The 72089-nt window shown below is 36.3% G+C and overlaps 3 protein-coding genes and 4 pseudogenes across 3 annotated transcripts; 3 read left to right on the top strand and 4 right to left on the bottom strand.

Annotated features, from left to right (window-relative positions):
• Positions 1–4668: 4668 nt before the first annotated feature.
• Positions 4669–5356, bottom strand: LOC120118356 (alkane hydroxylase MAH1-like). Its single transcript, XM_039138404.1, has 2 exons — positions 4981–5356; positions 4669–4898 (listed from the first exon to the last, which is right to left on the bottom strand). Exons 1-2 carry the CDS (start codon positions 5354–5356, stop codon positions 4669–4671), a joined length of 606 nt encoding a protein of 201 aa, XP_038994335.1.
• A 19167-nt stretch (positions 5357–24523) lies between these two features.
• LOC120118355 lies at positions 24524–39753 on the bottom strand (annotated as a pseudogene).
• Positions 39754–41885: 2132 nt separating this feature from the next.
• LOC120118730 (oleosin 18.2 kDa-like) lies at positions 41886–42493 on the top strand. Its single transcript, XM_039138730.1, has one exon. The coding sequence runs from the start codon at positions 41950–41952 to the stop codon at positions 42481–42483; it is 534 nt and encodes a 177-aa protein (XP_038994661.1). The 5' UTR covers positions 41886–41949; the 3' UTR covers positions 42484–42493.
• A 7246-nt stretch (positions 42494–49739) lies between these two features.
• Positions 49740–55885, bottom strand: LOC120118354 (annotated as a pseudogene).
• Positions 55886–57787: 1902 nt separating this feature from the next.
• On the bottom strand, positions 57788–62736 carry LOC120118713 (annotated as a pseudogene).
• Positions 62737–63990: 1254 nt separating this feature from the next.
• On the top strand, positions 63991–66399 carry LOC120118626 (annotated as a pseudogene).
• A 1480-nt stretch (positions 66400–67879) lies between these two features.
• Positions 67880–70217, top strand: LOC120118624 (pentatricopeptide repeat-containing protein At2g13600-like). The gene has a single exon (XM_039138644.1). The coding sequence runs from the start codon at positions 67984–67986 to the stop codon at positions 70168–70170; it is 2187 nt and encodes a 728-aa protein (XP_038994575.1). The 5' UTR covers positions 67880–67983; the 3' UTR covers positions 70171–70217.
• Positions 70218–72089: the final 1872 nt, after the last annotated feature.

The raw sequence follows: 72089 nt of genomic DNA, 5'->3' as shown, positions 1-72089 counted from the left end.
ATTGACTTTGTCACAAGGTCAAGCTATTTATTTAATTTTGTATTGCACAGTCTTTTATATATTGTGTTTGAGATTTTTTCACACACATGTATTAAAACAAATGTAATAAAAAGTTATATTTCATATATATATATATATAATTATAGTTAATTTAATAATTAAAAATGAGTTTAATATTTTTATTTAAATTATTTTTAAATAATAATATATAAATTATATTAGAAATAAAATTATATTAAAATTATTTAGAGAATTCAAATCACAAAATAAATATAAATTTAAAAATAAAAATATTAAACTCATTTTTATTTTCAATTCTTACATTAACTATAATTTTATATATAAATATATATGGAATATAATTTATTTATTATATTTATTTTAATAATTTAATATATATATATATATATCATGTGTGAAATACTTTCAAACACATTATATAAAAGCTTGTACAATTCAAAACCAAATAAATAGTTTGGTATGGTGGCAAAGTCGTGCCCATGGACTCAAGAGGTTTTTGGTTCAAATCTCCCCAAGCTATCTTTTATTCTAATATGTTTTCACTTTACAAAGTGGTGACACGTGTTACCACTAGATTGGTTGGAAAAACATATTTAATTAAAGTATTAAAATTAATTAAATTAATCCTTCAATCATATAGTGACACGTGGTACATTCATATTAGAAGGTTAAATTTATAGAATGTGTATTAAAACATTGACTAAATTAATAGAATGTGTAAACATTAAAGACTAAATCTATAATTATGTCAATTTTTTTAACTGCCACATCACCACCGATGTGAAAAATTAACTATCAGTGGTTTGATTGAAACATTTAAATAGTTTGATAGTCTGATTGATTGAATCAAAACATCAGTGGTCAAAATGAAAACAGACTATAGTTTAGTGGTGACTAGTGTAGTTTATCCAAAAATTTTCAACTTAGAGCTATTTAAAAGAGGTGTTCAAAATTAACCGATCGAATGTTTGCCAGCTGATTAAAGCGTTTATAATACTATTCTTTAGTTGTAACCATAAATTTAATGAAAAAAATATAATCATAAGCAATAAAGGTTATAACCCCAACCTTTCAATTCACTATTGAATGCTTGCCAGCTGATTAAAGCGTTTAAATACATAAAGCATTTACATTGAAGTTCTTATAGTGGCAATTACTGAAGGTTAATAAGTCATTTTATTGTATTAAATGTAAATAAACATTTAGATTTGACAAAGCAAACCAATTCCTAGTTGAATCAGGTTGTATTTTATCATGACAATAATAATTCGTATCAAAATATTACGTACCACATTGATGCAAGGTTGAACCGACATTTGAATTCATACTTACACATTCGAATCCAACGTCAGTTCGAATTCGTTTCCAAATTGTTGAAAAAATAGACTGTTGCAAAACGAGACATTAGCACTGTCTGAAAAATATTAAATAAAACAATCAATCAGAACAATAATGGTGTCGTTGTAATCCATTGTCTTAGAAACGAATTATTCTCGATGTGTATAATCGTTACTATGGACAAATGGTCCCCCGAAGTTAACACAACTCTCCAAATTCCGTACATCCGAAAGATGGAGTGAACTTGGTGGTATTGTTCTTCTCTCAAATCGAACAACACTCAATAAAGGTTATGAAAACCAAAGAGAGTGTCTCAAAGCAAATGTTTGCTTGGAGATATCTCAAAATGAATGAGCTAATTTTTTAGGATAAAATTGTCATTTCAAAAGTACAATTTGATCATGTTAAACATAAAATTAAATGTCATTTAAAGTAGGTTACAAATTTGAGCGTTAATCAACAAATAAAACAAGTAAGATTAAAATCGATAATTCTGTGTAAACTTACATGTATATCCGATATTTTTTTGAATAATTCTAATATCTAAAATAGGGGAGTAAATAAATAAACAAATAAACAAACATTGCAATATGAAGAAACTTTACCAAGTAATTTAGGAGAGTTTTCTTTTTTATCAGTTTGGAGTGAATATAAAAATAATATATATCCGAAACTTTTTAATTATTTGACTATAAACGTTCATACACTCTCAAATATCACGTTCTAAGTTCTAACCTGAAATATAGAAAAATAACAATAATTTCTTTTTATTTTTATTTTTTTGGTATAAAAGTTGGTGAAAAGAGGATCTAGAGTAGGGTTGTAAATGAGACGAGACAAATCGTAAGTTATTTGAGATGGACTCGATCAAAGTTCGATAAATAGTCGACTCGAATGGACTCGAGTTCTTAATGAGCTACTTGGTACATGACTTGAAAAACTCGTGAACAACTAAAAAATATAATATATTAAGATTTATTTTTTTTTTAAAATTATTAATAATATTAACATTTATGTGTTATTGTTGTTTTTTTGTTGAAAAAAAATACATTATAAGGTTTTTATGTTTTTAAGGTTCATGTTTGAGTTTGAGGTTTTAATCTAGTTAAGTTTAAGATTTTTTTTCTTTTCGAGCTTTTACTAGCTTTAGTTCAAGATTCCGAGTTCGAGTCGAGCTTGAAAATTTTAGGTTTATGAGTTTTCCAGTAGAGTCAAGTTTTATTTTAGAGTTTTCGAGTCGAGTCAAGCTCAATAACTTTCATTTTTATTTAGTTAAGATATGCTCACTTAGAATTAATTGTAGTTAGACTTGTAACAGATTATTGATGTAGTACAATGAATATATAAAATTAAAAATACTAAACTACACAAATGATCACTAATATTTGAGTAAATTTTTTATTTTTCCCATTGAAATTACACAAGTAATAAATTAATCGAGACCATTTTACAGAATATGTCTGAAAATGATTTGAACTGATATAGAACGCCACCGGCGCAGAATGAAGCAGTCGAAACATTGCCAATTGTTGGCAATAGTTCCAATCTCAATATACTCCGAACATATAGAATACTGCAAAAATTATTTGATGGCAACAGGTGACAATGCTTAGACTGCTTCCTTTTGTATCGCTGGGTTTCGTATCGAATCAGATCATTCTCAGACATATACTACAAAATGGACTCGATCAATTTGTTACATTTAAAATTTTAGTGGAAAAACAAAAATTTACACAAATATTAATGTCCATTAGTATAGTTTACCCTTTTTAGTTTTGTATATTCAATATACCATATCAACCGTCCATTAAAAGTCTGACTCTAATATTATGAGACATAAAGGCTTCATGGAAATGAACCAACCTTCTGTTGGACTTATTTGCACAACTGGAAAACAGGAAAGCTTATTCAAGACTCAAACTTCTTACTTAACTCAGATTAACAAAAAAAAAAAATGAATTGGATTAATTCAATTTTGTATTAATTTTAAATTTGAATCCATTATTTTGGGTTTATTTCAAATTTAGTAAATTAAGTTGATTTCATGACAGATATATTTCCAACAAATACATCTGATGCATATGCCAAGGTAAGATGGCAATTAGATGTGTTTCCTTATCTTCCCATTCTCGCCTTCCTTGTATATAAACCCTTGGTGTTCGCCTCAGTTGTCAACAACAACACAAACCCATCTTCATTGTATTATCATTTGTGTTGAAACTTGTTCTTGAGGTTCGACAATGACTTGATCTATGGTTTTACAGGGATGTATGCAGACAATGAGAAACTGAAGGATTTGTTGAAGTCCAAGACTGGTAAAGCCCCAGAAAAAACCCAACAAGGAACTCTATAAATTGGTCATTGATAGTGATGTGGAAATGGTGGTAAGGTTGGTGATTGTATTTTCTAGCCTCATCATGAGCATGGTAAGAAAGAACTTTGAAGAAGGTCTTGGTGCATCCATCAAGAAATTAACCGGTGGAAAGGACCAAGTAGCGAACAAGTACTTGACTCTTCGCTTTTCTTGAAGCACCCACGATCCGAGTAAACATGAGACCCCTGAGTGGAACTAACTTAAGATTACTTTGTTTTTGTTTATGACAGGCTCATGGGAGAAGCATCAGATAACACAAAGCTAACACCAGGCTCTCTCATCGAGATTTCTCGGCTTCCAGGCTATGTTCTCGAAACCAAGGGTGAGTGTGTGAAGGTGAGATAGTGTTGTTCTGATATCTGAGTTCTTACCGAGTATAGCTGTATGCAGAAATGTGAGAAAATAAGTAGTGTTTTTGAATGGTTTGCAGTGATGGGTGAAGTGATATCCAAGGTTGAGAGTGAACTTCTCTGCAGGGCTTATATCAATTTGTATCTAGGAGATCCACTTAAGGATGCTAAAGATAAGTTTGGGAAGTCCTTGGCTTCTCTGTTCTAGATATATAGGTTCTCGGAATAAGGCCGATGATTAATAAAACCGATGATAATGCGAATGCAACTGGCTAAAATGTAGCTTTAATGTCAATTTAAGCCTTCGGTTCTGCAGAACTTGATCATTGAACTTCAAGATGTAATTCAAGGTTTCAATTCTAATTTATCAAATTTCGGAACTCATTTCATTCGATTCTAATACATCTTACAGTGTGGGATGAGATATGTGTTTGAAATGGCTGTGAATATATAATACATGCGATTGTGAACATATAGACTTGGGTTTTTCATCTTGTTTGGGACTCCTGATCTTTGCCTAAATAAGTCCTAGGCCCTGCACTGAATGCTGAGAACTTGTAAGTTGGCACATGAACTATGTCTCCGTTATCGAATCCACCTTTCTGGTTTGAATTCTAAGCAATCTTTTCCCCAAATTTCTTCACTCCGACTCATCGAATAGTTCTCATTGACAGTGTCACCACTCGTAAGAACATCAGGTTGGACAGCTATTTTATGATTCAAGGGTACAGGTGGATAAAGCCTTAATGTCTCACACAAGGTTCCATGTAGGTAAGTGAATCTATTGAGTTCTTCACCGGTGAAAGACATTTTCACTGAAAGACATGATCGTGATCCGGTTTTATAACTAGTTGGAAGATTTGATTCGATCTCCTAAAAAATCTTGGTTTTTATAACTAGTTGGACGATCAGCAATCTCCAAAGATTTACTCAACCTTTTCTCCACACCGATTTGCAGCCAGTGTTGAAGCTTCCAAAAGCTTAAAGGAAACACATTCCTGAACAACAAACAATCCTCTATACAATGGACAGCCACCTTGCTTGGAAACAAAGGGAACAAAACCAAAAGAGCTTTCGGGTCAAATCCCAGAGCCAACAAACAGATATTATCATAATCAAACCTATGGAGAACATATTCAAGATCAACCACAGTTCCATGTTTCACGGCATGTTCGAGAACCGAGGCCAGACCTTTCTCCAAAACATGTATTGGTGTTTCAAGTACTTGTTCTTCACCATTATTGCATGCAAGCTCTTCCTTTGGCTTTTCCATGTATGGGAATCCGAAGTGACAATTTCTTCACTAAAGGGCTCGGGAAATCTCTCTGAACTCAAAACCCTTTCTGTAGTTGAGAAATTTCTTGGAGAATATGCGGTTAACATTCATAGATTGCTTGCGAGAACAAAATCCAAGCTTGGGAACCAAGTTCCTTAGAACTTTGAACGTTTCCTCACAGGAATCAAGAAAGTCATGGATGAAATCAGGGACATACTAGAATTTATACTAGGAGGCGAATTTCTAAAATTTTAGAAGGGGTAAATATAGATTATCAATAGAAAATATAAAGAAAAAACTTTCAGAGCTCAACAACCCCAGTTTCTCATTTTGAACATAGCAGTCAAGAAGATGAACATGTTAGAGATAAGACAAATGAAACCTTCACAATCCCAACGTATGGAATTAAAAATGAAAAGATTAGTTCTAGAAGAACTCATCTCTAGTTATTTTCTTGTCTCTATCTTTTCATATTGAATCTTAAATTTTCAAACAGCTCACTGAGGAAACTCAAAAGGACAAAGCAAACAATAATATTCGAAACGATTTTTTTTAAAAGGTGAAAAAAGGTGATATTTTAAAAATCACATTAATTCTTAATTGTCTTTTTTTAATTTAAAAACAAATGATATTTAAAAGATCTCTCATTTCGAAAAATTTTGAATTTCCTTTATGATCGAAAAGTAAGGTTCGAAGAGTCGCCACCAATCTTTGATTAGGGTGTGATTGGACACCCAAAAATGCTTGCTATTTTAAATAAAAATTAATTTTAATTAAAACAACAAATTAAGGTATGCGTTACCAAAATTCGAGTTCGACAGTCGGTTACGTGTGGGGAAGGATTAGCACCCCCACAACGCCCTAAATCGGTACCTAATCGATTAATTAACGTCATTGCATTGAACTTTACAAATTCAAATTTAATTTGATTTTCGATCCCATAAAACAAAGATATAAATTTAAAAACATTCAAAAGCACTCAAAATAATTAAATTAAAATTACCAAATCGTTTTAGAAAGATAAAGAATGTTCGATTATTTACAAATATCAAGATCAGATCTTAAAAGTTATAACAACATTTTCTCGATAAATTTAAATAAACGAACATTTTCTTTTCTTTCGTTTCCAAATTTTAGAGTAATGTATCAATTTTTAGGCGTCACTAATGGGATACACTTTTATTTTAAAATCATTAAAAGCGGATCTCAAATCAGTTATAACTGCCCATTTAAAACAATTTTAAATTAAAAGGGTATTACCCTTAATCCAATTATGTAATATGTCGAGTTATGCAAATGAGGCTATCATGCAAATTGTGAAAAAATATGTCATACCAAAAATTAATTATACAAAATTAAAAAATAACATACAACGTGACATGCAAAAAATTATATACAAATGTTTTAATTAATAATCATAAACCATGCATATGTTTTAACATTTATGACTAAAATTAAATAAGCATGAAATACAAAGATCAAATTAAAAACACAACATATTAGATTTAAAGACTAAAACGCCAATTAATCGAAATTACATGCTAAATGCGAAAACAAACAAAAAAAGAAAAAGAAAAAAATATAAACTGATGACTAAAAAAGAAACACTTACAAATATGAAAATAAAATTAAAAACATGGAAATTCCGATTTAGTGACTAAAATTAAATGAACGAAACAATGGATAACTAAATTAAAAAAAACAGAAAAGATTATATTCAAGCACTAAGATATAACATGAAAAGAATTACGAGCCAAATGTATAAGTAAACGGAAAATAAATATACTAGCATCCAAGACTAAATTCAAATGTTCATGAAATAAGAAGACAAAATTAAAACATAAAAGATTCGACTTTAGGACCAGAATGCATGACCTTGAAAATTGAATGGCTCACGCTGTGGATAACCCACACGCGAAATGCGTACTCTAAACACCTAAACGACGTCGCTTTATCCATGTTAATTAAAACCTAAGATTTAATCCTAAAAACTAAGCCTGCTTTCTGTTTGACTCAACCCCCCAGCGCCGTTTCACCTCTCACTCTCAGACCCCTCTCTCACCCTCTTCTACAATCGAAGGCTTTGAAGCTCTCTCACTCTCTTCCCCTCGCCAGTCATGCAGCGCCACCGAGAGATCTCAAAAGCCCCTACGACCTCAGCCAGCCACCACACGGGCCACCTATCTACTGGCCATCTCACGTCCCGAACGGCGACCGAGGGCAACACACAAACGACCTAAACGACGACAACGTGAAACCCGAAGGAGCCATGGCCGCCGTACGTCAACACCATCTATGGACTCCGACGAGGGCCTAAACCGGTGAGGTAAGCTAAGCTGAACCTTTCTTTTAACTTCTCTTCTGATTTTGCTTCTAGTCTAAACAAGATTTCAAAACGTATGAAACCAACATGACTCGGTGCTGAACCAATTTCAGACCACGAACCCGAGAGCTTCACCCCCTAAACACCAAAGAAAAACGAACCAAACGGGACAGAAATCCAACCTCGACGCAGCAAAATCGACATCGACAATCAATCAAAACAGAACCAGAGGTAAATCTAACTGTCTATTTCTATCTTCCTTGCCTTTATTTTGTTTCTTTTTTTTACTTGTAAAAACACTCATAAAAATTACTAGAAATTGAAATAAAGAGAGAATATACCAAAAGAATGGCTCCTTGCTTGTTATTGCTTTCGTTGTTGGATTGTATTATGTATTTGGTGTTGTTTTTGGTTTGAGAAGATGATACTGCCCTTTGTGAACTTTCCTTCGGTTGGGAGAATAATATAAAACAAAACTTGCTTCTATCGCCTTTCGGAAAATAAAACTTTACACACTGTTTTTCGTTCTTGTTCTATTGTGTAAAAAAAATAATAAAAAGTCTTTTCTTTTTTTGTAATGGTCATGGGTTGCTGATATCTCTCTCCTTTTTGCTTTTTGCTCTCCTCCTGTGTAACCCCTGTTTCTGGTGGTTAATTCAAATTAAAACAAACCCCATTTACATTTTCTTTTTGCTCATGATCATGGACCCCATGTTTTTGTAACTTCTGATAACTTACCAGTTATCATACGTGGCTGAAAAGCAACTCTTTTTTCTGTTTGTTGTAGGCATCCTCATGTGGACTGGAGACTTGGATGATGATATTGTTGCTTCATTGGGCTTGAATTGGGCCTCCAATTGGTTGGTTTCTTCTTTAGGCCTACCATTGCTTCGGGTCTGCTTCGACATAACCCTGGACAGAAACGAGCATCTACAACTGCCCCTCTTTGCTCATTGTCGTGTAACGAGAATAAAGCAGAGATCAAAATATGATCGAATTTTTCCGGTCATGAGAACTTCAAAAGATTAAACCACTCACTGTTACGTCGTGATAAAGTAGACTTGAAAAATCTTCAAATGACGAGCCTGCTCCCTATTCCTTCAGGAAGTATAAGACTCGAACAATCTTCATAAAATGTGTCTGCTCTCTATTCATTCAGAGAGTATAAGACTTGAACAATCTTCAATAAAACGGGTCCGCTCTCTATTCCTTCAGAGAGTATAGAACTCGGAAAATCTTCAATAAACAGGTTCGCTCCCTATTCCTTCAGAGAGTATATGACTCAATCTTTAACAAACGTGTCCGCTCCCTATTCCTTCAGAGAGTATAGGACTCGATCTTCATAAAATGTGTCCACTCCCTATTCCTTCAGAGAGTATATGACTCGATCTTCATAAAATGAGTTTGCTTCACTAATCTTTCGTGAAGGCTTACAGATGGTTTGCTTCATTACTCTTCCGTGAAGGCTTAAGATTGACATGTTTCAAAGGTCCAACCTGAAAATCAAACATTACCAATCATTAATGTATGTTTGAAAATATTATATTCAAAAATTTAGATTTTGATAAAATTTCTGAAAATCTATCTCCATCGCGAAAACTTGTCTGGAAACCATTGGATACGTGAATCTGCTTTGGCTCAGTTTTCGTATAAACATCATTCTTTCCAAAATCTCCAAACTAGTTATGTTCATCTCGATGCTTCAATATCTTCAATCTTCAACTATCCCTGGGAAACCTGTAACTGCTTAAGTCATCATGCAATTATGAATGTCATGATCCTAATCATGCCTAAAATGTATGCAATTATGCAATTCAATGTGTTTTCTTCTTCGAAGGAACTCTATCTCCTTTTGATCTCGATGGAACTCGCTTTCATCTTAGGTACAGAACATTTGACCAATTCACCCCAGTTAACAATCTCAATTCTGTATCTCTCGGCTTAACAGAACCTTGACTCTTTCCTTTCTTGAAACTCGCCAGTGCCCATGACCAACTTCTTGATCAATGACAATCTCTTTGGGTCTTCTTATCATGGCTGAGATTTTCTATGAATTCCAAGGTTTTAGCTTCCCGTAGCCACACAAGCTTACATGTTTAAACCATTGTCAACTTCAGAATACCAGCATTTTCCAAAACCTTTTGCACAATAATACAAAATGATCTCATGTACTTCAAGTTAAGCTATATGTTTTAACTTTTCAAAATAAGATGCTTGCCGAAAGGGAAATTAACAAGAAAAGACATCTCTTTATTTATATAAATACAGAGAATTTTAGGCAACTAAATGGCAAACTTTTAACTGGAAAAACAAAAGAACAAAAGAGTAGGCATCTTCAAACATCAATAATGCAAATGCTTTTGAACTGGCACGCCGTTAGAATGACTCGAGTGTAGCTTCTGTCGAAAGGATCTCCAAAATTGTGATGATGCTTAAGAGTGTGAAGCTACTTCTAAACTCCCAAATCTCCTTCATTGGATGCCCTAAACCAATATTGAATTTCATGTGCATTCAATTTCTCTCCTGGTTGTTTCAATCGAGACTCGTTAATCTTTAGTCTCAATTCTGATCGCCAGTCATTGTTACTACCCATATCAGGAGCTCTTTCCACATCCAAAATCAATTCAGAACCTTCACCATGCACGAATTCTGAATTTAAAACTCAAGCTGCCCTTTACGGGTTTTCAACTTGAGACCTCCTTTGGTTTCAAGACGCCCTTTACGGATTTTCATCTTGAACCCCCCTTTTATTTCTTTTTCTTTTTTCATCATTTTTTCTTTTCGTTTTTCTTTCTCATTTTTTTATTCCATTTTCCCATTTTTTCTTTTTCTTTTTTTTCTTTTCATTTTGCTATTTTTTCTTTTTCTTTTTTCATTTTTCATTTTTCATTTTTCATTTTTCATTTTTCATTTTTCATTTTCATTTTCATTTTTCATTTTTTTTATTTTATTTTCTTTATTTTTCTTTATTTATTTTTGCTTTCTTCTTTTCTCTTTTTTTTTTCAGGTGAAATACCTCTTAACAGCGTCAGAATTCACTGGATAGAGTAATTCTGATCCATCCATTTCAGTTAAGACTAGAGCTCCCCCAGAAAAGGCTTTCTTGACAACATAAGGTCCTTCCCAGTTGGGCATCCATTTTCATCGGAAATCCTTCTGAATAGGCAAAATCCTTTTAAGCTCCAAATCTCCCTCAAAGAATTCTCGAAGGCGAACTTTCTTACCATGTGCCCGTATCATACGTTTTTGGTATTTCTGACCATGACAAATAGCTTTTAATCTTTTTTCTTCGATTAAATTCAATTGGTCATACCTAGCCTGTACCCATTCTGCCTCATTGAGCTTCACCTCTGACAAAATCCGAAGTGAGGGAATTTCCACCTCAATAGGTAAGACAGCTTCCATCCCATAAACCAAAGAAAATGGAGTTGCCCCAGTTGAAGTCCGTACTGAAGTTCGATAAGCAAACAGAGCAAATGACAACTTCTCATGCCAATCCTTATAGGTCTCGGTCATCTTCTCTATGAGCCTTTTGATGTTCTTATTAGCCGCCTCTACTGCCCCATTCATCTTCGAGAGATAAGTGGTGGAATTATGATGCTTTATTTTGAACTGCTTACAGATCGAATCCATCATCTTATTGTTTAAATTCAACGCATTATCGGAGATAATCCTCTCTGGTAAACCATATCTAAAAATAATCTCTTTTTTTAAGAATTTGCATATTGTAAACTGGGTAACATTTGCGTAAGAAGCTGCTTCTACCCACTTGGTGAAGTAATCTATGGCTACCAAAATGTAGCAATGCCCATTTGAAGCTTGGGGCGAAATTTGTCCAATAACATCCATGCCCCACATTGAGAATGGCCACAGAGCTGTCATTACATGCAAAGGATGAGGAGGAGTATGTATCTTATCTCCATAAATCTGACATTTATGACATTTTCAGGCATAATTGATACATCATGTTTCCATAGTTGACCAATAATACCCAAATCTTATAATCTGCCTAGCCATAGCATGCCCATTAGCATGGGTACCACATATTCCTTTATGCACTTCTTCAAGAATCAACTTGGCTTCTTTCGTGTCCACACACCTTAACAAGACCTGATCCATGCTTTTCTTGTATAGAGTCTCACCATCAAGTACATACCCTGATGCCATTCTTCTAATGGTTCTCTTATCATTCTCAGTGGCCTGTTCTGGATAACTCTGATACCTTATATATTGCAAGATATCATAATACCAGGGGTTTCCATCTTCTTCCTCTTCAATATTAAAACAATGGGCTGGATACTCATAAGCTTTCATTTCAATGGGTGTCATATTTGAATGCTCGTTCATCTTAAATGCTGCTGCCAGTGTGGCCAAGGCATCTGCCATTTGATTCTCTTCTCTGGGGAGGTAATTGAAAGTTACTTCTTCAAATTCTTCAACAAGTTCCATGACCAACTTACGGTATTCTACAAGCTTGAGATCTTTTGTCTCCCAATCTCCCCCTGAGCTGGTAAATTACCAAAGCTGAATCCCCATACACTTTGAGCATTTTTATTTTGCGATCAACGACAGCTCTAAGACCCATAACACAAGCTTCATACTCGGCCATATTGTTTGTACAATCAAAATTAAGCCGGCTGGTGAAAGGATAATGCTCTCCCTCTGGTGAGACCAAAATTGCCCCGATTCCATGCCCCATGGCATTTGAAGCACTATCGAAGTTCAACTTCCAATATTTACTAGTGGACGCCACTACTTCTTCCACCGAAATAGACATTAAATCCTCATCTGGGAAATCAAAGCTCAACGACTCATATTCTTCCGAAGCCCTGCTTGCAATGAATTCCGCTATAGCACTTCCTTTAATTGCTGTATGGTTTACATACTGGATGTCAAATTCGGACAATAAGATTTGCTAACGAGCTAATCTTCTAGATAATGCAGGCACACCCATTAGATATTTTAAGGGATCAAGCTTGGATATAAGCCAAGTAGTATGATACAACATATATTGCCTAAGCCTTCGGGTAGCCCATACTAAAGCATAACACAACTTTTCTATGGGTGAGTATCTAGTCTCACATTCAGTGAACTTATTGCTGAGATAATAGATAGCCCTTTCTTTCTTCTCAGTTTGGTCACGTTGCCCCAGCACACACCCCATTGAATTTTTATAAACCGACAAATACAGAATCAATGGTTTGCCTAAGATAGGTGGCGCCAAGATTGGAGTGCTCGACAAACATCTTTTCACTGCTTCAAAAGCTTTTTGACAATCCTCACTCCATTCCCCTGAGTTATTCTTGCGAAGAAGGCGGAATATGGGATCACACTTTTCTGTCAGTTGTGAAATAAACCGAGCTATATAATTCAATCTCCTCAAAAATCCTCTGACTTCTTTTTGTGTTCGTGGGGCTGGCAAGTCTTGAATAGATTTTACTTTATCTGGGTCTATTTCAATTCCTTTTTGGCTTACTACGAAACCCAATAACTTCCCAGATGTCACCCCAAAAGTACACTTATTTGGGTTGAGTTTTAGCTGGCATCTTCTTAGTCTTTTAAAAAGCTTTCTCAAATTCCCAATATGTTCATCCTCTGTCTTGGCTTTGACAATTATATCATCGATATAAACTTCTATTTCTTTATGCATCATGTCGTGAAATAATGTCAACATGGCCCTTTGATATGTTGCCCCTGCGTTCTTCAGTCCAAACGGCATTACTTTATAACAAAACGTTCCCCACATGGTAACGAACGTCGTTTTTTCCATATCTTCAGGGTTCATCTTAATTTGATTATAACCAGAGAAACCATCCATAAAAGAGAACAAAGAATTTCCAGTAGTATTATCCACTAGCGTGTCTATATGTGGCAAAGGAAAATTATCCTTTGGACTAGCTCAATTGAGATCTCTGTAGTCGACGCACATTTGAACTTTCCCATCCTTCTTCGGTACTGGGACGATATTCGCCACCCATTCAGGATATTTGGCCACTTTAAGAAACCCGACATCAATTTTTTTTCACTTCCTCTTTAATCTTGAGCAGCATCTCGGGTCTCATTCTTCTCAGTTTTTGTTGTACCGACTTACACTCAAGCTTTATTGGCAGTTTGTGAATAACCAACTCTGTATCTAAACCCGACATATCTTCGTATGACCAAGCAAACACATCCTTGTATTCTTGAAGCAATTCTATCAAATCATGTCGACCTCCAACTGACAGAGTGGTACCAATCTTTACTTCTCTCTTATCCTCATCCGTCCCCAAATTCAAAATCTCAGTACGTTCTTTATGAGGTAGAATCTGCTTATCTTCGTTCTCCACCATTTTCAGCAATTCAGAAGGTAGTTCACATCCCTCATCATTATCACAATCTTCTATATCCCCTTGACATATAGGCTTCTCAAAATCAATCTCCGGGTCAGAGTCATTAGCATTCATATTATTGATATCTGAGCTCCTGAAAAAATAATGAAAGAGAAGATATATATACATATATACATATGTGAGGATCTTTTCCCATATAAATAAATAGAAATAAATAAATAAATACATATATACAACAAAGAATGAATGAAATGCATGGGAGAATGTTTGCCATTTGGAACTAACAGAATGCATATTTTATTGAAAGCAAGAAAAAAAACAAACAGCTTAAACCTTTACATAAAATCACCTATTGCCCCAGGGTATGAACAACAGGGAGAAAGTTCCAGTGCATTACTCTGTAACAGATTTGTAAACTACAGGCAGTTCTTCCACGGTCCAATTGTTCAACACGAAGCCCGGCTGTGCAAGATAAATGCCCATAGCTCTCATTTCCTCAAACTCACCATCAGTTATAACATTAATGCCTAAATCTCCCAAGGCATTCTCAACCATCACCTCAGTGTTCCTTGAATTCCCTTGAAACATATGCCCCACAGATATGAAAATGCTGCTCAACGGCTGGAAGATCATAGGTTCCCAGCTAAGGTCTTCACCAGCCAATCTGGTCTTTCTCATTTCCTGACCCTTCTTAATTCCCCTCAGCTTGTCCCTCAGAGTTGGCTGATACCCCAAACCAAATCGATCTCTTTTAGTAACAGGGCCTATTGGATTCATCGGTCATTGTAACTGACTTCCTAACCCTTTTCCAACTTTTGCTCATCTTCCAAGGGTCAGCTTGAGTCCCATTTTGGTACAATTTGACAGTCTATGCTTTGGTATCTTCATGCCTTCAGCCACAAACGTAGCATTGACAAACTCTAACGATCTGAAAGAACACTCGACCGCTTGCTCATCCACTTCAATGTACGGAGCAGTAGTAAAAACAGAAGCAATAATGTCCTCTTCAGCATGAATACATACCAACCTTCCATCAATCACAAATTTCAGTCTCTGGTGCAATGTGGACGGAACTGCACCGGCCTGATGAATCCAAGGCCTTCCTAACAAACAATTGTATGTAGGCATAATGTCCATTACGAGAAATTCAACTTCATAAGTTGCTGGACCAATAGTTAGAGGAACATCAATCTTGCCCAACACTTCTCTTTTAGTCCCATCGAAAGCTTGAACCACACTTTGACATGTTCTCATAAGTGTACTATCTAATGGAAGCTTCTTCAGAGTCACTAAGGGCATCACATTCAAAGCTAAACCATTATCAACCAAAACTCGGGACAACATATGTCCTTTACATTTAACTGTGATATGCAAAGCCTTCTGACTACCAATCATCCCAGAAGGGATCTCATCCTCAGAAAAAGATAAAAAATTATCAGCTTGTATATTGGAAACTAACCGGTTCAATTTTTCAATGGGTAACTCTTTCGAAACAAAAGTCTGGTTCAAAACCTTTAACAAAGCTTTCCTATGGGCCTCTGAACTCAAAAGTAATGATAAAACAGAAATACGGGCAGCCAACTTGTGTAACTGTTCAACAACACTGTACTCACTGTGCTTCAGAAACTTCAAAAATTCCATTGCTTCACTCTCTGTTACAGGTTCATTGATAACGGGCTTATCTTCTTCTATCTGCACATAAACTTTTTTCCCATTATCAACCGCAACCTTCTTCTCAGACTCTCTAGGTGGATTAAGAGAATAACACCTACCACTTCTGTTAAAGTGTCCCATCTCATCTACTTCCTCATTCTCTTTTGTTATATCTCCCATCTGGCAATCATATCTCCAAGGCACTTGTTTATTATCCCGATATGGGAATGGAGATGGAGGTGTAATAACCACTTTTGGAGCTACCTTTTCAGTAACTCGATTCTTGGGAGTAATGATTAGGGGACAACTGGCATTGTATACCCCTTTAGATGATCTTTCTGAAGCGCAAACTTCCTCTTCCTCTTCTTCAGCAATCTCTTTAAAGAACTCAAGTTCTTTATTGTCCATCATGTCTTGTACCAAAGATAGGAAGTCAGGACATTGCTGAATACCGTGTCATTCACTGTTATGATACTGGCATACCTCTCCACTGTTAAACTGTTCACCCATCAAACTGGGCTTCAACAATCCTACCTTAACCATCTGGCACCACACCCAACTCATGGGTGATACCACATCACTAACCTTCCTTACAATTCTCTTTCTTTTCTCTTCAGTAATCGCGTTAACTCCTGCCCCTGCATGGCTCGACAACGGATTCTGAGCTATATTCGGCTGCTCACTGTCACCAAAGTTGATGACATTCCTTGTTCTCAAAGCTTGGACAACCTTCTTAAACGCAGTACAATTCTCAATGGAATGCCCGAGATTCCCCGCATGATACTCACACTGAGCACTAGCATCATACCATTTGGGAAAAGGAGGTTGCATTGGTGTCACGTGATACGACAAAACCACATGTCGATCATATAAAATCTGAAACAATTCCTTATAAGTCATCGGGATGGGGTCAAATTGAGGTCTCTCTCTCCTCTGGTCCCTTGCCCCTTGTCTATTGTCATTTTGTGTTGATGACCCTACTCCTTGAGGACGGGAAACAGTGATGTTATTAGAATCGTACTGCCTTACATTACTGACTTCGTTTTCCTTTTTCCTCGTTGGTGGCCTCTTACTAGACTCTCATCCCTCGAGCTTTCCACTCTTAACTGCCATTTCAATCATTTCTCCTGTTGTAACTACATGCAAAACTTCGATAAGGATTACCAATAAGATGCGAGAAAAAAGGAGCCCTTAAGGTATTGACAAAAAGCATATTTGTTTCCTCATCTTCCAATGGCGGGTGGACTTGCACCGCTATATCTCTCCATCTTTGAGCATATTGTCTAAAACTCTCGTAAGACTTTTTTTCCATTCCTTGCAACATCATCCTGTTTGGCCTAACATCTTTCACATGTTTGTATTGCTCAAGAAAGGACTTAGCCAAGTCTTTCCACGGTTTAATATTAGCTATACTCAGCTGGTTATACCACCAGATTGCCGAACTAGTTAAGCTTTCCTGAAAACAGTGTATCAACAATTGATCATCCCCTATGTATCCGGTCATCTTCCTACAAAATATTGTGATATGCGCAGAGGGACACCTGGTACCATTAAACTTCTCAAAGTCAGAAACCTTGAACTTTGGAGGCAAGACCAGATCAGGAACTAGACTTAACTCCTTTGCGTCAAATCCATAGACACTGGTATCTTCCTTCATGGCTCTGACCTCTCTTTCTAAATGCTTCCATTTCTCTTCCAGCGGATCGTTTTGATTTTTCTTGGCTTCTTCATCAAGGTCCGGAACTTGATGATATTGATGTTCTTCCTGATACGAACTAGCTCTAGGCTGTATGTTAACAGAAGCACCGACTGGATTAATGTGCACCTTCCCGACATGAACATGAGTCCCTCGAACATTCTGAGATTGCTCTGGGGTGACCCTAGAGGATAAAGTGGGTCATCAGTTACACCTTATGGCATAGGGTCTTTCCCATGTTCAGGATTTCTTCCTGCCAACATACTCGTAAACTTGGCAAACATCTCATTTTGGGCATTGATCATATATTCTTGCATTTTCTTGATATTATCTTGTAACTCCAACTGAGCCTTCTCAATTTGGACAAGTTTGTCCTCCATAACTTTCTTCCTGATTCTGTAGGTATGCTTGGGATTTTCCAGTATTCCTCTATCACACAGTCCTTTTGTTAACATTATTGTTTATTAAAGAATATGATTTATATGATTATGAATGAATAAAATGTGATGCAAAAATTTAAATGTACTAAAATGCATATGCAAAATGCAGGGTGTTGATCTTGGAACGACTCCTTAGAACAACTCTTTATATTAGAACGACGTTCAATTACAAAGTTGAAACACATCACAAATAAATCTGCACCATCTCTCCTATTTCCTGTACATGTGCTAGTAACTCCATGATCTTCTGGTTTTCTTCAGCCTCGGGATCCAATTCTTCAGTCACATCAGCAGCTTCCTCAGATAAAATGACCAAATATTGAGCTATTCTCCGCGCGTGTCCTAAGTAACAAGCAATAAGGTATTCTCTTTGCTTAACTCTCGCCTGAGCTTGCTCCCATCGAAAACGCCATTGTATATCCCCCTCATAAGGAACTATCGATAGCTCACTTGCTTGCCTCTGAAAATCTTGAACCATGGCCTCAAGTTCACTCACTTGTTTTTTCAGACTCTCAACTTCCCCACGGCTTGAGCTACCTTCTCCGCTCTCGCATCGTCGTAATGTGATCTCTAAACTTGAAATCTTCCCCTTCAACTTCTCATTCAGGGCTTGACTCTCTTGTAACCGCTGCTCTAAAGAATCATTTTCTTTCGATAAAATCTTCACTTGGTGTCTGCTTTGTTTGAGCTCTTCTTGACTCTCTCCAGTTACTCTCTTGAGGCTCGCCATTTCTTGCCTCCATTCGACAGATGACTTACTCGAGCTAGAACCTGTCTGAGCTTTTACCATCCGCTGATAAGTTGACCGAAGATCATCAAACTCTAGCCGAAGTTGCTTCTCCACTTTTTCAATTCGATCTGCTCTACTATTTTGAATGTCGATCTCTAATCCCTTTTGATATACTTCATCTTCCAGCTTCTGCAAAGTCATTCTCCATTGTCTACGTTCTGCTTCGAAATCGCGCTTAGCTAACTCTAATGGAGATGGCTCACTTGCTTGCCTCTGAAAATCTTGAACCATGGCCTCAAGTTCACTCACTTATTTTTTCAGACTCTCAACTTCCCCACGGCTTGAGCTACCTTCTCCGCTCTGGCATCGTCGTAATGTGATCTCTAAACTTGAAATCTTCCCCTTCAACTTCTCATTCAGGGCTTGACTCTCTTGTAACCGCTGCTCTAAAGAATCATTTTCTTTCGATAAAATCTTCACTTGGTGCCTGCTTTGTTTGATCTCTTCTTGACTCTCTCCAGCTACTCTCTTGAGGCTCGCCATTTCTTGCCTCCATTCGACAGATGACTTACTCGAGCTAGAACATGTCTAAGCTTTTACCATCCGCTGATAAGTTGACCGAAGATCGTCAAAGTCTAGCCGAAGTTGCTTCTCCACTTTTTCAATTCGATCTGCTCTACTCTTTTGAATGTCGATCTCCAATCCCCTTTGATATACTTCATCTTCCAACTTCTGCAAAGTCATTCTCCATTGTCTCCGTTCTGCTTCAAAATTGCGCTTAGCTAACTCTAATGGAGATGGCACCACTCTCAACTGTTCCTCCACCGGCTGAATATTTTCAGGATTCACTATCGGGATGTTATCATTTACTCGACCGCTTCTCCACTGCTCGTACTCTTGAGATAACTCTATATCATAGGTGAACAAATTCACGTGATGAGTTTGCTTCCATGCCTCAGCAACCCCTTTAACTTTACCCTTATACTGATCTCATTTGAATGCAAAATTCGACCCTACCAAATCCCATATGGCTGGAATGAATTGTCTTGACCCATATTGTCTGGAAACTAGTAGCGGTGCATACCCAACAGAACCCCATATACCTAGTAAAGAAACCCAATCTCGCTCTCCACATCGATAAAGTATAGCCAAAGAGACATTCCACGAAGCTCGCCACAAAATATCACCGTCTCTGATATCCTTGAAGATGACCATCAATTTTTCTTCGGTGAAGCCCCTAGGCCATTCTTTAGAAAGAAAATCCTTCAAAGGAGAAAACCCCTCTAGAAACACTCATTCTGGTGCTCTTTCAACATGTTTGAAATGACTCAGAATCCACACTAGCAGCAAAGGCGCACATTCTATAAAGCGTCATTCTCCTTCGCGCCAACAAGAACTCAAAGACTAGAACGTCTCAGCTAGAATGGCTGGAACAGGATCTACGTGCTTCTCTAATCTTTCAAACAGGTCAACGACTGATACGTCTACATATCCTAACACCTTTGGAAAAATAACAAGCCCATAAATCCCTAAAGCAAACAAGTCAAGCTTCTTTCTCTTATCAGGGTGATGAGCAATTACTTCTTTCAGAGGAGCCCAAGAGATGCACTCACTGTCTCCCTTATTCTTAATGTTTTTGACTACCCAATCTTCACTCATTCCGGTCATCAATAGTAATTTCTTCTTAAACGAAGGAGTGACTGGCAGCTTGGTATATATTCTATCTATCTGGGACCTCGGACAACGGACCAAAGCTTGATACTCCTCTATTATTGGTGTCAGATCCACTCTACCAAATGTGAAACAGCTATAAGCCAGATTCTAGAACTGCGCCAACGCTCTAAACAGATTTCGGTCAATAGGAACATCCAGAAGATAAGGAATATCGCCGTACAACTGATAAAACATCTCCTTATCGGCTACTGTCCATCTTCCCCATATCTCCTTTAGCTCACTTAGATCATTCTGACGCAAGTTGATGTGAGTGTAACCAAATAACTCCGACACGTATCCAGGCATCACGCTGTCCCTATTGGTCAGTTGGGACTGTTCCGACCACCTCAGAACATCGGTATTGTCTTCAACCTCTTTCTGAGCCGTTCGTTCCATATTACTGGCCTTCTATATGGACATCGATCCCAAATCAACACCATGTAATGGATCGTGCAATGCAAAACCGAAAAGAAACAAGGCAAATGTAACAAAAGATCGGTTAGTAAACATAAAGAAATTAAGTCGGGATAATAATTTGTTCAAGAATCCTACTCACATGCTGGCTACCCAATCATGCTTTATCAGATCCTACCCAACATGATATCTACCCCCATGCTTTGTTATTCACAAAAATAAATCCTAACCGCATGATATCTAATTCGCATGCTTATTAAAAAAATAAACCTAACCGCATGATATCTAGTTTGCATGCTTATTCAAAAAATAAACCTAACCGCATGATATCTAGTTCGCATGCATTTATTCGAAAAACGAAAATAAATAACTCAAAAAAAGCTTTTCCTTGTGTACCCTCCTCACGGGATTCTTAAGGTTCGGGTTTGGTTCAACCTAAGTTCAGGCTCTATGTTCACTATATGTCGGGCTAGGTTCTAAAGTAATAGGTTCTCGAATTGTCCTTACCGGTGCCCCCTTGGGCTGTCGAACCCTCAATCTTGGCCCATCACAGGCTTTAGGGGATCGAGTTCAATTTCGAGGGAACACACCTCCTTATGTCTATGCGGAGGTGATTACCATCACGAGGACCATAAGGCGTGAGCTCCAGGAGCGATCCACTATCCCATGCGGAGGTGAAAACCACACGAGGGCATAGTCTCTCACTCCTACTTAATTAGGACGGAGCGGGGTTTTAGCTCATGTAATGAAAATGCACAACTGTGCAGTGTGTGAGGAAAAGCAAAAAAACACAATAAAAACACTCAAAATCGAGTCCTAAAAGAAACAATTATTCTGAAATCATTAACAAACAGATTAGTACAACTATTTAATTGTCAATCGAATTAAAGTAAAGAAATCAAAATACAAACGAAACTTATTAAAAACCAAACAAGGGATCAAAAACCAAATTAAAACGAATTTGTAATTTGCAATTGCAAAGACAATTAATTAATCGACTATCGGCCTGACTCTCTAAAAAAAGTCCCCAGCGGAGTCGCCAAGCTGTCGAAACGATTTTTTTTCTAAAATGTGAAAAAATGTGAGATTTTGAAAACCACATTAATTCTTAATTGTCTCTTTTTAATTTAAAAACAGATGCGATTTAAAAGACCTCTCATTTCAAAAAATTTTGAATTTCCTTTACGATCGAAAAATAAGGTTCGAAGAGTCGCCACCAATATTTGATTAGGGTGTGATTGGGCACCCAAAAATGCTTGCTATTTTAAATAAAAATTAATTTTAATTAAAACAACAAATTAAGGTCTGCGTTACCAAAATCCGAGTTCGGGAGTCGGTTACCTGTGGGGAAGGATTAGCACCCCCACAACGCCCTAAATCGGTACCTAGTCGATTAATTAACGTCCTTCATTGAACTTTAAAAATTTGAATTTAATTTGATTTTTGATCCCATAAAACAAAGATATAAATTTAAAAACATTCAAAAGCACTCAAAAATAATTAAATTAAAATTACCAAATCGTTTTAGAAAGATAAAGAATGTTCGATTATTTACAAATATCAAGACCAGATCTTAAAAGTTATAACAACCTTTTCTCGATAAATTTAAATAAACGAACATTTCCTTTTCTTTCGTTCCCAAATTTTAGAGTGATGGATCAATTTTTAGGCGTCACTAATGCGATACACTTTTATTTTAAAATCATTAAAAGCGGACCTCAAATCAGTTATGACTGCCCACTTAAAACAATTTTAAATTAAAAGGGTATTACCCTTAATCCAATTATGTAATATGTCGAGTTATGCAAATGAGGCTATCATGCAAATTGTGAAAAAAGTATGTCATACCAAAAATTAATTATACAAAATTAAAAAATAACATACAACGTGACATGCAAAAAATTATATACATATGTTTTAATTAATAATCATAAACCATGCATATGTTTTAACATTTATGACTAAAATTAAATAAGCATGAAATACAAAGATCAAATTAAAAACACAACATATTAGACTTAAAGACTAAAACGCCAATTAACCGAAATTACATGCTAAATGCGAAAACAAACAAAAAAGAAAAAAATATATAAACTGATGACTAAAAAAGAAACATTTACAAATATGAAAATAAAATTAAAAACATGGAAATTCCGATTTAGTGACTAAAATTAAATGAACGAAACAATGGATAACTAAAATTAAAAAAAAACAGAAAAGATTATATTCAAGCACTAAGATATAACATGAAAAGAATTACGAGCCAAATGTATAAGTAAACGGAAAATAAATATACTAGCATCCAGGACTAAATTCAAATGTTCATGAAATAAGAAGACAAAATTAAAACATAAAAGATTCGACTTTAGGACCAGAATGCATGACCTTGAAAATTGAATGGCTCACGCTATGGATAACCCACACGTGAAATGGGTACTCTAAACACCTAAACGACGTCGCTTTATCCATGTTAATTAAAACCTAAGATTTAATCCTAAAAACTAAGCCTTCTTTCTGTTTGACTCAACCCCCCAGCGCCGTTTCACCTCTCACTCTCAGACCCCTCTCTCACCCTCTTCTCCAATCGAAGGCTTTGAAGCTCTCTCACTCTCTTCCCCTCGCCAGTCATGCAGCGCCACCGAGAGATCTCAAAAGCCCCCACGACCTCATCCAGCCACCACACGGGCCACCTATCTACTAGCCATCTCACGTCCCGAAAGGCGATCGAGGGCAACACACGGACGACCTAAACGACGACAATGCGAAACCTGAAGGAGCCATGGCCGCCGTACGTCAACACCATCTATGGACTCCGACGAGGGCCTAAACCGACGAGGTAAGCTAAGCTGAACCTTTCTTTTAACTTCTCTTCTGATTTTGCTTCTAGTCTAAACAAGATTTCAAAACGTATGAAACCAACATGACTCGGTGTTGAACCAATTTCAGACCACGAACCCGAGAGCTTCGCCCCCTAAACACCAAAGAAAAACGAACCAAACGGGACAGAAACCCAACCTCGACGCAGCAAAATCGACATCGATAATCAATCAAAACAGAACCAGAGGTAAATCTAACTGTCTATTTCTATCTTCCTTACCTTTATTTTGTTTTTTTTTTTACTTGTTTAGAATTAAAAACACTCATAAAAATTACTAGAAATTGAAATAAAGAGAGAATATACCAAAAGAATGGCTCATTGCTTGTTATTGCTTTCGTTGTTGGATTGTATTCTGTATTTGGTGTTGTTTTTGGCTTGAGAAGATGATACTGCCCTTTGTGAACTTTCTTTCGGTTGGGAGAATAATATAAAACAAAACTTGCTTCTATTGCCTTTCGAAAAATAAAACTTTATACACTGTTTTTCGTTCTTGTTCTATTGTGTAAAAAAATAATAAAAAGTCTTTTCTTTTTTTGTAATGGTCATGGGTTGCTGATATATCTCTCCTTTTTGCTTTTTGCTCTCCTCCTGTGTAATCCCCTGTTTCTGGTGGTTAATTCAAATTAAAACAAACCCCATTTACAGTTTCTTTTTGCTCATGATCATGGACCCCATGTTTTTGTAACTTCTGATAACTTATCAGTTATCATACGTGGCTGAAAAGCAACTCTTTTTTCTGTTTGTTGCAGGCATCCTCATGTGGACTGGAGACTTGGATGATGATATTGTTGCTTCATTGGGCTTGAATTGGGCCTCCAATTGGTTGGTTTCTTCTTTAGGCCTACCATTGCTTCGGGTCTGCTTCTACATAACCCCGGACAGAAACGAACATCTACAAGATCGTTGCCGAAGATGGAACTTAGAATCATATCAGGCAATGTGCGCAACTTAGAATCACTAATAACTAAATTTTTAACAGTTTTTATTTAACTAAATTACAGATTAAAAGAGACTCAAGAATGTTGAGCTTTTTTATTCTTCTTCTCCAATTTCTGAGCAGCTTCAATATTCCTCTTCCGCTCCTTGGGTCTTTCGACGTGATCCTTCTTTCGTTGCTTGCCAATCTGATCAAGGAGAAACACAGTCAAGTTAAATCGGAGTTGAAATTCCGGTTAATGAAGCACACAGATAATGTAACTATTATACAGCAACTTCAACCTATGTTGCACGGACTCTCGGTTTTCCTTAAATTACGACACATCTTCAAACAGTTATATACCCATGTTAAATGCATACCATATCCAACACTCATCATATCCAAATAACATGAACTTTAACCATCATCCCCTTCCATCCCTTCCCTTATTCTTTTCTCCAAATTGGAGAAAATCTGTACAAAGTTTTAAATATTGTTTGCTGGGAACTACAGTCTGCTATGATGGAATCAATACCAAATAAATCTCTGCCGGCCAACTTTCAAAACAAAAGGTAAACAAATAACAAAACTACGATAAGACTGAAAGTCGGACGCTCATGAATCATGATAAAAATCAATTATAACAAAGTCCAAAGAAGTTACCTCAATGGCTTCTGCAAGCCTCCTCTTTTTACGTAACATCATGAGTCTTGACGGATCCTTGACACTTGGTTCTTCTAAATCAGGAAGAGATTGTTCCTTAGACTCGGTGTCCTCAGAGTTTGGCTTATTTATACTTGAGATACCCTGAAGTTCCATTTTCAATTCATCATGATACTGCTGCTCTAGAAGCTTCATCTGCAACCGACAAAAAACTTGTCAATAGGGTCAAACATGAACTTCAAATTAATATTCCATGTAGAATGTAATTTTTAACTCTCTATTGTGTATTGAGTTTACGATAACTCCACCACAACAGTACCTGTCGCTTCTTCTCAGCAGCTTCCATAGCCTCTGTTCTATTGATAAATCCTTCTGCCAACATATTTTGAGAGCTGTCCAAGTCATCATTTCCCATACCAGGCAAAGGTTTAATATCACTTTTCGCAGCAGCCTGTAGTTGTTTAATGGTCTTGGCATAATCTGGAACATAACCTTCAGTCTCGTCATAGACAAAAGGCGAAAGATGTGGAGGTGGGTTCCTATTAGCAAAGACAGCAAAATTACACACTGATAGTATTGACATATAAAGATAATATTCCAACTTCAATGACAACATATGATCATATTGATTCAAGGGGGTGACAGAAATCAATCAAAGTAACTACAAACAATTTAGCTATGGTGAACTGGTAGAGTGAGAGAGAAGAAGAGAAGAAGGCACGAAACCAGTGCTCAATGATATTTCAGAAAGATACAATGTTTTTTGAAAATAGCAAAATATTCACTTACTTCTTGAATAGTGGATCAGACCCACTATATATACAGATAAGCCCAACTAACTAACCCAACTGACTAGAAATCAGTTACAACAGATTTAACAAAAACAATTACAGCAACGACTATCAGTTGTAATATGATACACTAATATTCTCTTGGTTTTCTTATGATCTGAACTGCCACTTCAACATTTTCCTGGCTTCTTCAGACTTGCTTCTCATGACTGATGCTGTTGATTTCTGCCCAAGACTTAACACCAAGACGTGAGCGCATATCACTAAACACTGCAGGTGACAACGGCTTGGTGAGTATATCAGCAACCTGTTCTGCAGAAGGAACAAAGTTTACACTAAGTTGTTCAGCCAACACTCTTTCCCTCACAAAGTGTATATCAATTTCCACATGCTTTATTCGAGCATGGTGTGTAGGATTTACTGCCATAGAAATTGCAGAGGTGTTATCACAGCATACAACTGGTTTTCCAGCTAAACTAACCCCAATTTCATCAAGTAGTTGTTCAATCCAAATCAATTCAAAAACAAAATTAGCAAGGCTTCTATATTCTGCTTCTGATGTAGATCGAGATACAACACTTTGCTTTTTAGAGCACCACGCAAATGGATTTCCCCCAAGATAAACACAATAGCCTGCCATGGATCGTCTATCTTCCACCGAGGCTGCCCAGTCTGCATCAGAGTAGCAGACCAGACTAAAATTTCCAGATTGAGTGAAAAACAAACCCATGCTCAAGTGTACCACTGAGATACCTTAGTATGCGCTTTACCGCCCTCCAATGAGTATCACATGGGCTATTCATGTACTGACTAACTTTGTTAACAGCAAACGCTATGTCAGTTCGTGTTAAACACACATATTGCAACCTCCCACAATGCTACGATAAAGATGGATATCTCCAAACAACTGTCCATCATTTGCCTTAAGCTTGGGAGTAAGAACTATAGGAGTAGGTGTAGGTGTTGACTCATCTAGATTTGATTTTTCAACAAATCAAAATGTATTTCTTCTGATTTAAAATTAAACCTTCTGTAGTATGCTCAACTTGCATTCCAAGAAAGAGCTCTAAGTGACCCAAGTCTTTAAGAGAGAACTCCTTATTGATTGTTTGCACTATGACATCCACTTCAATTTCCTGGCTTCCAGTGATGACTATATCATCAACATACACCATTAAAAGCACTTGAGAGCATGCTGAATTTATGATAAACAAGGAGGAATCAGCTTTTGAAACAGTGAAACCAAGGCTTTTAACCAAAAAATTTCTCAAAGTCTCAAACCATGCTCTAGGAGCTTGCCTAAGCCCATAAAGTGCCTTTTTTAAACAACACATCAGTTCCTGCCCATCTTCATTATTCTGCTCGAACCCCGGAGACTGTCTCATGTAAATTTCCTCAGTTAACTTCCCATTAAGGAACACATTGTTAATATTAATTTGTCTAAGTGGCCAATTCTTCATGACAGCAACAACCAACACAGTCCTGATTGTGCTTGCTCGAACAACTAGATTAAACGTCTCAGAGAAGTCTCTCTCTATCATTTGTGAATAACCCTTGGCAACCAGACGAGCCTTAAACCTGTCAACTGACCCATCAGGCTTCTTCTTAACTTTAAAAAGCCACTTGCAACCCACTGCTTTGCGTGTAGGTGGCAGAGGCTTCAACTCCCATGTATCATTCTTCATAAGAGCATTATACTCATTATGAACTGCTTCACACCAATCAGGATGCTGTAGTGCTTCATAAACACTAGTTGGCTCTTGAGGACTTGTCTCAGCAAGCAATATTTTGGGCTTGAAAATGCCAGTCTTCCCACGAGTAACCATGGAATGTTTATTCTGAATTTGCCGTGACAGTGGTGGTGGTGGTGATGGAGATGGTAGTAGTGATGTAGATGATGGAGATGGAGATGATTGTAGAGATGTAGTAGTTGTGAATGGATGAGAGATGAAGACGATGTGGATGGTTGTGATGAAGGTACATTGGATGGTGATGAAGTGAATGAATGTGATGATGTTGATGGTATAATAGACGGTAGATTTGAAGGATGAGGAGTTGATATTGATGATGAAGACATTTGTTGTGGTAGTGAGGAAGATGATGAGACTAACTTGTGACTGTGTGTGTTAGTGGAAAAAAGAAAGGAATGATAAAACAGACTGTCTTGGGAGCTAATATTTTTGACACTTGAATACTTTTGCTTAGTTCTAGTAGGACTGTATATCATTGATGAAGTAGAGCTACTAGAAAGGTTTTGAAGTTGTTGATAAGGGAACTCATTTTCTTCAAAGCGAACATGTCTTGACACATAGACTCGACCACTAGAATCTAAGCATTTGTATCCCTTATGAGTAGGAGAGTAACCCAAGAAGACACAAGCAGAGGACCGAAACTGAAATTTATGTTGGTTATAAGGTCTTAGAAATGGGTAACACACACAACCAAAAACCTTTAAAAAACTATAATCTGGTGTTTTGTGAAAAAGTTTTTCATATGGTGAAATGCCAGACAAAGCTCGAGTAGGTAATCGATTAATAAGAAACACTGCACTAGAAAAAGCATCATTCCATAAACTTAATGGCATTATAGCTTGAGCTAGCATAGAGAGACCTACCTCAACTATCTGTCGATGTTTCCTTTCTACTAAGCCATTCTGTTCTGAAGTGTGAGGACATGACATCCTGTGCACAATGCCTTGTTCCTTCATGTAGGCTTGAAGAACACCAAACTCACCCCCTCCATCTGACTGAAACACCTTGAGCTTGACACCAAATTGCCTTTCTACCTGCTTATGAAACTGAAGAAAAACAATTTTAACTTCAGATTTTTATTTTAAAAAATAAATCCAAGTATACCTACTATGTGCATCAGTGAAGGCAACATAATATCTGAATCCATTAGAGTACATAGGGGCAGGACCCCATACATCAAAAACTATAAGCTCTAAAGGTTGTGAGTAAGCAATATGTGATTCATAAAAGGGCAGTTTATGTGCCATACATCCATAGGTACTCTAGTATTTACATTGTAGTGGTTTTAATGTAGAAAATAAAACTTCTTTAGAAGGATGACCTAGCCTTTTGTGCCATACATCCATAGGTACTCTAGTATTTACAATATGACAGCTTATTGAAGACAAAGAATTATGAGCAAAAGTATTAATATGAGCAGAAAAATTATGATCAGCAGAAAAATTATGAGCAGAATCATTGATATGCGCAGAATCAATAGAAAAATTATTAGCAGAATCATTGACATGAGGCCCATTGCCAGTAGGCAAACAAGTGTCATTTTTAACAGACTTATTCATTGCAACATCGAATTTGTACAGTCCTCCATCTTCACTTCCTTTTAACAGAATTTTCCGAGTATGCAGGTCTCGAACTTGGCAAAAATTAGGATAAAATTCAAGCAGAACCTGATTGTCCTGAGTGAATTTGGAAACAAACAACAAATTTTTAGTAATATTAGGAACATAAAGCAGCTTATTTAAGTAAAACTTATTAGAATTAACACAGAAATGTGACTGACTAGTATACTGTATTATAAGAGTTTTTAATTTGCATACAATTACACTACATGTTCCAGGGTGAGTGTCTTTAATTTGCAGATTATTCAAGTCTTTTGTTATGTGATGAGTTGCTCCAGAATCTGGATACCAAGCATTATCATCTACTATCTCAGGTGTATCTATATAGGCTCGAGATGTGATTTGTGGTTGAGTAACCGCAGTAAACTGATTTGGATTTCTAGTAAGGAATGAAGACATGTTGTGGGGATTCGAACAGATTTGATGTTGAATATTAACAGGATAATTCTGTGGTCGAAAATCAAAAACTTGTGGAGCTTGAGAGACTGCAGAAAATTGAGGTGCAGAAAATTGAGGAATTTTAGGTGCAGAAAAATTGAGGAATTTGAGATGCAGAAAATTGTGGAATTTGAGGTGCAGAACTTGTATAATACACTGGATTATAAGAGTTGAAGTTGTCACTGCTGGAACTATATGAGTTGACATTGGCTTGAATATTGGAATAGCCTTTAGTGTTAGTGTTTTGTGTAGGCCGAGAGGATTCATTTTTATAATTCATATCAAATCTATAATAGCATCTTTCAACAAGATGTCCCATCCGACCACACAATTGACACTGTGGTCTAGAGGATAAAAATCGTCCTCGACCTCTCCCCCTGTTATTATTGTTACTGTTACTGAAACTTTGACCATTATTATCAACAAGCTCATTCTTATATTGATATTCAGAGTGTGAAGTATTATTGGAGGTCACTTGATCACTTGTAGCTTGAGTAACAACATGAGCACAAGTTGTGACATGGTTAAAGGACTGAGATTGTCTAGTGTCAGCATCCAGTAATATAGTTCTGACAGATCTTAAATCTGGAGGAGTGGGGGTAGCAGTTATAACAGTAATAACTGACTCAAACTCAGGTGGCAGACCATTCAATATAGCAGTGATGTGTTCATGTTATGATATTATCTCACCACAACTAGCTAAATTGTCACATACAGATTTAATTTTCATCATATAATCTCTCATACTCAGATCTCCCTTTCTCTTTGAGTGAAGCATTCTCCTATATGACATCAATCTAGAGGTAGTTTTTCCACTGTATAACCTATGCAGAGTATTCCAGATCTCAGCAGCAGTATTAAGACCTATGAGATGTGGTAGGACTTCCTCACTAACAGTGGAGAGCAACCATGAAGCAAGAGCTCCATCATGCTCTTCATAAAGTTCATACTCAGGATTTAGACTAACAACACCATCTCTAGTTACATACTGTGTAGGCCAAGAGATGTTAGAATCTATGTATATTTGAAGCCTATGAGTTTTAATAGTAAGAAACACTTGTTGACGCCATAACAGATAGTTGTGATCATCTAGGATCACATTAATTTTCTTAGTAGAGAATAGTCTAGAGGAGGCAGCATAAGCAGAGCTAGCAAAATTGAGAGTACTGTTATCAGCAGTATTTGCCATAAGAATAACAGACAACAGCTTCTAATCATAACGAAATATGAGCAGCAAAGCAGGAAAGGAACAGCAAAGACACAGTATGCTAGAACAACCGATAACAGAAAATGCAAACCAAAGAGCAGTATGCCAGACCAATCGAAAACAGTAAAGGAGCAATCTCACCAGAACAAAGATCAAAAAAGCCGAACAAGAATAAGCCTTCGAAACAGGATGCGAAGAATCAGCCTGAAACCGAATGACCAAATCGACAAGAAATCAGAGTGTAGAGAGCAGCGAATAATTCTGAGACCAAAAAGCACTTTAATTCAAACGCATCATTAGGGATTTAGCACCAATTTTGAAGATTAGGGCAAACAAAAGCAACAAACAGGAGCTTCATGCAGAACAGAAGACAAACGGCCGCACGAAGTTTAGGCGAATGATACTATGATAGAAATCAATCAAAGAAACTACAAATAATTCAGCTATGGTGAACTGGTAGAGTGAGAGAGAAGAAGATAAGAAGGAACGAAACTAGTGCTCAATGATATTTCAAAAAGATACAATGTTTTATGAAAATAACAAAATATTCATTTACTTCTTGAATAGTGGATCAGACCCACTATATATACAGATAAGCCCAACTAACTAGCCCAACTGACTAGAAATCAGTTACAACAAATTTAACAAAAACAATTACAGCAACGACTATCAGCTGTAATATGATACACTAATAAGGGGCATGCTCACTATGAGAGCCAGAGGTCATTCATTGAATCATTACAAAAGCAAAGAAGTTTAACGCTTGGTAAAGAAAAACATATTTCAACAGTAAGTTTCCAAAATTTACCTCCCAACCATATATTGTTCAGTTGGCAAGATGATCCGTGCATTTACACAGTCATAAACCCATTGTGGTTGAACATATTCTCTTGAAAGGTAAATATGTCCTTGGGATGGTCTGTCCACAATCTATACAAACAAAAGCAGCAAGTATAAACAAAACCAAAATCCCCAAGTACAAGCAAATCTAAGATATGATTTGTTTATTAGTGCACCTGACGAGTAATGTTATCATCAGCTTCAGAAAACGGAGCTCCATCTCATTCCCAAGAAACAACACCTCCAAAAACAGGAATCACGAAAAGCAAGGACTCTCTCGGAACCTGAACATGAAGAGTATTAGGAACTATTCCAACAAAAATGAACTACCATAAAGAAACGGAAGCCACTTGTACTTTCATTCTTGTGCTCATCGAATTGATGAAGGAAACGGAAGAAAATCTATACTTCTTGATATAAAATTTCAGCCAGGAAGAGTTGAACTTGCCTCACTACTCAAGAAAAACTTATTATTTTGAAAAAGAGTTTAACAGTCCCTGGTAGCTCCATCTTCTTCAACTTCATTGGACGCATCTTGAACAAGGTGCATCAGTGTACCAGGTTCATTGACAGACAGTTGATGCTGAAGTTGAGCAAGCCTTAAGTTAGATTCTTCCTGCTCTTGCTCCGAACTAGATGAACCAACAACTTGAGGTTCTTCAACAGAAGCTCTGTGGTTATTATCAAAATACCTTGATAATGCATAGAGATCTGCAATATTCAGAAACAAAATAACACTATCATAGACAGCTAGGAGGAAAAAATTTACAAGAATTATTCATAGTCACCACTAAAAATGCATAATTTAGAAAGAACATGCAAGTTTCATTACAAAACATTAAGCAATAAAGCAAACATGCAGCAAGAGCTTCCAACCGAGGATCCAAAATAGGAGGATACTTCACATTTATGGAATGATAAAGTTGAAAATTGACAAATCCAAGAAGTGTCTGCACCCAAAATAAATAAAATCCAACCAATGAAGAAACTAGCAGATAACATATTTTGGGATCAAGTAGCTTGAAACGGTTTGCAAAAACTTAATTATTAAATTACCAAGGTAGTATTGGAAGAAGACTTGAAAAAATAAGAAGGAACAACTCCTCTATTCATGCTTGGCTTAAGCTTATTTTACCCAAATTTCTCAGGCTTTATGGCACACCTTCCACCTTTCTGACCATGACAATCAATAATAAAAAGACCATGTATCTGTTTAGACATAAACTTGGATGGTGTTGAAAGTATTGTTAAAATGGTTTTCAAGTTTGACAATCAACTTTGAAAAAATGGTTTTCAAAGTTTGGTAAATGTTTCTTTGAAAAATAGTTTTTCAAATTTTGGTAGATGTTTGTTGAAAAATGATAATGGGATAATCATAATTAATCCCTAGGCTTTAGGGTATTTACAAGATTAAGTCCTTAAGTTTCAACTATAAATACCCTAGCTCATTTAGCTTCAAAACCATCCCAAAATCCCAAGTCATTTCTTTCTCCCAATACTAGAGAGCTTTCTTGTGAGTAGTGAGTGTTTTGTAAACACCTGTAAATTTTCTCTTAGTAAAAGATCTGCAGCCGTTCGGAGACGTAAGCACAATTGGCTGAACTCCATTATCAATTTCGGGTATTATTTTTTTCGTTTTTATTTCGCATTCTCACTAATCTGGTTATATGGAAATTACTCGTACTCGGTTTATTTTCTAACAACTGGTATCAGAGCTTTTAGTTGTGAATTTTGTTAATTTTTTATGAGGTTACTATTCACATGAATAGTGAAGTGAATTTCATGAATAGTAAAATTTTGTTGGCGATACGAATTTGTCGATGGAGGTGTTCTAATACACAGTGGTTCGCAAGAATTGTCAGAAACGATCCAAACGAAGCCAGATTCGAGTGGGAGCGATGACTGTAGACGAAGGGAATGTGAAAATTGAAAAGTTCGATGGTGCGAACTTTGGCTTTTGGAAGATGCAGATCGAAGATTTTTTGTACCAGAAAAATCTATATCAATCTATATCAATCTATCTCAGGAAAACAACCAAAGGGCATGAAGAATGAAGACTGGACTCTTCTCGACAGACAAGCCCTCGAAGTTATCCGACTGACGTTATCCCGAAATGTTGCTTTCAACATAGCAATGGAAAAGACCACGGCGGGTCTTATGGCGGCTCTCTCCAGTATGTATGAGAAGCCATCGGCCTCAAACAAAGTTCATTTGATGAGGTGATTATTCAATTTACGGATGACGGAAGGGACATCGATGACACAACACCTAAATGAACTCAACACAATCACAACTCAGTTGAGTTCAGTGGAAATTGAATTCGATGATGAAGTTCGAGCTTTAATTCTCTTATCATCTCTACCAGACAGTTGGAATGCTACTGTTACAGCAGTTAGCAGCTCGCCGGGAAATAGTAAATTGAAATTCGACGATGTTCGGGATCTGGTACTGAGCGAAGAAATTCGACGGAGAGAATCAGGTGAAGCATCAACCTCCTCAGCCTTGCACACGGAGTCCAGAGGGAGAACTTCAGAAAGAAATTCAAATCATGGAAGATCGAAATCCAGACGGGGAAAATCCAGAACGGGAAAGAAAGATTTTACCTGTTATAATTATGGCAAGAATGGTCACTTTAAAAGAGATTGTCGAGCACTGAAGAAAAATACTGGCGCACAGGAATCTGCCAACGTGACAGATGAGACATGTGATGCCATGATTCTAAGCGTCAACAGTCCGATTGAATCATGGATCTTGGATTCAGGGGCATCTTTTCACTCCACCCCATGCCGAGAAATCATGGAAAATTATGTCAGTGGTGATTTTGGGAAGGTTCATCTAGCTGATGATGAAACCTTGAAGATCGTCGGAAAATGAGACATCCGACTAAAGTTGCCAAACCATACCACCTGGACGCTGAAAGGAGTGAGACATATTCCTGGCCTCAAAAGAAATTTTGATTTCTGTAGGACAGTTTGATGGTGAAGGATTTAGCACAACCTTTTCAGGCTGTGAATGAAAGATTACCAAAGGAGCACTCGTCATTGCTCGTGGTAAGAAAACTGGTACTCTCTATATAACCTCAAATTTAGAGAATATCATTACAGTATCATATGCTGATGGAAAATCAAACCTATGGCACCAAAGGCTTAGCCATATGAGCGAGAAAGGGATGAATACACTTTTGTCAAAGGGGAAGTTGTCGGATCTAAAGAATGTAGATGTCGGACTATGCGAGGATTGCAACTTTGGCAAATAAAAGAAAGTCAGTTTTGCAAAGATTGGTAAGACACCCCAAGGCTGAAAAGTTAGAGTTGGTTCATACTGATGTATGGGGACCATCTCCAGTTCTATCTCTTGTAGGCTCATTATATTATGTCACCTTCATCGATGATTCTACAAGGAAGGTGTGGGTTTATTTTCTGAAGAAGAAATCAGAAGTCTTTGATACCTTCAGAAAATGGAAGGCCATGGTGGAAAATGAGACTGGTCTGAAAGTCAAGCGGTTGAGGTCTGACAATGGAGGAGAGTACAGAAATCGTAGATTCAGAGATTTCTGCACAAATAATGGGATCAAGATGGAGACAACAGTTCCCATGACACCGCAGCAGAATGGCGTAGCAGAGCGCATGAACAGAACTATGAATGAACGTGCCAGAAGCATGAGGATACATGCCGGATTACCCAAATTTCTATGGGCTGAAGCTATCAACACTGCAGCTTACCTGATCAACCGTGGGCCCTCAGTTCCTTTGGATGGCAGAATACCAAAGAAAGTTTGGAGCAAGAAAGAATAAACCTTTCACACTTAAGAGTGTTTGGTTGTATTTCTTATGTACACATAGATTCTGCTGAAAGAAGTAAACTTGATGCCAAGTCCAACAAATGCATCTTTTTTGGTTATGGTGGTGATGAGTTCGGTTACCGATTTTGGGACTATGAAAATCGGAAGATCATCAGAAGCAGAGATGTCATTTTCAATGAGAATGTGATGTACAAAGACAGGTCAACTGTAGAATCAAGCAACTCCAATACCGAAGCTGAAACAAAGGAATTTACTGAGTTCGAGGAGATTTCTGGAAATGATGTTCAAATCAGTCCTGAAGCAGTTCAAGAAGAACCAGGCACACCGGAACTAAGACGCTCCTCCAGAATTCCTAAACCAACCCAGTGGTATTCTCCTTCTTTACACTACTTGTTGCTGACTGACAATGGTGAGCCAGAGTGCTATGATGAAGCAATGCAAGTGGAGGATTCAGTCAAGTGGGAGTCTTCCATGAAAGATGAGATGGACTCGCTTATGTCAAATCAGACGTGGGAATTAGCTGAATTACCACCAGGCAAGAAAGCGCTCCACAACAAGTGGATTTACAAGATCAAAGAAGAGCATGATTGGAGCAAACGCTACAAAGCAAGATTGGTTGTCAAAGGTTTTTAGCAAAAAGAAGGTATTAACTACAATGAAATTTTCTCTCCAATCGTAAAACTGTCCACAATCAGACTGGTGTTGAAAATTGTAGTTGTAGAGAATTTATATCTTGAGCAGTTAGATGTAAAGACAACTTTCCTTCATGGTGATTTGGAGGAAGAAATATATATGATGTAGCCAGAAGGCTTCATAGAGGCAGACAAGAAAAACCTGGTATGCAGGTTGAAGAAGAGCTTGTATGGTTTAAAACAAGCTCCTAGACAATGGTACAAGAAGTTCGATAGTTTCATGAGTAGCAGTGGTTTTACCAGATGCCAAGCAGATCATTGTTGCTACATCAAGAGGTTCGATAACAACTTCATTATTTTATTATTGTACGTTGATGACATGCTCGTTGCAGGCTCAGACATGCAAGAGATTATACGCTTGAAGCAAAAATTGTCGAAGTAGTTTGCTATGAAGGATCTGGGTGCTGCAAAGCAGATTCTTGGGATGAGGATCAAGAGAGACACAAAGTCGGGGACTTTGATATTATCATAGGCTAAGTACATCAATAAAGTACTCTCAAGGTTCAACATGCAAGATGCTAAACCAGTAAGTACACCTTTATGTGTTCATTTCAGACTCTCCAAAGAACAGTCACTAAAGACAGAGGAAGAACGTGCACACATGGTGAAGGTGTTGTATGCCTCAACAATTGAAAGTCTGATGTATGCCATGGTTTGTACCAGACTAGATATTGCTCAAGCAGTGGGAGCTGTTAGCAGGTACATGAATAATCCGGGCAAGGTACACTGGGAAGCAGTCAAATGAATACTCAGATATCTGCGGAGTACCACAAACAAAGCACTTTGTTTCAAAGGTGGAGATACGATACTGACAGGCTATGTAGATGCTGACTTAGCCGGAAATGTTGACATCAGAAGGAGCACTACATGGTATGTCTATACTCTAGGAGGAACCGCAGTGAGTTGGGTTTCTCAACTACAGAAGATAGTTGCTCTCTCCACAACTGAAGCATAATATGTCACTGTTACGGAAGCCAACAAGGAGATGGTTTGGCTCCAAAGTTTCTTGGAAGAGTTTGGCAAGAAACAAGAAAACTATATCTTGTATTGCGACAGTCAAAGTGCTATACATCTAGCAAAGAATCCATCTTTTCATTCCAGGACAAAGCACATACAATTGTGATATCATTTTATCCGGTCTTTTCTGGAAGATGGGATTTTGAAACTTGAAAAGATCAGTGGAGCTCAAAATTCGGCATACATGTTGATAAAGACGGTGACTACAGACAAACTGAAGTTGTGTTCAACTTCAGTTGGCATGCTAGAGTAACAAGACTAGAAAAGCTGTTGCATTGATCGAGGTGTGAAGACATATTAAAATCAGTCTTCAAGTGGGAGATTGTTGAAAGTATTGTTAAAATGGTTTTCAAGTTTTGCAACCAACTTTGAAAAAATGGTTTTCAAAGTTTGGTAAATGTTTCTTTGAAAATGGTTTTCAAAGTTTGGTAAATGTTTCTTTGAAAAATGGTTTTTCAAAGTTTGGTAGATGTTTGTTGAAAAATGATAATGGGATAATCACAATTAATTCATAGGCTTTAGGGTATTTACAAGATTAAGTCCTTAAGTTTCAATAATAAATACCCTAGCTCATTTAGCTTCAAAACCATCCCAAAATCCCAAATCATTTCTTTCTCCCAATACTAGAGAGTTTTCTTGTGAGTAGTGAGTGTTTTGTAAACACCTGTAAATTTTCTCTCTTAGTAAAAGATCTGCAGCAGTCCGGAGACGTAAGCACAATTGGCTGAACTCCGTTATCAATTTCGGGTATTATTTTTTCCGCTTTTATTTCGCATTCTCACTAATCTGATTATAGGGAAATTACTCGTACTCGGTTTATTTCCTAACAGATGGAGGAGAGAGAGAGCGAGAGATGTAACCTCATAAAATTCCAAAAATGTTAACATGACATTGAAGTCAATATCATCTGTCAACCTCGACCTGCACAGGAATGCATAACAGCAACAGAAGAAAGAAACAGTCTTATAGTCAACCAGAAACATAACAATTAACAACATAATGTTGTAGTACCTGGTAATATATACCCTTTACAGCCACAAAAACCTTTCGCAATTTATGGGTGCGAGAAATGTAAGCTTGCCATTCATGACACAACCTGACAAAGGACCAAGAATAGAAAGACAAGGGATTGATGTAACTGGTAAGATTCTAGAAGTTAACAATAAACGTATATGTTCTTGTCTTCTTACTCACTCGTTAAAAATAGAAACGAAAACCCAACCTTCGACCATTATGGATGCGCTTCGCTTCAATTTTAAGCCTATCAATGGTAGGCAACATTGCAAACAGGTGCACAATTGTAAGAGGATCATCCAAATCTCTAAGCGTGTCAATAAATGTCGGATATCTAAAATACCAATCATATCTTAGTCTAGGTACTCAATAATTCATATAAATACCAATGACAGAAAATAAAAAGCACAAAGACTGATTAACTAACCTATCACGGATGACCATGTCAAGTTTGTAAGAAGGTGCACGTGATGTAAGAAGCTTTGCCAACTCATCATTCTTTTTAGCCTTGGCTTTCTTTATCTTCTTTTTATACGCCCTAATTTCTCTAAACTTCTCAAGTAACGGATCGTGAAGAATGTACATGACATCCTTCAAGTGATAGTAAGTATGATGGTTTCCTTTCACCTTCTTCTTTGGTTCTCTTGGAAATACTCCTTTGTGAATGCATAACTTCCTGCAATAATTAATCTATTAAAACAAAACGAAGCCTACCATATTCAAACACAAAATGATACACCCCGCCAAAATAACTCAAGATCTTCTCCTATTCCATAAGTGTTTCATGCGTTTTGATGCTTCTTTGTTATTTTCATACCACATCATCCAGTTTTGATGAAAAGAAAAAACATATCCAATTAGAAAAAGCAAATGGCAAAAATATAGCATAAAGTAAAACATAGTAATAAATTCATGCTGACGTGCAGTCGTAACAATAAAGTTAAAACTTCTAAAATATTTTCTAAAACACTACTTTTTGCTTCAGTCAGCAAACGACAGGTAGCAAAACTAACAACTAAATGCTACCTGATGAACTAATCTCAGCTTAACGAAACTCAATAGATTCATAGCTAATTAGGCTGAGAAGCTAGAAATAATGTGAAAATGTGATTATAGAATGTAAACAAAGGAAGCTGGAATAAATAAACATTAAAAACTGGGAAGAAGATGTGAACCTGAAACCCGAGAGGCTAACTTGAAGGATTTTAATAGCCTATGTTCTTTGAGGTATCTAAATTTGAATATGATAGTGTACACTTTGAGTAGATGATATAATTAGGGATGGATTGAGAAGATGGATGGAAACATTCTTCCTAAAAGCTTTAATTCTTTCTATTTTTTAAATATTTTTTTTTTATAATTTTAGTAGAGGTGATTCGAGTTTTAAAAGATGATTTTAGTGGAAGGTTTTTTTTAAGTGGTACTTAGACACCTTTGTTGTCGGGATTGGAAATTTCATATCAGACATACTCGTCGAGAGGGGAATAAAATGGCGGATGCATTCGTTAGAAACGCAAGGCCGGATAATATGGAGGTTGTTTATCATGTTGATCCACCTATGTGGCTTCATGCATTACTTTTTGAGGATTCTATTTCCAGTTAATTGTGTTCTTGTTGTATCAGTTTGAGTACTCTTTTTCTTCATCTAGGATTAAGGAAGTTTTCAACGAGACATGAACTAATACCCCTGTGTAGGATTCTCCTTAAATAAAATCATACCTTTTCACCCAAAAAATATTTTTATAATTTTTGTTAACAATATGTTTTTGACTACTAAAGTTTTATAGATTTTTTTGAATAGAAGCCGCTAATATTATTAAAAAGTGATGGTTCCCGAAGTATAATCAATGGATTTGTTGCTTGTGGGGGTTATTCGATCCTCGAATGATCGTTGGATTCTTGGTTTCTCTAAATCTATTGGTATATGCTCTATTGTTGAGGTAGAGTTCTGGGGTGCTCATGAAGGTCTTACTCATGCTTGGAACCTTGGTGAGAGACAAATGATGTTGGAAGTGGATAGCTTGGAGGTTATTCGTATGTTGCAGCAAACTCCTCATAGAGGTTCGCCCTTTACCCTTCTGGAAAGAATTAAAGAGCTGATAAACCGGGAATGGAATGTGACCTTGAGTCACATTAATTGGGCTACTAACCAGGTTGCTGATAAGCTAGCGAAGATGGCAATAACAGGATGTGTTGCTGACTCGGTTTACTCCACGCCACCTTTGGAAATTGCTCCTCTCTTGCAGCAAGACTACATTGTTTCGTGATTTGGAAGCTGCTATTTAAGATTTAGTTTACTCTCTTATTTCATCAAAAAAAAAGTGAAAATATCCAAAATAACAATTAGATGCGCGATTTTACGTTTATGGATAGTTTCTCACGACGCTCGGCTTTGATTTGCGATTCTCGGTGGTCTTTCAATAGCTTAATTACCTTTTTTTGTTTATTTGCTGATATAATCAGATTTATTCGTATCTATTTTTGTTTAAGTCTTTTGATTGGATTTTTAACCTTTTTTTATGTATGGTCCTTGTATGATCTAAAGTGACTAGTTTCAATGTTATAGGAAAATGTCCAAATTATGTGTTTAGTTTACGATGATAGTTGTAAACTTTTAAATTCAATCCGAACGTCCATACAAAGGAAGATCAATGAAATTTCAAATAAGTATCATCTTGATCAGTCGTAACGCGTCAAATTCAATTCTAAGAAAACATAAATAAAAGAACAACCAAACGAAATGGGAAAACGAAAAACATGCCACAAAAGCGGAGATAAAAGTGCCAAAAAGACAGAGATAAACGTGTCACAAATACATAATTACTCTTATTAAATACTAAAAATGCAAAGAGAAAAGAGAACTGGTAGTCGACAACCAACATCAAAATCAATGTAACCGTCGACTAAACAAAATAAAAACAGAAACAAATTAACCTAATATATATAAAACGATATAAATTCAAATAAAAAAAAGGAAGGGGAAAGATGTTAGGGCTCTATAAATTCATTTTTTTTAAATTTATCTATTAATATAAAATCTTATACATATCCTTAAATATAATCTTCCAAAAACTTGTAACATCCATAAAAATTAATATAAATTATTTCAAACTTTTTTATAAATAACACTCTTCTTTATCACTAAGATTATTTAATTAATTTAATATATATATATATATATATATATATATATATGACTTGTTGACCTTTTTATCTAGAATTTCGAATGTTATTTGATGAATCATATTGTCGTATTTATTACAGGAGTAATGTACGAGTGCCATAGAAAAAGTAGAATATAATAAGCATTTAATGTATCTCATTTTCTTTTAATAAATTAGATACAAATAGCTATAAAGAAAAGGACAACAGCTCTTAAAATTTAGGTAAAACCCACATGTCCCCACTCCCAAAGCACAACGCACCAATTTTGCAGAAAACAAAAAGGGGGTATTTTCCCTCCCTCTTTTAGGCACAGGAATCTAAGTGCAACTTGTTCCCCATGCAAAGCCTCAGCTCACCATGTCATCCTCAACGTGTCTTCTCATTAAACCTCCCAATTCCTCCATAAAACCACAACCCTATTCCCCCGTTTCTCTCCATCTCTTCATCTACACATTTTGCACAAGTTCATCAAGCCTTGTTGTCTTCTTCTCTTTTAGCAATGGCCGAAATTCGTGATCGCAACCAGCCTCACCAGGTTCAAGTTCACCCACAGTACCGTTACGACAACCCGGCCGGAGTCGGTTACGGTGGTGGTGGGAAGAACTATCACGGTAGCGGACCATCCGCAACCCAAATTCTATCGGTCCTCACGCTTCTGCCCGTCGGTGGCACACTGCTTGCGTTATCGGGGTTGACGTTAGCCGGCACCGTCATCGGGCTACTAGTAGCGACACCGGTCTTCCTCCTGTTCAGCCCGATTCTGGTCCCCGCCGTCATAGCCATTTCCATGGCGGTGGCGGGGTTCTTGTCGTCCGGGGCATTCGGGTTGACGGGGTTATCGTCGTTGAATTACGTGTTGAATCGGGTGAGGTATGCGACGGGGACGGAGCAGATGGACTTGGAGGAGGCACGGAGGAGGATGCAGGAGCGGGTGCAGGATATGGCGGGGTACGTGGGGGCAAAGACCAAGGAAGTGGGGCAGAAGATCGAGAGTAAGGCACACGAGGGACAGGTTACGACCGCTAGGACATGAAGCTGAACAAGGTGGATTAATAAAGACCTGCCTTTGAGAATAAAATGCAGGCTTTGGTTTGAGTGGCACAATTACTGCATTATATTACGTTTTTGCGTTTAAATCCTTGTATTCCAATTACCAGTATATTATATTATGCACGTCTGTTTTTGTGTTTAAATCCTTGTATTCCATTTATGTATGTTTTTGACACTAAAATGTGACTCCATCGAAAATTATTGTGGCTTAAAAAATTATTAAATTTAACTTGTGCAACTTATTTAAAGTGGCTCCTCCGAAAAATATTGTTGAGTTCCCTTATTGATGGTAAGGTGTATGAAAATAATCAATCGTAGAACTAAAGCTCAAGAACTCAAGAGGCAGGAGGGTTTATGCAAGAAGGCCTTTACGACGAGCAGTCGAGAAGGTCCGGTCCTACAAGAAAATGAAGCTTAATGTGAAGATGCGCAGAAAAGAGTGAGTTCTCTTTGTTCCGACACTTCATTTGTTTTGTATAATACATTCATCTAAAACTGCATTTTTTTTGTTCTGCCTACTTGCCTCAAATTGTGTAAGATTTTTTTGTATACATTTACGGGTTGAATGTGTAATACTTGGGCAGAAAAACTCTGTAGGTCTTGAAAGAAATATGCTCGAAGTAGCATCGAAATCAAATCATACAAATACAAGTGATCAACAAACATTTGCACAAACTTTCGAGTTTTCCCACATTGACAAGAATAATAGCTCTTTAAATGTTTAAAGTTGACAAGAATAATCGCTCTTTAATTGTTTAAAGAACTTGTCTCTACAATTAACCACATTTGCGGTGAATGATACATAGGGATGACAAACGTGGATTCTGCACTGTACTCTTTCCAGACCCAATTGAGACGGGATGAGTATAACTTTAGTGCGTAAGTGGACAGTGGGCGGGTGTGAATTTAGAAAGTGGTACTCGTCGCAGGTAGTGGGCGGGTGATAGGTTTGAGATTTTACCCACTTCGCATCCGCCCGTCCCACTAAATACCCATTAAATTTTGAACCATTATGAATTTAGGTATAATTTTATAGACTAATTTAGAAATCTTAATATTGTATAAAATATAACTTATACTTTATGTACTTTAAGATCTATGTTAACACTTAGCTTAGATAATCATTAGTTTATTTTATTATGCTTCTTAATGGACGTGTTTGTTTTATGTTTGTTGTTTATTTATAACTTAAGGTTGCTGTCATGCCGGTCTAGTCAAGTACGTCTCCAGTTGGGTCCAGTTGGGTAGTGGGTGTGGATTTGAGAATGTACCCGCGTGTGGATTTGAAAATGTACCCACATAGGCGGGTGTGGATTTAAATTTTTTTACCTATCATGGGTGTGCAGGTGATGGATTTGAAAAAATATTAGATGGGGATAGAGGAGGGAGTATCCGCACCCGACCTACTCGTTTCACATCCCTAATGATATGATCGTAGACTTTGTATACTTGAGAGTTCTTTTCAGCAACGTTGACCACAAGACGAGTAGTTAGGAGGTCTTCGGCTTTTCCAAGAAACTGAAGATCATGATGATGTCTGTTACGATCGCGTAGGTCAGGTTTTCCTTTATATCATTCTAAGGGTGGCTTGAAGTGCCTATCACATTTGACGAGAGAGGAATAATAGAATCTTTGAGCGGGGGAGGAAGAATGTTGCCGATATGGTTCTTGAGGTCAGGGAAAACATACGGTTGAGGTTTAATGATGCACTGATAAAACGGGGAGGCATAAATGATATTCTTTGTAATGCCTGGGGTATAGTTGGTTTTGGGGGAGGTTGTTTAGTCCCGTATTGAACATAGAAGATGAACAATTACAACTCATTTCTGACATTCAATCTTCTTGATGAAAAGATGAACAATTGAATCGAAAGTGCCGATGCTTCCTATGTTAGCATAATGAGTTAATGCATGTTGTTTAGTGATTTTAGAAATTTGTTAGCAGTTAAGGCTGTTAATGTTTAGTTGAGGTTGTTAATGGTTAGTTACAAAGTCTTTTAAGACTATAACAACTATAAAGAGTTGTATATAAACAGCAGAGGAGTTGTAAACCAGATGTGGTATTCATTTTCTGTTCAATATACTTGTATTTTGTGTTTTTTCACTAAATTGGTTGTAGCAACGGCTATAACGTTAGGCAGTTAGTTGGTTGCAGCATGAGTGTAATGTATATAAAGCAAGAACTATACTTTGTAAAATCATATTATCAATTTCATTCAAAGCATTCTTTACAGCAGTTTACTATCTTAGATAACATTTCAATATGGTATCTTTCGCCAAAGGTCTTGGATTCTAAGCTCCGACTGCGGTAATGGCGCTTGACAGTCCGAATGTCTCCTCAACATCTGGAGGAGGTTCGTTGGTGCGCTCGCTTGTGTTCACTAACAAGAAAGTGAACGTCGTCTTGGTATGAGATGAACTTCTTGCTGTGGAAACAACAAGTACTGCTCACAGTTCGAAGTCATCGCTTGGAAAGGATGTTGACTGGCTCGATGGTGGCACCACCAGAGACTGTGGTCGATCAGAATGGTGAGGTTGTGCTAAATGAAGCGTTTGAAGACTTCATGGCCCAGGACAGTGCGCTCGCATCCTGGTTACTATCCACCATCAGTCCACAACTATTACCTCAATTCGTTGGTGTTGAGACAACAGCTGCCGTATGGAACAAGGTCACGCAGTTCTTTGCTAACCGCTCCACCACAGCAGTAATGAATCTGCTATACAAACTTCAATCTCTCAAGAAAGGAGATGATAGTATGCGTGTATATATCACACGTGTTAAAGAAGTGTGCGATGCGCTGGAATCTTGTGGAAGTCCTGTTGCACCAGTTGAGCAGATTGTAAGTGTGCTTAAAGGACTACCTCGTGAATACCAGTCCTTTATGGCGGTTATAACCACCATACGTGAGAAACCTACTCTCGATGTTGTTAGTAACATGTTAATTGATGCTAAAACTCAATTGGTTGGATTTGAGTTTTCAGCAGACAACCTTCCAATGAGTGCACATGTGGCACAGGCTGCTAATAGGTTCACTTCTGGTTCAAGAACCAACCAAGAAGGTAATCGCAAATCTTACTCGGGTGGTTGATCAGGTGGTCGTAGTCGAGGTCGTCCCTGAGTGCATTGTCAATTGTGCGGTAAGACTGGGCACTTAGTTCAACAATGCTGGTACCGCTTTGATCGTGATTTCCTTGGTGATGGCAGTGATGCATAACAATATAAAGCCAACTCTAGCAGTGTTAATTTTGCTGACAGCACACAGTATGACTCCTACAGTGAAGGAAGAGCCACTGAGCTCCCTCAAGCCAATGCAGCTTCTTCTTCGCGTAAGCATTGGGTAGTCGATTCAGGTGCCACGCACCATGTGACGCCAGATGTTGTCAAGCTAGCTCAACCATCTGACTATAGGGGACCAGGTAACCTTCTTGTTGGCAATGGTGCTTCTCTTCATGTTGAAACCGTTGGTAACGCTTTAGTTTTTTCTCGGTCACAAGCACTAAAGTTAACCAATATCTTACATGTGCATGAGATAACTAAAAATCTACTTTCGGTGTCCAAGCTTGCTAGGGACAATCGAGTCTTTCTTGAATTTCATGCCAACGATTGTTGTGTTCGAGATGAAATTACTTGCAGTGTTCTACTTCGAGGAAAACAGAACGGGGGCCTTTACTTGTTCGAGCTGGCTGACGGCAGGCATCCGGTTAATAACCAAGATAGTGTTAGCTTAGCTACTACCTCCGAGGCGCTTGATTTGTGGCACAAACGCTTGGGGCATCCCTCTCTTCAAACACTAAAAGATGTTTGTAAAAAGCTACATGTAAAAATTTCAACTAATTCCAATAAAGTTTGCTCGGCTTGTTGTATTGGGAAAAGCCATAAACTGCCATTTGAACACTCGCAGACGGTATATTCTGAACCCTTTCAACTTGTGTTCTCTGATTTGTGGGGTCCCGCACCTACTCCTTCAAACGGTTTTCGATATTACGTTGCCTTTGTAGACGCATGTACTCACCATTCTTAGCTCTACTTGCTAAAAGATAAGTCTCAACTTCTAACTGCGTTCCAATTGTTTAGGAGTATGGTGGCTACACAATTTAACCTCTCTATTAAAGCCATTCAAAGCGATTGGGGTGGTGAGTTTAGACCCCTGAATACCCTTCTGGCCAAAGAAGGGATTATGCATCGAGTAACATGCCCACATACCTCTGAGCAAAATGGGGTTGTGGAGCGAAAACATCGACATTTGATCGAGCTCGCCCTTGTTCTTCTTGCTCAGGCTACGTTACCATTAAAATTCTGGTCTTATGCTGTGACCACAGCAGTCTATCTTATTAATAGACTTCCCACTCGAGTATTGCAATGTACTTCTCCATTTGAAAGATTGTTTAACAGGAAACCTGATTATAATTTTATGAAGGTGTTTGGTTGTAAGTGCTTTCCACTTCTCCGGTTGTTTCAAAAGCACAAGTTCATGTTTCGTTCCCAGCAGTGTACCTTCCTAGGCTACAGTCCTCAGCATAAGGGCTACCAATGCCTGGCAGCGGATGGACGAGTTTACATATCTCGCCACGTTAAGTTTGATGAACTAACATTTCCTTTTGCAGAATTTTAATTCTCTCGTGGTTCAGGGAAGAAGAATTTGCCTGCCTTAGATGTAATTCTGCAGCCGAAACGGTTACGTGTACCTATGGCTTCTTCACATGCAAACGCCTCTCCTGGGATTACATTGACCCCCACTTCTTCTCGTGATCTCGTCATGCCTACTGAGTCAAGTCTACAATCAACTAAAAACCAACATGCCTCTCCTTCACAAGCATCGGTGTCTCCTTCTACAACCCTGACTCCTCATGAAGAAACATGTCATGAGTCACGTGCACCTGAACAGCCTGAAGCTGAGCCGGTTGTTATATCTAAACAACCTGTAGCTGAGCCAGTTGTACCTGAACAGCCTGTAATTGAGCCAACTCTGGTGTCACAATCGAAAACCACAACCAATATGCATCTGATGTACACACGCAGTAAGGCTGGCATTTTCAAGCCCAAAGTTCTCCTTAGCAACCTTGATGAGAGCATCCCAGAAACTGTCTATGAAGCTTTTCAATCTGAGAAATGGTCTGTAGCTGTCCTTGATGAGTTTAACGCTCTACAGCAAAACAGTACCTGGACTCTAGTGCAACTCCCAGTAGGAAAGAAGGCTGTAGGATGTAAGTGGCTCTTCAAAGTTAAAAAGAATGCTGATGGTACTGTTCAAAGGCACAAAGCACGTCTAGTTGCGAAGGGGTACTCACAGGTACTAGGACAAGATTTCCAAGAGACGTTTAGCCCTGTAGTTCGGTTCTCTACGATAAACATCATCCTTTCACTGGCTGTCTCGAAGAATTGGCCGCTTCGGCAAATCGATGTTAACAACGCTTTTCTCAACGGTGGACTGACTGAAGATGTGTTTATGACACAACCACCTGGATTTGAGGTGTACAATCCTGATGGCACGCCTCTTGTCTGCAAACTACAGAAGGCGCTCTATGGGCTACGACAAGCACCACGTAACTGGCACAACAAGCTTCGAGATAGCTTGCTCGCTCTTGGGTTTCGAGGGTCCAAAGCTGACAGCTCCTTGTTTGTTACCGATCAGGCTGGCACTCGCACGTTTATCCTTGTATACGTTGATGATATCATACTGACTGGAGAATCACTCAGTCATATTGAATATGTGATTTGTGAACTCAATAAGCAGTTTTCGCTCAAAGACCTTGGAGACTTATCCTATTTTATGGGTATTGAAGTCAAACGTGATGCTAACTCAATTGTTTTAAGTCAGAAAAAGTTCCTGCTCGATTTACTGGCCAAAGCGAAGATGACACGTGCTAATCCGACTGCTTCGCCTATGGTTGTAGCTAATAAACTCTCTAAGGGTGAAGGTGACTTGTTAGTTGATGCATATGAATTTCGCAGCATTGTTGGTTCCTTACTATACATTTGCCATACTCGACCTGATGTGGCTCTTAGTGTGAGCAAAGTTGCGCAGTACATGCAAACTCCTCGCGAATCCCATTTTATGGCAGTTAAAAGAATCCTTCGATACTTGGCAGGCACTGTGGACTATGGGTTGTTGTTTTCAACTGCTGGCTCTAATATGTCTATTACTGCATTTGCGGATGCAGACTGGGGAGGTGATCTTGATGACAGACGGTCGATGTCTGGTCATTGTGTATTCCTTGACAAATGTTTGGTGTCCTGGCAATCAAGGAAGCAAAAGACAGTCTCTCGGTCAACCATGGAAGCCGAGTATAAAAGTCTTGCGGATGCAGCTGCAGAGGTCACTTGGGTGAATACCGTTCTTGCTGATTTAGGTGAAGACTTGACTTCAACACCAACAATCTGGTGTGATAACTCAGGAGCTGTTGCAATGAGTGCCAATCCGATTTACCATGCCCAATCCAAGCATGTTGACCTCGATGTTCATTTTGTGCGGGAAAAGGTGGCAGCCAAGCATCTACGCGTTCAATATGTCCCAGCCTCTCATCAGATTGCTGATGGATTTATCAAGCCATTAGCTAAAGGTGCTTTTGTATGTTTTCGTGATCAGGTTAAGGTGTGTTTAGTAGAAAAACAACGGAAAAAGTAGGGGGAATATTGAACATAGAAGATGTTGAGTGTGATGCATATGCCAAGAAGGTTGCAGCAGAGGATAGTTAGCACTCAGGTTGTTTTGCAAGCTGTTATAATTGGTTGTAGCAACGACTAGAACGTTAGGCAGTTAGTTGGTTGCAGCATGAGTGTAATGTATATAAAGCAAGAACTATACTTTGTAAAATCAGATTATCAATTTCATTCAAAGCATTCTTTACAGCAGTTTACTATCTTAGATAACATTTCAATATCCCAGTTTATTGCTCGTTGGTTTCTGTAGCATGTTCCCTGGATAATAAAATTCTTCAATTATCCCCAAAAAAAAATTTAAACAAAATGATCTATACGATGATCCAACCCCTATTGGTTTCAGAACCAGAGATAAAAAATTGAATCATCTCTGTTCAAAGCAAAAACCCATATGATCCAATCCGATCCGTTTACTTGGTATTAATATCAGTTCCACATTGAAGCAATGGAGAAGCAATGCAAAAAATCATAAAGAATCTTATATAAAACTGAAAGGGGAATCAGTTCCCCAAAGATTCTCAACTAAACCAACAATTCCTTTTAAAAACTTCAAACACTTTTAGTACTACAAAGCTTGTACTACATCTGGAAAAAAAAACCTATTACAATCCGCCGGCATCTTTGTGGTGGTAGCAATTGACAATGTAACAAACAGATTATACTGTAAAAATTAAATTTGAAGTAATTGACAAAGAACATACAAAAATTAAGAGTCCAACTGATTGACCATTTTACCTCGCTGTACAAATCCGGAAACAGACTCAAAATGTCGCAGCAAAGCCCTTGGCCTTTAGGTGACTCTTTCATGTTGAGAAGATTCGGATGGACTATACTTTGACACTGCAGGTAGACATTCCCTATGCTCTGAATTAAACTGACAACTTCGTCGGCAATACTGCAGCATGCTGTTGACTTTTCATCTTTCTCGACATTGGCTTTGAAGGGTTTCTGGTGCAGAAGATGAGGTTTCCTTGTGACCATGTTGATGATTGCAACATGTCATCCACGAGAACCGTAAATTATGGGTCTTCCAGCATGTAGCATTTGTATATGCCTTCTCTGCGGATTGACGTGTGCTGTAAGTTATAAAAACTGAGCAATTATTTGATGCCTGTGATCTCACTTCATATTTTTCCATATCTTGTAGTTCCACAGATACAAGATCACCATATTGTGAGAAGTGTAGCTTCAAAACATCAACCTAATTGACATACAAATTTCATTAACCTCTCATTGATAACAAAGAGAAATATGAAAACCTCTCAGAGTTTATGCCATTGGTTACGTTTTAATTTAGCTTGAGTTGTCGGAAAGTATGGGGGCCAAGAACATCAGCCCCAAAAATAAAGCCATGTTCCTACAATATGCCCAATGGATCAAAATGCTCTGGTTAAAAAACGGTGTAATTCGGTTATAAATATCATGTAAAAACTAGAAAGCACATAGTTTGGATTATTCATTTTCTTAACAGGTCAAACAGTTTTCAAACGTACGCATGTGCGTGCATATGAGGACCCTCAAAGTAAATAGGAAAACTATGTAAAATATGAACACACCAATAATGGGTTCCGGATAAATCCCCGCATCCAACTCTCATACTGTGTCCAAGTAACATAGCACAAGTATATTTGAATGTACACCTATATCTTGTTTGAAAGAAAATAATTAAATAGCACATGTTTTATGTTATGCCTTTCAGGTTTTCACCTTTGGAGTAATATATCATTACAAACACACCAAAAAGGTCTTTGTGATGTGTGTTTCCTTTTATTTTTACCATTTCCAAAACAAAATAGAAGAATAATTACGGTAAAATCTCATTATATAATATGGATCAAACGCTAACTCTTAAAGGGGAGGGAGGGAGAGAGAAACTCACATCGGCAAAACCGGGAGGCAATGGTGGAATAACTCGAAAAGCAGTAGGTCGGTTGTCCAACTTGTATTTGTTCATCATGACTGGATACCGAACAGGTGCTGACACACAAGAAACCTGCATTGAGCTGGTAGGTTCTAACAATGCCATGGGGTTAGATTTTGGACTATTCTCTGTTGATTTGTTTTTATCCATCATCCCTACAGTGCATGGTGATACTACAAAAGCACCGGGTTCAGAGGAACTTGAAGCTTTTGCAGGATCAGCCACAACCTCCACCTTCTGCCTCTTAGCAGCTTGCCCAGACAGTAGCTCACTCTTGACACCACTAGACTGCACAAGTTGAAACAAAAATAGATGTTAAACAACTAAAATAAGGAGTAATATCCTATATTTAAACTGTAAAACCCTGACGTTCTGTTTTTCCATTGCTACCAACTCACACCAGCATGCTGCATGCGCATGTATTATGTGCATAAATGGCAAATGCCCATCATCGAAATTTTTCGTATCACTGGTGAAAGCATTATGGTTCCTTGAAAAAAAATTATACTATGAAAATATGCAACTTCTAAACCTGCTTGCTTTACACAACAGTTCTTGGAACATGTAAATTTACTCGAGCATTTATTCAGAATCGTATTAGGACTATGGTATATACAGATAACTTATAAACCTGCTTTTCTATACACAACAGTTCTTGGAACATGTAAATTTACTCGAGCATTTATTCAGAATCATATTAAGACGATGGTATATATAGGTAAAGAGAATTCTCGCTACTTGTTTCTGAAGCTTGTCTAACTGGCGCCGGAAGTCATTCCGCTTCTGCTCCAGCATTTCCTGCTTCTTGTGTAGTTCCTTTTTCATCTGCTCCAGAGTCTCTAACTTTTTCTGCGATGGAGGTGGAGCCTTAGGACCATTAATATTAACAGGCTTAGGGGAATTCGGAGAAGGCACATCAGCACCATGGACAACGTTGCTTTTCTGACCAATTGATTGAAGGTTATCCTTTTCTCTATTAGCAACAGGCTGAACTTCAATAACGGAAGCTGTTAGACCACGTGGATTTACTGCTATGCCAGTGCCACTATTTACAGTATTATCAGGTATGCTATCCCGATTAGCCCACCAGAGCTTAATAAAGCGGTTTCCCATTACAGCATCAGGTGACTTCAGAGCAGCTTCTGCCTCTTCCCTCTTTGAGAACTGGACAAAGGCACGCTCACTATTTGATGGAATATAAATATCAATAACCTGTCCAAACTTACAAAAATGAGAGAGAAGAGCCTCACTTTTGTTGCTTTTTTGAGGAATCCCATTGACAAACAGTGTACGAAATGCCTTCTGAGTTGGTTTTCTGCTATTATGTGTACTATCATTCTGCGACTTGAGTGACAAATCCATTTTGGAGCCATCATCCTGAGTTCTGATCTGCTTTACCTGACGAGATGTGCCTTGAGAACTAGGAACTCTACCCCAACCAGGCAAGCTTGTTCTCTGTGACCCAGCACCTCTAATTGGCAATTCATTATGCTGCAAAGACTCTGTTTCATGAACCTTGGGTGAACGTAGTCCTGAGAGAGAAGCCGTTGCTTCTGACCCATTGTTATTCCACAAAGGCTGATCAGGATCATATAAATCAGCCCCATTTGCACCATTTGAACCCAAGGCATCACCAGTCATTCCGGGTTTGCTACTTTTTCCATGTATACCATCACTGTTCATTAAAGAGGTTGAGGGAGGAACACCTGATGGTAGTGGTCCAGGTACAGAAGGGGTTCCCAATAGCTGTGCAGTTGGAACCGTACCAGGAAGGTTAAACTGTGACAACTCTGCAAATCAGAAAAGATGTAACTGGCAAATTAATAATGGGGATGACTAGCTGTTTCAAAGTGATAATAAAAAATCAATTTCAAAGAAGGAATTTTCGACAGCATGTACATTATGAATTGGATGATCAGTTAGATGACACTATAAATTGGAAAAGAAGCCACTCCATCCGTCAATATAGACCATGGAGCAAATACCTATGATGTTAGAATAGTCTAATTGCATTTATCTCTATTCAAGTAGTGCAATTAGTCAATAATTAAAGAAGAAATATATCTGTAAGAATAAATTTCTTGATTAGTGTAATGCCACCGTTCTATCTGGAGGCATCCCTTCAACAAGATACTTAAAGAGACAGTGAAGGAAGCCAATCTACTAGAGAATCGAAGCAGGTAATCTATCTGGTATGCATGTCCCTTTTGTTAGTTAGGGCATTGTCAAAAAGATAAATAGAACAGCTGGGCCCAGGTAATGAAACTAAAGCAACAAGAATATAAGCCCTGACTTTGGTGGTAGTGAAGCACTGCGATGAAGGTACATGACAACATTAAAATGTGTTAGAAAGGAAATGTTAACAGTCAAAAACCTTCTTAGCACATTGTCCATCCTACACTGCTGGTAGCCTGACAAGATAAACCAGATGAACATGGTAGCCTATCGCATCACCATATGACAATATTTTTATCTATATTTTTGTCAAGGCTCATGGAAACCGAATAAGCCACCACAAGTCAGAATCAAGACAAACATTAGGGAAATCCTTACCTGAACATCTTCCACGACAATGTGATTGACACCATGCTCCATTGGGCACATGTCTCCTCGTAGACAAAAACCACGCTCCTCATAATCTCTACAACGCTGGTGGTGAATGCCCATATTCAATGAAGAATTCATCGGAGTCCTAAGGACCCCTTGAAAGCCAATAGGATTGAGAGTATCCAGGCCATTTGGTATTCCAGGCATAAGCCCAAAGGCACTCCACGATGAGCTGTGTGCATTTGAAACATTTGGTAATCCCCTTCCTGGAAAGAGACTTGGAGCAACAGATCCTGGCTGAACCATTTGGGAAGCAATATTAACTGAACTGAACCTAGGATCACATTGATTCCAAGAAGAGACATCCCTTCCTCTTCCCCTACCAGGGCCAAAATCTCCGCTAAATGTTTGGTTCGGTCTAATTCTCTGGTTCAGGTCCGAATTTCCTCTGGGAACTAACCCGGGGCGTCCTCTGACAAAATTGGATGTCAAGTCTTTCCAGGTTTCACCTGCTTGAGATTCATTTTCTCTCATAGGAAGACCATTTTCAAAAGGCTTATTGTGCTTTCTGTGCGGCCTTCTAGGAACTGGATCCATAGAATCTGTCTCTAATGATTGAGAGCGTGTATCACGCCGGCGATGCTTGTGGTTGCGATCATCATCCTCTTCATCACTAACTTCCTTCGCCTGGGGATCACCAATACAAGCAGGAGGAGAAAGACCACCAAGTTTAGGTGATGAAGCTTTCAGCTCCATTGGATCCTATAGAAATAAATAATAAACACGTGTTCCTTTACGGATGCACAGTTCCAGTCTCTAACCAAATGCAGCAGCAGACAACATGAGAAGCAATTTGAAGGAAAATCTAAAATTAAGGGAAAGTGTTAAGGTATGTAATAACAACAGAAACTAATATTAGAAAAAGAAATAAAATCAACTAAACTAAAAGATGTTAACTTGTTAAGAACATTTACATTAAGGAATGCCTGAGGGTGAAAGACTCATGACCATTCAAAAGAAACAAAAGATACAGCAGTTCATATGATCACAAACAAGAGAACTTGAACTGTAATACAACCAATGCAACGAAGATAATAACTCAAGCTAAATTAAGGAACAAAAACAACACAGATCCACAATCAAACTAAATTTCCATAGTTTTATTTATGATGGCAAATATTAGAAGTCTTTTCAAATAGAAATCTATCTATTGATGCTACGGAACACAAACAAAACAGATCCACAATGCCACTATAATATGTCTTTGGGTAGTTAGTATGACTTCCATCTAACAATATCCTAAGTCTCCATCAAAAAGCATATCATCACTAACTCGAGAAATCGATCTTACATTTTCTACAAAATATGACTAGCATAAACTCCAAAGAAGACCTTACACTCAATAAAAACAAGCAAATCAATCGCCTACAACTGATACTAACATAAATACCAAATAACATACAGAGTACACTAAATAAAACTAAGAAAACCATTATTTCAGCACTAAAGAGGTTTTCATGGTCCAGGAAACCATAGCTAACTAATGTTACAGAAAAAGCATTCGGCAAATGTCTGTGGAACTTCTTTTTCTTGTGCTTTTAAGTTACCATAACACTACCAAATGAAGCATATCTGCATCAATAAACAATAATTTAAACCAAATACTAAACCACCTATCAAGCTCGATCAACCAATAACTTACAATCATTTACACACTATCAGTTCAAGCTTAAATTGTGATTCCTCGTCTTTAACCTAACTGAAACAACTTCGATAACAATCTCTAAAGTAAACTACTTAAAACCACATATTCCACTTAAACTACAATAAAGCTAGCCTAATCCAAAAATTTCTATGAAATAATGATATTTAAGTTCCTAAACCCATTGATTTTATTCCCATAAAATTGCCAGAAATTGAAATTGAATAATCAAAGAAACAAAATAATTTCTGTTTCGTAGGAAAAATACATATATATATATATATATATATATTAGTTTTTCTTTAAAAAAAACTTACAGAATATTCTAGAAGAATAGGAGCAATGTCTTCGGAGATATCATTTGATTCCGGATTGAATCCGGCTCGACGTCGAATTAGGGAAGAAGGTAATTTAGGAGGCAACGGGAGGGTATTTCGGGAAGAAAATATATGACGGCGGTCGGAGAAAGGGTCAGGATCGTAAATAAAGCTATAACCGATGGTGGGGTTATGAAAGAATTTTAGAGGGTTTGACGAAGCAGTAAGAATTTCCTTTTCCTTTAAAAAGCAATATATATATAGACGAAATTTTTGACAGAAAAAAGACGCACAAAAGGAGTCCGTAAAAGGAATATATAAAAAATTTGCTTGAGGGCTAGATTTTTGTGTATTTACATTTGGATCCCTTATATTTGAATACTATGCTAAGTTAGCTTTAACCCCCATTTCAAATTAAATATGATTGTGTATTTAATATAGGGTAAAGTATACAATGATCCCTCCCCTATAGGGTATTATTTTATTAAGTCCCTCAACTATTAAAAGTTACAAAATAATAATCTGACTATAGAGTATTACTTTATTGAGTCTCTCGATTATTAAAAGTTATAAAATGATCACTTGACTATTCATTATGTTTCAAACTCATCTTTTTCCGTTAAAAATATATAATATTTTGAGTTGAACATTAACTTGTTGACTATGATATGATAAAATATTATCATAGAATCTCAAATGACTATCATATATGAGTCATCATGTTGACATCTAACATAAACAACCGCCAATTTTTAATAGAAAAGTACGAGTTGAAACATAATGAATAGTCGAGTGATCATTTTGTAACTTTTAATAGTCAAGGACTTAACAAAACATTCTATAGTCATAGGAATATTTTATAACTTCTAATAATCAAAGGACTCAATAAAATAGTATTCTATAATCAAGGGATCATTTGTGTGCTTTATCCTTAAATATATTTAAATTCATTTCAAAAAATTCATTTTTTAAAATCACAAATTTCTGATTATCGTGAGAATAACTTTTTTTAACATGAAGGAAACATAAGCCATTACTTATAATAATAATTTTAATAAAAATAATTTTTATTAATTACTTCCTTACATTCTTAATATATGTTTGCATTCATCCAATACTTGAAAAGATTTGAACCGAGTTGAGTTTAATAAAAAAATTGAATTATTGGAATTACAAGTTTTATTCTTATTGGAAAATTTTTCTAGTCAAGTAAATTTTATGAAATTCTAATCGATTCAAATTGTTTGAATTCTTATTTAAATTTAATTGTAAATATTTATAATATTACGGTATATTCAATTACGATTTAAACGATTTTATATAATCATATATTATATACATATATATATTTTTTATTTATGATATACATATATCATGTAAACTTTTTTGTTAAATTTTTTCATCTTTGACTTATTATTATTTAAAATTTATTATTGATAAAGGTATAAAAAAAATACATTTTAGAAACCTTCAATCAAATAATTTCTAAATATATATTTTATGAAATTTAATTGTTTAAAATATTTAAAATAATTATAGTCAAAATTTAAAAAATTTAACTTTTAAAAAGTCAATGAAAAACACATTAGTGTGACAGAGAATAAATAATTATTAAATAATTCAAATTATTTGAATTCTATTTTATAATTTAACTCGAATTTAAATTTTTTAAGTTAAACTGACCCAATCGAATCAAAATTTTTAAAATAGAATCGAATTGAAAAATCCAATTTTTATAAGTTATCGAAATTTGCTCACCCGTATACTCAATAGGCCCAACATATACGAACACGACTTTCTTGAGCAGTTTCAAATTATATAATTTAATATCAAAATTTTTATTTAATAGTAATAATTTGTGCATTAATTAATTAAAATAAAATATAACATATATGCTCATTCATTTGATGATTTCATGCTAAAAATTCGTAAATAAAAAATTAGAAACCAACCAATAGGTTTAATTTAAATGGTAAACAACTTGATATCACTTAAACATATCGCTTAAATAAAGTCTCGAGTTCGAGTTCATGTGTATGCAGAAAATCCCTGCTGGGATACCTACCCACCAAAGTCAAATCTACGATGTGAGTCTATCCGAATTAGTCAAGACAAAACTTTAGAAAAAGGAAAGCAACGATAAAACAATGATGATTTTCATATGTGTATTTTCATTAAAAAAATGACATTTTTATTATACGAAACACTTTAGATTTCGTTTCCCCTTCTAATTTACACCTCCCTCCATGATTTTAACTGCAAAAATTCATGTTAAGCCCAACAAAACAAATCCTACCTAACATTAGACAAAGTATAGGAAATATTACTCCTTTATGCACTTTAAGTTCCACTTTTTGCTCCACGGCGAGCTCCTATAAGAGACTGTTCAACAGGGGGAAACGAGAATCATATAACATATGCTAGTTCAAGAAACTATTTTACGAAATGACTGTTGGATGGAATATGTAGACATGTTAAAATGGAAGACTACGTCGGATAAGCATGGGCAATTAGGGCAAGAGAATCGGAAACAAATCGGACAATGGTTTGGCACATGGATGGTAGACGTCTTGACATAAATATGCTAAAGTATGTATTGGATACGGGTACTTCGGAAAAGATCAAGTCGTGAAACAGACATGCATGGCAAAGACATTCAGGTATATCTGCCCGGACAAATGCGGGTTCTTTTAGCATCATTATATGTTAACAAAGAAACTCGTGTAAAATTGAAACTTACCAAATTAAGAAGGTGGAGAGCCGCAGGCCTAGTGAATTTTCTTGCGAAAAGGAAGCATGGGGCTGGCTTCCCCTTGCTACGGCACCATTCTCTTCTGTTTTCGGTCTCATAATGGATATTGTCAATATCCTGCATAAGTCATTCAATTCCTTTAATTTTCCTGATCACTTCATGAAATACAAGCAATGTTACTGAAATCTGGGTGTCAGCATCCGATAAGGGCATGTGCAATTTTTGTACAAGATTTCCACCTGTTTGGAGGATCATCATATCAGCATACCATGTCTGAGTAAGCACCGGTAGGATTTTTAATTAAATTGATTAGTTTCAAATTAATTTCCAATTCAAATGTGTACCGAATATTGTTAAGTTCTTTTAGCTTTGAATATAAGAAAACGTGAATTGGATATTGATAATTCATTATCATCTAAGAGCTCAAACGAAGGGTAAAGATACCTTTATGGATTTAATAAGCTCGGGAGTGGCATCGGAAAACTTATAAGTCACTGCATGCCATCCATGGCATTCACGATCTTTAGAGGCTGAAAGATCCCATGCAGAATAGGTTAACGATCTGCGTGTAATTTCTCCTTCAAAGCCTTCTTGCTGAATAATTTGAAGGAGATGGAATTACAAAGAGATACAATAATTTGAAAAACAAAAGAAAGAATGACAAAAGCAGTATACTTATTAGCACTTCAATTCATTTCAAGAAGTTTCATGTTTCAGAATAATCTTACTTCATATCAACTCCAGGACTAAAGAAGGAATCAAGAAAGGGCAGTTCAGACTTCAGACAAATTCTTACCGCAAGTAATGTCTGAACGTAATGTTCATCGGGTATACAATTGTGCTCCTTAGCTGGATCAGCTGGCTACGCATTATAGATAAATAAGATCATTCCATCTATCAGAAATCTTAAAAAGTATAAATAAGCTCCTTCGAATTGCATGTGGAATCATATTGATAATATATAAAAGATGATATTTCATACTTACAAAGGGATGATCCCGCCAAAACTCTGGCAATGATTTCCTCTGCAGATTAGTGATTAGGTAAAATATGAGAAAAATAGCATATAATTAAAACCACAAAAACTTCTCAGATAATTTTCTTTATTATATTAAAAAAAATATGGTCTGCTAAAAGCTTGGCGTATGGAGTCAAAATACCATTCCATCGAGTAAAATTCATTCTCAAAACATGTGAAGGAAGCATTAATGTTAGCTTGAAATGCCTAAAAGTATCACGGCATTCTGTGACTATGAAGACCACGATCTTCTTAAAATAATAAAAAGAACAGCACCATAAATACAAGACAACTTGCCTTGCGATGCTGTTGGAACATTGGAAAGACCGTGGTATCACTTACAACAACCTCTGCATGCTTTCTTGTTAGCACAACCCACTGCAAGATAAGAAAATCATGTGATGATTATAGTCAAACCACTTGAAATTTCTTGCAAAAAGTATACATACTATTTTAGTTTATTATATCGATTAAAACATTGGAAAACGTCAATCACAAAAGCTTAACCGTTACCTGAGATCCTTTCCTCCAATTGTAAACAGGAATAACAGGATCCATTTTTGGGTTGTATTGACCCTCTTTCGTATCAGCAAAGCTGCTCACAAATCATAGGAAGTTTCAGAATGAAATTCTTCAAGGACTCATAGAAGTTTCAGTTTGTTATTAACCAGTTGATTCAGGCTTATTTTGAAAGAAAACATAATTGTTGGACGATGATATTGGTGCATCTTAAAGCTAGTTCAGAATTGAGTATTCAAACTCGTTTTTGGTTTAAAATCTATTCCCCAGAGGAAAAACTATTTAGGTCAGAAAAACAAATATTATAAAAGGTGGAATGATATAAAGTACATATAAAGCATACTTTCTCAATTTATTGGTCAAGAATCAGGTCTTCAGCTTTTCTTACTTGCAGAGAAAGCATCACAATGCAACATACAACACCTTTCAAATATGCTGGGGAAAATTACATGAGAAATATAAATACAACCGAAAAGTTATTAGCTAATCACCGTTTCACTCTGTAGGTGACGTAAAACTAAGTTCGGTCGTCAAACCCTTTGAACACTACAAATTTTAGGAAGCTGCTCTCAACCTGGCGTTGGGGGCAGCCTACTATCATACCTCTCCCTTACCCCATTACATATGAGAAAAAAGGGTCGGCTAATTTTTTTATTACAAATAGATATTAATAATGGATAGCGTGTGATGTACTGATGTAAACAAAATGTATCAAAAATTAAAACTCTAAAATCCACTAACCTGTCAACGAAACTAGTTGGTGTTGACATGATATAGTCATACATGTAACTGAAGTTATAAATAGGTATACAGCTGAGAAGAAACCGAGTAACTGAAGCATCGTTAGATATCAAATTTTCAAAATAGTAGAGTTCTCTTAGCTTAAATTGAAAACAAAACACATAAAGCCTTTAAAGCACAATCATCATAGAAATCAATCCTCACCTATCTGAGACAAAAACAAATTTTTCGTTTTAAAGATCTGTTAATGCATGTCTAAGCAGTATACGCTCAGCCTCAATCATAGTTGCTTCTCCCCAATCTACCTGAAATAGAACACATGAGCGAAAATCTTATCATGTCAAGAAAAACAAAAGTTTGCTAATTCACATTCTATCACCAGTTTTCCATAATCCAGTAGGCTACGAGTTAGACTGATTGCATAAGTGAAAATTTTCAGACAAAAGGCTCCACGATTTTTTCAGATACATCCATAACAGAAACCAACAAACAAGTCATTATAACAACTCTATCCCCTCGGACTATTATCCACTATGAAATATTCTACCCTCAGATCTTCAGGCTAAGCTATCGTAGGTCTCAAGTGTAAAAGGTCAGATTCTTTGGCAACAACTCCACAGATCAAGGACGGAAAACAAGTTGATAATTTCATACTGAAAATAGTACATCTTCCATTCACGGAAAAGAAGCTTTACACAAATTGACCTTAAGGCACCAACAGGAAGGTTGTTACTGGTTCACGGCTTCAATTGCAACTTCTAGTATTTGAAAAGAAAAATTTATTACATAATGTTCCTTACCATGTCAGTAAAACCTAGGCAAATAAAAATTCATGTAATTTACAGTTGCAATATCAGCATAAGCACCGGAATGAAGACAAGTGATAACAAACACATTTATTTCGGAAATAGACACCATAAACAAAGCATCAATTGCATATGACAATTTAAAAAAAGTAGGAATTTCTTATTATAATAATTAAAAAGACTATAGTATTAATAAACGGTAGGAAAAATTAACCTGTATACTATCATTAACTTGCCGATTCAAAAAATGAGAGGATCTCGTTGTTCCTTTGTTTAACAAAAAGCCAGGCCTAGAATGAACATAAATTGAAAATCTGTTCTCTTCTCCCTGCAAAAATAAAAAAACAACAAAAACACTTGATGATTATGATGATCAAGATCATAATTCAAAAAGGGGCATAATAATTTCTCTTATTTTCAAATCTATAAAAATGATTATCAAGTAATTAAGAAAAATGCAGCTAAAAAGAAAATACAATAAACTTTATCCAATAATGCTAAAACTGGAAACATAGTAAAGCACACTACAAAGCATCCATAGTATGCCGGATTTTACTAAATTCATGAGTAATTAAGCATTAAATTGAAGTATCTTGAAAAAACAACATCCATATTAAGCAGGATTTTACTAAAATCATGAGTAATTAAGCATTCAATTGAAGTGACTTGAAAAAAAATCCATATTAAGCAGATTTTTGCTAAATTCATGAGTAAATAAAGCATTGAATTGAAGTACCTTGAAAAAAGCATCCCAAACCATATCGAGAGGAAGCCGATTCCTCGCGATGAAAAGGATGGCGATCTTGGGCTTGACAGTGAAACACTGTCGTAAAGAAGCCAACGATCCGATCCGATCCGATCCGATCCGAGAGTAGTGCATCTCCACTAACACTAAACTCGCTGGACAAAGCGACACTAAAAACACAGCCAAAACCTTCCTCTTCCATCTAATTTGCGATTTCTGCTGCACCGGTTTTCGTTTCACCGCACTCATTTCTTTCTTTAATTATTTACTTCTGGTTTCTTTTACTCCAACAACAACACCGCCGCCGCCATTATTTACTTACTTTCCTCCTGTTTTAATGCGTGAGCTTCAGGATCAGCCGGATTTTGTTAAGAATTCGAAAGGGAAAGAAAATGAATTAGTATTTTGCTTGTTTGGAGAGAAGGTGGTGAAGTGATGATGAAAGTGAGGGTGGGTTCTTGAAGAAAGTGTGTTGCCTTCGACCTCTGAGTCGTAAAGGTAAAGATAATTATAATTTGCCTTCGACCTCTGAGTCGTAAAGGGGAAGAAAATGAATTAGTATTTTACTTCAATGCCAATGTTCATATATTTTATTTATAATAAAACTGTATCTATAATCGGGTAAAGATAATTAATAATTTGCCTTGAAACACTTGTTAGCATTTTCTGAAACTATATTGATTTATTTACCAAATAAACAAGTTATTTAGTAAGCCCTTCAGCGTTCAACTAAACCATTATTGACACTCGCATGCCACAAATGTAGCTTTGCAAGTTGGAAAAGGACCGGTCAATACCCAATAGCTATAAAAGAACTTCCAAATAAATGTAAAACAATTCCAACCATAACTCTTCCATTAAAAATAAAATTAAAATAATGTTAAAGAACACTCTAAAACGACTGAATAAAATGCTAATTGTTGATTATTTACTGAGGTTGATTAATACGACGTTTCATGAAGAATATGGTTAATAAATTTCAATTTTGTTGAAGGTAAATATTAAATATAAATTTATTTGAATAATTAAGATATCTGATTATTGATTATTTACTGATTTAGTGGTTGTTTGAATACTTGTGATTTAATGGGGGATACTTATTTGATTAATAGGTATTGATCTGTCTTTTATAGTTAATACAACTCTTTTCTAATTGAGTATTTATGTTGAGTGTTGAATTACTAACATGTAATAATCGATAATATAATTGAATAAAATTTAATAATTTGACAGTATAAATGAATAAAATACAATATTTTTAAATGTAGACAAAACATTAATATAAAAGAAAAATAATCAAGGGTAAATTACGCGTTTAGTATTTAAACTATTAGTTTTGGTTAATTTAAGTATCTAAACTTTTAATTTTTTTAAAATCGTACCTAAAGTTAGTTTTTGTTTCATTTTATTACAGGTTCAAAATTTAATTTTAGGTTTTGAATTTTTTTTTGAAAGCTTAGGTGCTAAAATGGACTAAAATTGATAGTTTAGGTACTAAACACAATAAGTTTTAAACGGTGGGTATTAAAATGGAAAAAAATGGAATATTATGTATGATTTAAAAAAAATTAAAAGTTTAGATATTAAAATTAATAGTTTATGTACTAAATACGTAGTTTACCCAATAACCAATCCAATAATTTACTCTAAAAGAAAAGAAAAGAAAAGAGCCTTTCACAATCTTAGGCCCATGCAAGAGTTGGGCCCAAGTTTTCATTCGCCTAAAGTATTCATGCGATGCGACGTCGTTAGCTCCTGGAAGTGTCCTCTCAGTGTCGAGAGTTTGGCTCCAACAATGTCGATAGAATCACTATTTATCCCTCAAACTCCAACTCTCCAAAGGTAAAAAGATATATGTAATTTTGAATTCTCATTTCGTCGAGAATTATATGCCCAATCGGTTTTTCAATTAAGTCCTTTAAATTACAGTTCTTCAGTTCACGAGACTGCAAGGAAATCTACATGGGCATCCAACAAATCCCCAAAATTTCAAAGGGTCCCTTCAAGAATCAGAAAATTCTCAGCAAAGTCAAGTTTGAGCGTCGAAAATGGTGGATTCAAACAGTTCTCGGATGGGGTTTGTGAAAAAGATGGAGTTATCATCGTGGACCATTGTTCGCGCCGTAAAGAATCTAATCTCATGCTAAGTAAGTTTTAAACAAACTGTTTTTTTTTGTTGTTGTTGCTAAGACTGTTTAGTTGTTTTAAAAAAATATACTTCTTTTCGAAGCTAATTATACTTTGTTTTAACGACTTTCAGATGAATTTGTAGCCATTTTTAGAGAGAAAACCGGGTACCCAATTGTTGAAGCAGCTCATATGGTTGTTCTTTCCCCTTCTTATTGTTCAATTCTTTTGCTTCTGTTTAAATTGAGTTGCTTCATTTAAAAAAAAACGATTTTTTTTAGCAAAGCAATTTGATGACAAAGGTTTTAACTTTGAAGTTGTCTGTTCTTTTTGGTTCATTGCATTTTGTTTTTTTAAGGTAAATGTCAATGTCTTCACTGGTTTTAGAGACACAATAGTATCATATTTTGGGGCACTGAATTCTTACGTTTTTAGTTAATTCAACTAGGAATTGGCTGAGCCATCAATAAGAGATGCATTCGGTTTGTGTGTTCAACGAGGGGCACATCGCGTGATCGTTAGCCCATTCTTTCTTTTCCCTGGAAGGCACTGGTACCAGGTAGCTCATTTTATTTGCATGTAATGACTTGAAAAAAAAAAGCTAATGTGTTTACAGAAGTTTTGGGTTATTCTGTTTTTGTTGAATGCAACTATGTTATTTCTAAGGATATCCCATCGTTAACCGCTGATGGTATATGATAACTGCACCACTCAGCCTGCACGAGCTGCTTGTGGTATGAACTCTTTTATTCTCCTCATTGTTCTCCGTTGATGTCATATGAGTTTTGTGTGGTTTTCTCCTGCTAAGTTTTCAAGTGGTCCACAATTTGATATTTAGCTCGAGTAATATGGTTTTGAAACAAAGGAGCCTCTAAGTCATCATCAGTACATGGTTGTTGTGAAACTTCCTTTTTTATTGCTCAAGCGTGTATCGTATCTAATAATCACACTGCTTGGATTGCATGAGCTGTGTGAGGAGCTCTCTTGTTTTCGTTGTTGGTCACCGCTGATTTTGTATGCGTTTTGTGTAGTTTTCTCCTGCTGCTTTTTGAAACGGTCCTCAATTTGATATGTACCTTGCCTCCTTGAGTGATTATTGATTGATGAACAAAGGAGCCTGTAAGTCGTCATCAAGTACATGATTGTTGCGAAACTTTCCTTGTTATCGTGCAAGCATGTATCGTGAGCAATAACTGCCCTATTGGCTGCCCAAGCTGCTTGTGGTCTGAACTCTCTTGTTTCCATCATTGGTCACCATTGAATTCGTATGAGTTTTGTGTCGTTTTTTCGTGCTATGTTTCCAAATGGTCCTTGTTTTGATAGCTAGCTTGACTAATATGGTTTCAAAACAAAGAAGCCAGTGAGGCTTTGTTAACTGCATGATTGTTATGCAACTTTCTTTATTATTGCTCAAACATGCATCAAATATAATAACACCCCATGACATGACATGCTGAAGCTGCTTTTCAGTATGAGCTATCTTGTTTTACTCTACGATCACCATCATTTTTCGAATGAATTTTGTGTATTTTTCTCGTGCTAGATTTTCCATGATCGGTGGTTTCTAATTAGCTTACATAATCGAAATTTGAAACAGAGGAGTCGTTTCAGTGTTGTCAAGTACATGATTATTATGAAAGTTGCTTTCGTTATTGCTCAAACACCAATAAGTGGATTGAACTTCCTCTGCATGTCTTAATAACAATGTTGTCTTGTAGATGGTTTCTCTTTCTTGTAAGTTGGTTTTACCCAACTGTCGGATGTCTTCACTTTTGTTTTCGTATATTGCAGGATGTCATGAATGATAGGATCAAACACTGCTTGAGCCATGTAGCCGTAGATGCTGATGAGTGTGCGGCTTGTGCCGGAACAAGAAAATGCAAGCTCTATGGACTCATGGATGTAATTAGAACTTAAGTTTTTGGGGATTGAATATAGGGATCCGAGGGTTCCTATTTTATGAAAGTTTAGATCGTTGCATATGAAATAACCCAACAGTTCATGCAATTGCTGCATATGTACTAGTTTTCCCTTGTCTTTCAGGATGTTTTGTCCATTACTTATGCCAATACTTCCTCCATGTATTAGACAAAACATGATTTACATATTTGAGTTTCACTTTTGAAATAAGCTTTAATATTTTCTATTCTTTCAATCAAGGATAAACTACACAGATAAGAATCCAATTATCGAACTTTTAAAACTTGCATTACAATTAATACATTTTTAATTCGTTTTCGTTATTATCACTTTTGTTAATGGCGGTTAGAAAATGCTGACATGGAGTCTTCTTCCCCTAAAAAAAACTTAATTTACTACCTTTGCAATCGCTTCAAAACTTGAATTTTCAATAAATGGAGGATCTTCGGACAGTAGGTTTCGTTTAGTCAAAAGATTAACATAATTCAACGGTCACATCAGAAAAGTTTTAAATTTTAGTTTTTGTTAGACCACCGTCTCATTTTGTCATCATTTATTTTGACATTCAGTGGTTTATCCGGTCAAAAAGTTAATAAAACTATCCTTCCTTTTCTTTATTTCTTCTCATTCAAACTCGTCGGAAAACATTTCAATCTCCTCAAATACATTTCAATCTCCTCAAATCTCAATTAAATTCTAATTAAAACTAGAAGTTAAATTTTTTTATCTATTACTATCAACTGTCAATTTAGCTTGAAGTCAAATTATATTAATCTTTTGATCAAATAGATCATTCACATTGTTACTTTTCTATTTCTTCTTTTTATTTTCTTCGGTTCAAATTCGTCGAACTTTTCAATCTCCTCCAATCTCAAATATATCCTGATTGAAACTAAAAGTTAAAATTATTGTATTTGCCATTGTCAACGATCGGATAATATTAAAACCAAACTATATTAATCTTATAGCCAAACAAATCCTTTTTCTGCCTAGATTGATTGAAAACTACTTTAACATGTTACATTAATATTGTCGTTACAATAACAATAATAAAAGTAAATTAAAAATTTCGTGATTATAATACAAGTTCTAAAAGTTTGGTAATCAAACTAAAAGCACCTTAAAAGTTCATTGAGCACCAGTGTAATTTATCCTTAATAAAAATAATTACAATTTATTTTCTAAATATTTTTTTAACATATTATAATATACATCATCAGTTATTTATACGTAGATATGTCTCATTAATATTTTAATATATGTAAACTTATCCATTTAAAATTTATATATATGATATTAAACCATTTTAATCAAAATTAAATGTTACGATTAAAATGATTTAAAAAATAAAATAACTATTCAAACGAATCTTAATCTCATAATTTTATGATTATAATTAAGGATGGACTTAAACAGAAACGAACTAAAGAATTCCCGTTAAAATTTTAAATTTTTATATATTTTAAATATTTTATTTGTATTTATTAAAAATTTATTTTCACTCCTTACAATTTTATAATCTCTCTGTAAGATTTATAAGTTCGCTACTGACTCTTTTTTATAGCATAGCATGCCTTCAAACGTCGACTCATTTGGTTTCGTATGATCGGATCCCGCCAGATTTAACCAATCTCCCCTTATAAATAAAAAACCTAATTTCAACGAACGCATTTGCTTTCCGATCTCTTTCTCCTTCCGTTCTCATAGCATGAAAACTGCATTGAAAGCCCTTTTCTCGACCAACCCAACCCTAAACTTCAATTCTTATTGTAAAAGATGTGGTTCTTTATTAAAGAATTTCTCAGATAAAGGCTTGGTCACCGAAGGAACTGCCCTTCATTGCCATTTACTGAAGCAGGGTATTTTTTCTGAGAAATTTGTAGCTATCAAACTGTTAATAATGTACCTTGATTTTAGACAATTAGCTGAAGCTAATCAGATTGTAAAGGAGTTTAATGGGTTTAATTTAGTTGTCCAGAATTGTTTGATTAATGCTAATATTCAGTGGGGAAGTCTGTCTGAAGCTCGGAAGCTATTCGAAGAAATGCCTGAAAGAAACGAGGTTACATGGACTATGTTGATTTCAGGTTTAATGAAGTACGGGAGAGTGCAAGAATCAATGTGGTATTTTGAAATGAATCCATTCAAGAATGTGGTTTCATGGACCGCGGGGATTAGTGGGTTGTTGAAACACGGGCTTAGCTTTCATGGTTTGAAGCTTTTTATTAGGTTGCTTGAATCCGGGGTTAAGCCTAATCAAGTTACTTTTACGGCTGTGATTAGCGCGTGTATAGAAACTGGGGACTTCGAGTTGGGAATGAGTGTTTTAGGACTTATAGTGAAAACCGGGTTTGAAGCTAATGTTTCAGTTTGCAACTCGTTGATAACATTTTGTTTAAGGATGCGTGAGTTTGATATGGCCAGGAGGGTGTTCAATCGAATGGATACAAGAGATGTCGTTTCTTGGACAGCGATACTGGATATATATGTGGAGATGGGGAACTTGGGAGAGGCAAGGAGGATTTTTGATGAGATGCCAGAAAGAAATGAAATTTCTTGGAGTGCAATTATTGCTAGGTATAGTCAGAGTGGTGATCATCTAGAGGCCTCGAAACTCTTTCGACGAATGGTTCAAGAAGGGTTTAAGCCAACTATCTCTTGTTTTTCTCGCATTCTTAGTACATTGGCTAGCCTTGAGAATTTACGAGCAGGGAGGAACATACATGCTCACATTAAGAAAATCGGGATTCAGGGAGATGTTTTTATCAGTAGTTCTCTTGTTGACTTGTACTGTAAATGTAGAGATACCGAAAATGGACGATTGGTTTTTAATTCCATTGAAAACAAGAATGTGGTTTCATGGAATTCTATGCTTGGTGGCTATTGTATGAATGGACAAATGGATGAAGCTAAGTATTTGTTTGATAACATGCCTACTCGAAATAATGTTTCTTGGGGTGCTATAATCGGTGGCTATGTAGAACATAAGCAGTATGATAAGGTGTTTGAAGTATTCAATGTGATGCTCTTGTCTGGGGAATCTCCAACGAAGCAGACCTTCTCGAGTGTGCTTTCTGCTTGTGCAAGTGTGGCTTCATTGGAGAAAGGCAGGGATATCCATGGAAAGATCTTAAAACAAGGGTTCCATTATGATGTTTACTTGGGCACTGCCTTAACTGATATGTATGCAAAATCTGGCGATATTGAAAGCTCTAAGCAGGTTTTTGATAGAATGCCAGAGAGAAATGAGTTTTCGTGGACTGTTATGATTCAAGGACTTGCAGAAAGTGGTCTTGCAAAAGAATCTCTTTCCTTGTTTGGAGAAATGGAAAGAAGTTCCTCTGTTGCTCCTAATGAGCTCATGCTTTTAGCCGTTCTATTTGCATGTTCTCATTGTGGGTTGGTTGATAAAGGGCTCGAGTTCTTTGGTGAAATGGAGTCAGTCTATGGTGTAAGGCCAAAGGGAAGACATTATACTTGCGTAGTGGATATGCTGTCTCGATCTGGACGCTTATACGAAGCTGAAGAGTTAATTAATTCCATGCCGTTCCAACCTGAAGCTAATGCACTTGCAGCTCTGTTAAGTGGTTGCAAGACATATAAAAACGAGGAGATCGCAGAGAGAACAGCTAGAAAACTCGGTGAACTAGCAGAGAGAAACTCAGCTGGATTTGTTTTGTTGTCAAACATATATGCTTCAGCTGGGAGATGGGTCGATGTTTCCAACGTTAGGAAATTAATGAGGGAGAAGGGATTGAAAAAGAGTGGCGGCTGCAGTTGGGTTGAGGTGAGAAACCATGCATACTCTTTTTATTCGGAAGATGGAACACACTCGAAATCAGCTGAGATTTACGATATCTTGGAGCTCTTGCAATCTGAAATGATGGCACTTTAAAGAGCGGCTGCTGCAGTTGGTTTGTCAATAAAACACGCATCGGCATTATCCGATCAGCATAATATATAGTGGCTGCAGCTGTTAATACCAGAAACAAAGAAGGGTTTGCAGTTGTTAGTACAAGATCGGAGCATTATTCCTTGGTTTCGATTCTCACAACCGAATACTTGTTACCCCAAAATGTCTAAGCTCAGGTTTGCCTCGGCAACGATGTCATTGGAATTTATTTATAAAGGCAAGAGCATTCAGGTTTCTATTATAGAAATCAAGGTTGAAAGGTCCATGGCTCCGACGAAGTAGGCGGAGGGCTGTATACACGTTAAATTAAGACCATAACTTCATCTTCAACACATACATGGTCACATGATTATAATACATTTTAAATATTTTTTTATTAATAATATGTTCTCATTTTTCAAAACTTTATAAATTCGTCATACTTCAAATTTTAAAAATTTATTCTCCTAATATAGAACTATGCGAATGTCACCAAGTACATAGACTTCTATAACTTGAAAGGTAGGGTGGGCCGAAAGTTGAAGCAAACAGATGATGAAGCATAAATTATAAATTTGACATTTGGCCTAGATGGTGAGTTCTTTATCCTTGTTTTTCTAATTCTAGTTCCTTGCAGGTCAAGAAATAAACCAGCTATAAATTATAAATTGGCATAAAGTAAATATTGAGGTGACACGTTTATGATGTACTACGTGGATGGCGTGACGTGGACAAAAATGCCGCCATATTAAATCATCTGTAACATCAATTATTTAATTTTAACTACCATCCGTTTTAATGATGTCTAAGGTAAGGTAATTTTAATATTAAGGATAGACGTTACTGGAAATGTTAATATATTTTTAATATTTTCGGTAAAACATTACTTAAAACTTTATTTTTTACGGGAAATTTTAATATTAGGCGCTACCTAATATGTTATTTTTTCTATCGGAAATTAAGTAAAGAAATTAACATTTACGGTGAAAAAAATAATGTTTTAAGTAGCGCTTTATCGAAAATGTTAAAAGAATATTAACATTTCCAGTAGTATCTTTTTCTTAACCGTACATTAAGGTTATCGTACAACAAAACTACCCGATTTATTTGCTTTGAAAAATGCTTGTATAATAAGCATCAAATATCCAAATCTTTGACGTCAACTGAAAATAAGACGAACTGGTTGTTGGAATCGGAGAAATTGTAATACTAAATAAATAAATAAATTTATAAAATAATAAATTATCGTTTAAAATATTATTCGATAATATAGTAACAAATTAAATATATGTATATTTTTATATATAATATTATTTTTATTAAACATAATATTAGTGAAATAAAAAAATATGTAAAATATCATTTTTTTGTAAAATTATTATTGGTGCAGCGGTAAAAATTAATACAGAAATTTTATTAAACATGATTTTAATATAGAAACGTGTTTTTAATTATTTATTTAAAGAATATATAAGAATATAAAAAATAAAAATATTGTAATAGTATTAATTATAATTTAAAATAAAACTAATTTAATAAATTTTAACCGAATTGGTGATCTATGAATTTATAACACTAGATTCACCTAAAATTTAATTATTAATATATACATAAAGTTTTATATATTTTTAAAATATAAATTATGCTATTGTTACATTTGGCTACTATCTAAGATAGAAGCTAGGGCTCTGGCATTAAAATGAGATTTCAAAATAAATAAATAAAATGAAATGAAAATTTTGAAATGAAATTCTGTAAGCAAATGGGTCCCGAGCATCTACCCAACTTACTCTTTTTTAACTTTTGGAACCATTACATCTTTCAAGCAATGTTAGAGGTTCGAATCCTAGTGATTGTGAATGAAGTAAACTGGATTGGAAGGTTATCTTTGTCTCTGCAGTATTTTATCCGAATTAGTCGAT

The sequence above is a fragment of the Hibiscus syriacus genome, unplaced genomic scaffold, assembly GCF_006381635.1.
Source record: "Hibiscus syriacus cultivar Baekdansim isolate YM2019G1 unplaced genomic scaffold, ASM638163v2 tig00110328_pilon, whole genome shotgun sequence".
NCBI lineage: Eukaryota > Viridiplantae > Streptophyta > Magnoliopsida > Malvales > Malvaceae > Hibiscus > Hibiscus syriacus.
The sequence above is the reverse complement of the archived record's forward strand: the minus strand, read 5'-3'. Positions and strand labels throughout refer to the sequence as shown.

Coding starts and splice junctions, on each gene's coding strand:
- LOC120118356 (XM_039138404.1), bottom strand. CDS start 5,356: ATGGAAAAGCCAAAGGAAGAGCTTGCATGCAATAATGGTGAAGAACAA. Junction 4,899..4,980: donor GATTGCTGATCGTCCAACTA/GTTATAAAAACC, acceptor CATGTCTTTCAG/TGAAAATGTCTTTCACCGGT.
- LOC120118730 (XM_039138730.1), top strand. CDS start 41,950: ATGGCCGAAATTCGTGATCGCAACCAGCCTCACCAGGTTCAAGTTCAC.
- LOC120118624 (XM_039138644.1), top strand. CDS start 67,984: ATGAAAACTGCATTGAAAGCCCTTTTCTCGACCAACCCAACCCTAAAC.